This window comes from Pistacia vera, unplaced genomic scaffold (assembly GCF_008641045.1).
Source record: "Pistacia vera cultivar Batoury unplaced genomic scaffold, PisVer_v2 Contig840, whole genome shotgun sequence".
Lineage (NCBI taxonomy): Eukaryota > Viridiplantae > Streptophyta > Magnoliopsida > Sapindales > Anacardiaceae > Pistacia > Pistacia vera.
This window is the reverse complement of record NW_022196713.1, coordinates 1262698-1334786: the sequence shown is the minus strand read 5'-3', so window position 1 is coordinate 1334786 and position 72089 is coordinate 1262698. Positions and strand designations below refer to the sequence as shown.

The window sequence follows — 72089 nt, the reverse complement described above, 5'->3', positions numbered from 1 at the left end:
TGATATGGAAAATCATCGTGTTTATCTTGCTCGTCATGTTAAATTTAATGAAAAATTCTTTCCTTTTATTACACAGCCTGCTACTTCCACTTTTGTGCAGCCTACAACTTTAGTATGGCTTGAATTAAAAGGGCATAAGGACTCTCACTTGGTTCCACCGAGACTTCCAGGTATCAATCCAACTCCTTTATCTCCTTCTCTTAATAATTCTAATTTCACCCAAACACTATCCCCTTTTAATTCTGCCCCACATGACCCACCATTTGGTACTATTTCACTACCAACAAATCCTTACCCACCATCCAACCCCACATGATCGCCATCACCTACTTTATCACGTACCCATGCTATGGTTCTTAGACCAAACACCATGCAAAGACGTACATCTCTCACAACAACAACCCTCTCACTCAGACCTGATTTTCTTCAAACTGAACCTTCCTCTTACACTCAAGCCCCACCATATGCTAAATGGCGTGAGGCTATGCAAGTAGAAATCAATGCTCTCCTTGCCAACAAAATATGGGATTTAGTACCCAAACCCCCTCAACAAAAATATCATAGATAGTAAATGGGTGTTTCAGATTAAAAGAAAGTCAAATGGTACAATTGATCGTTATAAGGCACGCTTGGTTGCCAATGGATTTAAATAGTAGAGTGGGCTTGACGACACTGAAAATTTTAGTATGGTGGTAAAAACAACCACAATCCACACAGTCTTGGCCTTATCTACTTCTCTTGGTTGGCAAACACGACAACTGGACATATCAAATTCATGGTTTTCTAGCTGAAGAAATATTCATGGAACAACCAATCGGATTTGTTGATCATGTCCAATTAGACCTTGTGTGCCAGTTGAATAAATCTCTTTATGGCCTAAAACAAGCCCCTCGTGCTTGGTTTCATCGCCTTGCTGAATTCCTACTAGAAATTGGTTTTGTGGCTTCACGCGCATATGCCTCATTATTTATTTTGAATACTGACAAATCAAAATTATTTGTTTTGGTCTATGTTGATGATATTCTTGTAATAGGTTCCAATCCACAACAAATTTCTTGGTTTGTTCAGAAGTCCGCGATTTGGGAACTCTTCATTACTTTTTGGGAATAGTACACTATTTGCAGAAAGTATACGATTGTCCCAATAGAAGTATGTGCTGGATCTTTTGAACCAGACAAGGATATCTGCTAGTAAACCTTTTGCCACTCCGATGGCCAGCAGTCCTCCACTCAGTTAATATTTTGCTCCTTCAATCTTGGATGCAAAGTCCTACTGCAAAGTTATCAGAGCTCTTTAGTATATTACATTGACATGACCAAACATAGCATTTTCTGTTAACAAGTTATGTTAGTTTATGCATTGCCCTAATGAAGATCACTGGAAAGCTCTCAAAAGGTTATTGCGGTATCTTCGCCATACTACTTCACTCGGCCTATTCCTCTCCAAGGATTCAAATTTGCAATTGTAGAGTTTTGCTAATAGTGATTGGGTGGGGTTGCCCTGATGACAAACACTCTACAAATGGCTATGCTGTATCTTTGGGTAATAATTTAATCTCTTGGACTGCAAAGAAACAACCCACAATTGCTAGATCATCTACTGAAAGTGAATATCGGGCTTTGGCAAATGCATAAACCGAATTGGTTTGGCTCCGCTCCTTATAAGTGAGCTTGGTTTCCTGTGTTCCTCTCCAGCAAGCAATTTACTTAACGTCTAATCCTATATTTCATACTCGTATGATGCATGCAAATGCAACACCTAATTTTACCTCACTAAATTCTAATGCAAAGTCGTGTAGTAGCAAAGGGCAAGTAAAGGTCTTTCCCGTAGAGGATTTGTGAACTCAATTAATTATCTACTTCAAACAGGGTTTGTTACGAATTATAAAAACTCAACAAAAACTATCAAGCTAAAATTAAACAAAGTAAAACAATGAAACAATCACGAAAGAGATAAATAAGAGAAACTAGATTGAAGGTTTATTTGCCACCACTACACATGAATTACATAAAATAAAAGCACTCTTTAACTTTCTACCCTCTTAATCACATCAGCTCAGAAAATACCAAATGTTGATAAGTTCTATCTCTCCTTACTGAGTCGTTGGATTAGACACGGTCATAACCCAATTCCCTATTTATTAGATAACCTAGGATACGATCTTTAGATTCAAAGTAATAAAAAACATTAAGTTGTGAGAGAACTACTGAATCAAGGCTAAACTCATATGGTCGGTTTAGTTATCTTGAGTGATTACCCCCATGTATGCAGGCATACACTTTACCATAGTTATTTGGGTTAATAAGTGATTCCGTACTAAACAACCTAAATTGGCATTAATAAATTAATCCTAACTATTTAATACGCACTTAAACAATTAAGACAATCTATCTAAACCCTATTCACAGAGAAAAATCACATAACCAAAGGGATCAAAAGATAAATAGAAGCAGATTTTATTAATCACAGGACATGTCTAGGGTTTTGAAATCACCCTCAATCACAAAATAAGTTCTTCATGAATAAATATGAGAACATCATTGTATATTCATAACAAATAATAATAAACAGAGAAGAAAAACTTAGTGAAACTTGGTTGGATTAATGAAGTTGATAATGATCTCTCCAATTCTTCTTCTCCAAGCCTTCTTAATCTCCCTTTTTCTTCAGTTCTGAATATCTTTGTTCTCTCTTTTTTATCTCTGAAAGAATCCCTCAAAATAATGCTAAAAGACTGCTATTATATACCCACAAGGGTTAGGGTTTTTTTTTTTCCTTAATTCTAGTTGGTTTAAGACTCTAACCCTATCTCCTACCTAAAAACGGATAATCAGTTTTTAACTACCGTGACTATGCCCGACATTGTGTTGCGGACAGCAGCTACTGGTCTTCTTCCCACATCATTCCACGTTCTTCAAAGATAGTGATTTTTGAACTCGATAACGTGAATTTGGAAAAGTGGTAAACATATGAAATGTAGACCTTTGAATAAGCTTTCCAAAAGTTAAGAATCTTCTTAATCTGAGTTCTACATCTCAAGATATTCTCAAAATACAGAGGCATGCTCAAGCTGGAACGTAATCTAGAATCTCTCTTACTTCAACTCATAACTTCTTCAATTCAACTCCGATTCTCAATCCGTTTGTTTCCAGTCATCAAAATTCTCTTGCCTACATATATCTCATCCGAATATTATTTTTGAGCCTTATTCCTTGAAAACACAATAAAAATACCCCTCATCCCGAAAAGTGCATTATGAAACATTAAGTTAATTCATACAAATTAATCCTAGTTTCCCACAAACAATACCTATAAACCACTAAGTATAAGTGTATTTCAAGCACTTTCATCGTACAAAGCACACTGAATAGACTATCATTTTATTCGCGAACTGATGCTCAAGGCAAGATTCAAGTTAAATTATTTCGAGTGATGACCAGCTCGCTGACATCTTCACTAAGCCGCTAGGATGAGACTCTTTGAATGACACTGAGACAAATTGTAACTTCTGCTTGCAGAATCTACAGCTAAGGGGGGGCTGTTAAGCCTTATCTGTATCTTCATTCAAATCACAACATCTTAATCTATCTTCATTCAAATCTTAGCAACTGTTTATTCTATCTTTTTGGGTTTCTTATCTTGTTATTATCTTGTACAGCTGCTACTTATCTTATCATGTAAATTCTCTATATATGTGATATTGTAATTCAAGCAAGACACAAGAAATACATAATATTTTCTAGCCTACTTTTTCTTTTACAAAACATGCCCTTATGTTTCTTTAAATTTGTTATATGAATGATAATTATCTTTCCTTACTCATTAATAGACAAATTGTGTAACCAAAACTTGTTATATTTGAATGTAATTTAGGGAGAAAGGTGTGGGAGCCAACATCCAACTAATTAGTAAAAGTATGCATGCTAAGAAATGTTCCAGGTGATCAGAATATGAAATTGAAGCAAAAGAATTAATAGAAAAATCGATTTTGAAATTGAAGAGTTCAAGGAAAATAGTGTTTGGTTGACAAGATCGTGTCAAAAGCTTACAAGAAATCTTTAGAGTTTGCCGGATTTTGCCTTAACCTCAATTTTGTGCATAAAAAGATGTATTCTGACCTAGAAAAAACAACCCAAAGGAATCATGAATGTAAAAGTATGAAATGATCTCCCAAAAATGTAAAAAACAAAAAAAACAAGGGCTTCGTTTGGTTGGATTTTGGGAATACTATTTTAGTATTCCCAAAAAAGTTAAACAGTAAAATACCCAAAAACTCACAATATTATAACTTTATTCAACATTTTTTAAACCCCCTAAATTGTTAATTCAATTAAATACCCCTAAAATTTTTAATGTTTTTGTTACGGCGACTCCGGCCCCCCTCCGGCGGTGGTGGCCGGCTGTCCGTATTTGAGGGTGGATTGGGGGTGTTTTTGTTAACTTTTAATGTTTTATTATAAGGGGTTGTTTGTAAAAAAATAAACATAGGGGGTATTTTATAATTGAAATCTTACATCGTAATACCCGCCCAATTCAACTTTTTTTTTTAACTTTTTTCAAAAACTTTTCCCAAAAACACAAAATTGTGAACCAAACGGAGCCAAGAGAGTATATCCGGAGAGGTGATTGGATTTTAACATTGAGGAAAAGTGATTTTGATTCATGGGTGTTGTATTGTGCTGGAGGCTGATTTCGTGGCTGTAGTATTTAGAAACTAGGATGTGGTATTTGAATATTCAAATGATGGAAAAAAAAAAAAAAAAAAGGAAGGAATCGGTTAGGGTTTTCGTGTTTGGTGTTTTGGAGCAAAATGTCACATTCTCTTTGGTGATGAATGATAGAACGCAATTAATGAGTGAATGATGACTGCAAAAGATTGATTAAAATGATTGAATCCCCTTGAATGAGACGGCTCCAGCCTTTTAAGAGGCTTGGAGATAAGTGATAAATATTTTGATAAATATAAATAAAATATAATATTAATAAATTTGAGATAAAGAGAATTAAGATTTATATTAGAATATAAATCATAAAAAATGAGATGTAAAATTATAGATACTTAAGTAAGTCTAGCTACATTTAAGAAATAGTTTATTTACAAGCGAGATAATATATGATAAATATTTAATGATTTAATAAATAAGGAATTGAAAGAGTAAAATTACCTAGACTTAAGCAAGTCTAGGTTCATTGAATAAAAATAATAAATAAAAGATATAAAGGTGATTTACATAAGGATTTTAGTATGATAAATCTGAAAATAATTTATATTATTAGATAAATGAAATATAAAGAGAGATAAAGACCTAAATTATTTTATAAAAGATAATGGTTAAAAAGTAATGATTTGGGCCCAAAACGGTGATATCAAGTATCAAAACAAAAAGCCGTTAAAATCATTGTACAATTAGGTCTTTCAACAATTAAGAAAATTAAAACACACACCAAAAAAAAAAAAAAAAAGTGTTTAGGATAAAATGAGATCCTTTCCCATCAAAACCATACACTCTTGTATATCACAAACATATTCTTGTCTTATCAATGCCTCCATTGTTCACTAATGGTGAGTAGCTTGTTAGCTCTTCTACGACAGGTTGTTGCCTTTAGTTGAAGGATTGAAATTCAGAGTAGATGGGGAATCCAAAGAAGTGCAAACACCATCACTACTATTATAACTCAGTATCTCATCGTCCTGTCAATTACCAAATCTTCCGCATTACTCTTGATTTATGACCATGATCACTTTGAGTTTTGACTCGAGTAAGATGTCAATTGTTAAAGACAAAAGCTTTCCCTCTTTTTTTTTTTTTAGGCAATTGCACAATGGTCCATTGGTCAATAAATGAACTTGTGATCACTTATATTTGTTTCATGAGATAAGTTTTGTGTTGTTTAAAAACCATTTCATCTCTTTTTCTATCGTGTTTCTTTGTATCTTCAACTTGTTCAAGTAAGTAAGAGTATCTTTAGTTTAACCATCCATTTGTTCAGATTTTTGTTTTCGTTATTAGAATGAAATGATACATATTGCTAAGTTTTAAAAAAAATTTATGTAAGCATTCGAAAATTAGAAAAAGTAAAATTAGTTTTTTTTTTTTTTTTTTTTGTTATTAGATTGTACAATATTATTCTAAAACTTCAAAATGTAATTGGCCTTTGATTTACAAAGAGTTTCAGTCTAGAGACACCGTCTGTAACCAAGAGTTCAAAATTTGATAAGCTAAGCAAGACATGTTTAATTTGGAAGGCTTGGGCAATATGGGCATTTATTTTATTTTTTCCTATATTTTCCGTCAGAAAACAGTATAGAGGGGAGGTAGTTAAGGAAAGTGGAAAGTTGAGGATTTTTGAAACGTGTAGGAGGATCAAGAAAGTTGAAACCTCAGGGGAGGTACTTGAATCATAATAAGCCTTTAAGAATGTAACTTATGTTCGTTTCACTCAATTCTAAAAATCAAAAATAAAATGATAAATTATATTATAATAGAAGAGGAAATATAGCAATTGACCACTTAGGGTTTGTTATAGAAAATTAGAAATCATTGAATCTATTTCATATTAATCACAAATGGAAACAACAGAAAACCTAATCATTCTCATATTTCCCTTCCTCATAACACTTATCTTCTCTCTATTTAATCCCATCTGCAAACCAATAATCAAACTAGTAACTTCAACAAATTGGATGCTTATATCCCATTTTTGAAAAGTTTAGTGGAGATTATTCAAAAGCTTTATTTGTTTTGGCAGATCTTTTCTTGTTCGATATTTCTAAGTTCCTTGGTGTCCTCGTCAGGTAAAAACATGTTTTTACATTAACAAATCAAATCCACTGCTAAAACCTATTCTGTAGTTCTTTTCAACAAGCTACCTGACACAACTACATCAGACCCTATGTTGCTTCAATTAATTTTCTTCATCTTTTTTAATCTAGATGAAGGGTTACCAGCATTCTACACAAATTTTGAAAAACATTTTTTAGTACTTTTAAACCACTATCTTTTAAGTTATTGTATCATAAAGTTTTGTCATATGTAGTTATATAACATTATTAGAATAGTTATGATATAATTTAAAGTTTAAATTGAGAAGAAATTATTATGATGATTTTTGTACCAGATTCGTCGCAAACTTTACACATGTATCATTCTTATGATGCACTTAAAAAAATAACAGCCAGCCACCACTTTTTTCAGAAACTACAGTTACAACCCCATGTCGTTAGTTTAAATGTGTAATTGGATGGAAATCACTAATTAATATTCTAATGACAAAATCACCATGAAATTTTTTAACTCAGGAGTCATCATTCTCTTATTTTGATGATAACAAACCAGTATATCCTCAAAACATATGAGTTAATGGCTCTTTCTTAAGGTGTAGTAAGATGGCAAGGAAGTTTACCCAAGGCATTAAAAATGATTATCAAAAAGGGAAAAGACAAGCTTGAGTTAAGAATCTTCAAGAATTCAAGAAAACTTAGTCTAGGTATAAATTTCCTTGTATTCTTTTTCTTGTAAATAATGAGTCTGGTTAGAATTGACTATTCACTTATGAAAGCTCTGGAAAACTTATTTTTGAGTCTAAATGTCACTATTCTAAATTTTGGGCTTAATTTTTTTTTCCAAGTTCTTAATCCTTGCAATTTAATCCACTAGGCGTCTTGGATAAGCTTCCTATGATTGATTTTCAGTTGTGGACTAAAATATCATATTTTGACAAAGCATTGAGATCTTGCAGTTTAACCCATTTGACCAACCGAATAAGCTGTCGAATGGTGTCCTATTTGGATAGAAGCATTGCAAATGCTTCGTCAATAAGATAATCAATAGGTCGACTAATAGGTCGATCGAATAAAACCATTAGGATGACTACATGCACATTAAGTCGATTAACGTTGTGGGAGTTATATGGTTAGTGACATATCGGCACCACGTCAACAAAGGTCAATTGAATAGACCATTAGGTCAATCTAATGACGTGAGCAGGAAAATTATTTATGGCATAACAACTAGGTTTTTAAGGATTCCTATATAACCCAACCAAACTCATGTGGATAAACTTTTGCCATTCGAACTTGAAACATTTCATATAAAAAAATGTTCAAAAGATATAGGGCTTTCATTTGTACATCTTTCTCACTCTACTTAAACCCTACACTATCACTTGTACTTTGTAGATTGTGTTGTATTGGGCTGAACACTTATTCATTCACTCTATTAAAAGTGTTTCTACTATTGTATAATCAAATCTCAAATTGTAAAAGAGTAGTTTCACTCTTGGGAGCTTTAGGCTTTTCTAGTGAGAGAAAGTAAGTCTTAGGGTTATGAGAGGTCTAATTGATACCAAAAAGTCAATTGCATTGAAGTGTTAGATAGAACACTTGACTAAAGGTTGGATTATACCTTGGAAGCTAACTGTCTGAAGATTATCGCAGTCTTGGTTAAAGACCAAGTGTAACAGTGGAAATATTCAAGAGGGATCCCTTAAGGAGTGGTTGTAGGTGGGTTTGCAACCACTCCTTGAGGGATCCTTGATTTCTATACATCACACGTTTGATTTCTCTCTCTCTTCTATTTAATTTGTGCAATTAATTGTTAACTTTTTGTTTTCATAATTACCAAATTCACAAATTGCATGAAAATTGTATTATCAATTTAGGAGGCAAAAATTGGGTAATCTTGTGTAAAATTTGGAATAAATTCAGCCTTCTCTTGGGTAGGTCATCGATCCTTTCAAATTTATTTTCAAGTTTACAATTGTACCATTAAAACCTTTTAAAAGTAAATATTGTAATTACTGCACATAACTATATGAAAGTAAAAAATATTTAGAAAACTGAAATAAAATCTTTAAAAAGTGTAATAAATTTTGATAATGCTACATTTAACACTTTTTACACTATTTTTATAATTAATGTTACATGCTACATTTTTTTCAAAAAATTTCAAAATGCGCCCATTGCCAAGTACCAGTTGGTAGTGCGTGGATCAAGCCTGCCAAGGCAAATCCATCAAAGCCATGTAGCCATGCCAGTGCGACACTGATCTAGCTTGGCATGCTTAGATCGAGCAACTTCAAGCCACGCACCAACACTAATCTAACCATGTGTGACAAATCAAGCCCTGTCAACATGATCAGCCAGCCATGTCCGACACCAATTGGCCATGCATGGCTAGATTGATCCATGCCCAACACCCATTGGCCATGCATGGCGAGACCGAGCCATGTGTGGCACCAATCTTGCTAAGATGGTCATATCTAGTCCTCCCAAGCTGTTGGGGTCAATTTCTTTTTACTTTTTTTTTTTTTTTAGTTCTCTAAATATTTTATAGTTTTTGTTTTTAAAATTTCAAATTTCATATATTTTTAAAGTGTTAAAATTATTTATTATTGAATTTTAAAAAATAAATAATTTTTCTGACTTTTCGAATTTTTATAGGCTTTGAAATTTTATTTATTTTATATTCTTTATTCTTTATTTTAGGTTTTTAAAATTGTTTTATTTTAATCTTTAGAATTTACTTTCGTTAGATTTGTTCTCCAAAATTTTGTAGTTGAAAGGTATTATTTACACTTAATGGACTCTAAATAATGGCACGGGCGTAAATTGTATTCTGAAAAAAGTGGGGGCTGGCATACTTTCTGAAGTTTCAGGGGGGTTATATATTAACCCTTATGTATATATTTGGTTGTTGTATTGTGATGTGAAATTTCTTACAAAAATATATTTTAAGATGCAAAAACAATTGAGATTTCGCATTTAAAGAAATCCAATTTTAGAAGATCAATTGAGATTTCACATTTAATAAGCTAATTTTAAGATGCAAAAAACAATAGCTTTTCAGTAACCTCATTATTATATAAATAAAGGAAATGATTACTAATAGTCACAAATACCTTTTCTCAGCGTTGTGATGGCAATTAAGTTTAACATTGTTCTTGTAGCTTTCTTTTGTGTTGTTTTATGACTTCCTGGCTTTTATCCTGTAAGTACCTTAACTCTTTGCACATGATCTCCTTTTTGTAACATTTCCACTAATTATTTTTGTTTAAAGTTTTTGTCAAAGAAAATGGTGCTGTAAAAGAAAATTAAACATGGTTTGCAGCAAATTGAACCATTAGCGATATTGTTAAATAATTTAAATTTTTTATCTTACTATCATGTTTCATTGTAAGCAAATTTAATGTTAACAAACATGGTTATTTATTTGGAAAAAAAATTCAAAATTTTTTTTAATTATGAACTAATTATTATTTGTAATAACATATAGGTGATGAGAATATTGATCCTAGCAAGAACTTTATGAGTTCATCGAAGGTGAGCATAGGAGAATTTGAAGTTAATAAGGATGTAAACTCTTACCGTGTGCGAAAAGGTTATGTGATGAGTTTTCGACTTTAAATTACACAAGTGTTATTGTGTGTGACAAAAACAGATGTTGGATGTTTTTTTGAGTCATGCTGAATGCTTGGAGTATTGCCCGACATCTAGGGTTGCTAGAACAAGGCTTTTAATCATGATTGAAGATAGCCTAATGTGTATGCATGGAAATATAACTCAATTTTCAATTATCAGAAAAAATATTTTCCTTGGTTACTTTAAAATATGTGATTTGTTATGAACTGTTTTCATTCAATCAATGTCGTTTGATTGGAAAAACTTTGTCATGCATAAAAAATGAAAAATGTCCAACTCATTTTATCAATAATCGTATGTGAGGATAAAATTTACAATAAAGAAATAAAAAAAACAAGGATTGGAGTACATTTTGTACTAGTGATATCACTATTACCCTCATCTTCTTTGTTCATATATAGAACTATAAACATGCTCTCTCCATAATTTATAAACTAGTTCATTTAGTTGAATGTTTTTGAAAATTCACAAAGAATGTACTCTTGAAAACACTATACAATAATAATAATAATAATAATAATAATAGTAAAAGTAACTCGGCCAACAACTTTCATTTTTGCTTTCATTCCATCACTCATAAATTTAAGGTTTTGCCCCCTTCAGTTCTCCCCCTACCTAAAAATGACAAACCATTCTTTAAAGAGTCGCTCCCCTAAATCAATCCAACTTTCATAACCTGGTGGATGAAGATTCGTAATTTACAGTTATGGTTATTTATAATTCTACCCTCAACTAAACTGTAAGTGGGAGCTTTTGATGAAAGAAATGGGGTTTGAATTTAAATTTACAATTTTACATCATCTAAATGATAACTTGGTAAAAGAGTGGGGTTCAAGATTTCACATTAAAAATATATCTTTAGTGGGTTCCATACAAGCGTGGGCTGAGCTAAATCAGGCCCGCCGCCTGCAGCCCACAGAGTTGACATTTGTCCGGGGATCAAGGCCTCAAGCGTGTCTTTAGACTCTTTACCTTTTGACACATTTTTAAGGGAAAATATCACTACCAACCCTATAATTTTTAAAATTTTAAACGGGAAATGAGTTTTGTTCAACGACACTCTCAGCATTCATCTAATCTACAACTAACTCTCAAAAAAATATTAGGGTTAATGGTGATCATCGTACATTTTCAAAATGTTTTTTTTTTTTTTTTTTTTTTTTTTTTTTTTAACCTAGGTATATAGGGCCCATTACGAGTCCACTTACAAGCCAAACTCTCCAAGTCGAAACCTATCACCACAATCGTCAGGCAATACTTGGGTGTGTTAATGGGAACTCGAACCCGGAATCTCTAGCAAACTGAAACCAATTGCGCCTCTCATCATCAAACTACTCACCTAGGTTACATTTCCAAAATTTTAAGATATTATTTGACACAAATGGGAAAATCACCCTTATAACAGAAATTTCCACAATGAGAAGGATAATCTATGGTATTCCCCTTTCTTAACTGATATTATATTTCAGTATATAGTATGCTATATAAATTGGTAACGGCGTGATTTATATAGTAGGAAAACTCAATTAAATCACTTTAATATAAAGTTGAAATTAAAAAAATATATATTTAATAAATAACATTTTTGCATGATGAATGTTGTATATTATATATATATATATATAATATATATTATATAATAAAAGCATATAATGAAATAATTTAATGTATATGAAGATAATAGAAAGTGTGTAGCAGGAGGCAAGTGTCTTGGTGGCTTTCCGCTATCTCTTTAATATTGAGCCTCGGCTCAGCCACCTCAATTTTCTATTCTATCTTTGATTCCAATTAACCAAACAAACAGCTCATGCATGTCTCATCTGCAATTTCCATCTTTGCAAAACCAAGAAAGCAAGAAAGTGGAAGATTGTTTGATTTTCAACCAAAAACAAACAGAGCCACAGCCACGTTTTTAAAAGCAAGAAAGTGAAGAAAAGCTCTCACATTGATTCACGAGATAGTACAGAGAGACAGACAAAAACCACACCCAATAAAGAAAGAAAAGGTTAAAATTAAAGTAGTAAGAAAAAGAAAATGGTGGGAATCTTTATTCGTCTTTCACTGTACAGGTGATCCCACATCGCCACCTCTCTATCCCTCTACTCCTCTTTTCATGCTCTCTTTCTCTCCTTTTCCCATCTTTTTTTCCCTCTCTCTCTCTCTTCTCTCTTTCTCAGACTCACAAACAAAGTAAGATTTTCTGTTCTTCTGGCATGAGCTAACGTTTTCTATATGGGTTTCTCATGTGGGGATGATTTTGTAAGTACAATTTTTTTGTTCGCAATTTGGGTAATTGAGTGCCCTGCTCTATACTTTGGTTTTCCCAACTGTTTATATCTTATATTATCTTGACTTTGAGCCAGTTAATAAGTTTCTTCACGTTCTTGTTTCTTTCTCATTATTTATGATAGGATATAAACAAAAACAAGTTGTGTTAGTCGATGAGCAAAGAGCCACGAGTGTTATGGATATGGGGTCGAATTCGAACTCGAATTCTGGCCGGTTGAACAACCAATGGAGCCACAGGATGAAGATCGGCTGTAAAGTGTCCAATGCAAATTCTTCTGTTATCAATGTAAGTTTCTTTCCTTATCTATTTGCATCCATTAGTTAAGGGGATTTCTTCTTATAAGAGATTATAGATATGCTATCAAACTTTAATAATTCGAGAAAAAATGTAATGTGGACTTTGATTGTCTAATCTCTTTTGAACCTCCTGAGAAGCTTCCATTAAGTGCCTTAATAAAAAGATAGCTTCACAATGAATGTCAGGAACCCTGGTAATATGTTCATTCAGAAAAGGAATCTTCTTTGTTAATCAGTATTATGTCATTTAAGTATCCATCAATCTTCTTTGTATATTATCCAGTATAGAAAAGATTTCATGCAAAAGTTGGGAAAATTTCAGTTGGTATTTGGAGAATATAGGTGTTATTTTTATGGTTTATCTGCTTATTAAACAAATGGTGCTTATAATTAAACTAAATATTTATGAATTTCTATATACCATAATAAGAATAAATTCCAAGTCTAGTTATGGTTATTGCAAAAAAAAAAAAAAAAAAAAAAAAAAAGGGCTTTTTTCAGTCAAGAAATTACTTTTCATGGGGGAATGAGATGCCAAAGTAGAAAAGAGTAACATGAAATATTTACAAGAGACGCTCTTTATCTTCAACATTCTGATATGTCTTTATACAAGTTGTAAAATTGATGGTGTGTTTGAAAAGGAATCAAGAATGCAAGAGGAGAGAATAGGTGAGGGATTGGGAAAGAGAGCAGAAGCACCAGCAGAAATGAACAAAGAAGGAAATGAAGTAGCAATAGAGGGTCGTCCTGTTCGAGCAGTGCGAAAGAGGCATCACACTTTGACACACGAGGATAATGTAATAAATCCTCTCATGAGAATGCCTCCTGTTCCTCCACTTCAAACCCAGAAAATCACCATCTTTGAAATGCTTCAAGAGTTTGACAAGTTTGAGTCTTAGTCTATACGATCAACAAAATGCAATCCGGACGTTCCAGAAGTAAAAATCTTTCTGTCCGTACTTGAGAAAATTTACACGACCAAAATGTAGCCAGGACTTCTTTATAGTTGTAATATCATTTTGAAACACTTGTTCTGTATGATATTTTTGTCCAATTTACTTGATTATAATTATATGCCAAGGAAAGTTTGAGGATCCATGAATCAGAATCTTGTGTTATGGGCAGAACTCCAAATTCTATTTGCTAAAAACATCAACTGCTAGAGGGTGCAATTACTTGTTTTATTCTTTACGACATTACATTTTCAATCCAATTAACACTGTCGTCGTGACTTTTATTGGAGAATTATTTAACCTGTAATTTAATTTCATACCATTTAGGTTGAAATTGTGACTATTACAAGTGATGTTCCGTTGTAAACTTGATATTCAATATGCCCCATTTGTGAAGTAATGATGAGTTTTGAATGTTGACGACAGAATATCGAAAAGGGTGCCAACCACTATATAATATTCTTGGAATGACTCAAGACTTTTGACTGAACCCCTTCCCAATTGAGACACTTTTCAACCCAATTCTAATGTTTATAGACAATATTTGAGGCTTGTCCTTACCATCACAACATACGCAAAATTCTTAATAGAATCGTAGTCTCCCAGAAAAAGCATCCTCACATTATCAAAAGACAAAAACAAAGTCAAACCAAATCATTACTTGATTTAGATTTTGATATTAGAAGGAGACTACTGCTAACTTACCAAACCACCCATGTCAGCCATTGGTTGCTTAAAAGTAATGACATTTAGCCTTTCCCTGACACACACCTGAAAAATATGCCCATCCAACGGCTCATATGATTAAAAAAAAAAAAAAAAAGATAAGTCATCAATTTTTCAAGTGTTACATAGAGATTTTTTTGTTACTTCTCTATAAGAATCTGATAGAAACTAGTATTCTTAACAATCACCACAAATTTAGAGAAAGAACAAGTTTCCCTTACAATTCANTAGAAGGAGACTACTGCTAACTTACCAAACCACCCATGTCAGCCATTGGTTGCTTAAAAGTAATGACATTTAGCCTTTCCCTGACACACACCTGAAAAATATGCCCATCCAACGGCTCATATGATTAAAAAAAAAAAAAAAAAGATAAGTCATCAATTTTTCAAGTGTTACATAGAGATTTTTTTGTTACTTCTCTATAAGAATCTGATAGAAACTAGTATTCTTAACAATCACCACAAATTTAGAGAAAGAACAAGTTTCCCTTACAATTCACAATAGTAACCAAGTACCTAAACCTCAAAATACTTTTGTATAACTCTCATTACATCTATGATTACCTGCCATCACCATTTTCTTTCCTGTTACAATTTGTAAAATGCAGAAGTTACTAATGACGTATAAATTGATGGAATGAACACTATCAAAATAAATCATGTACCTGTGTGGTTAATTTGGGATATCGTATAGATTTCCAAATGTTTTATTCATTCAACAAGCGAAATACAAAGGGCGACACTCATGCCCAATATCAGTGAGGTTAATTGGACTGCAGTACTTTTCAATGCTGAGTTTCCATAGTTATTCATTTCTGCAAGCACTCCAGCGACAGCAATGTAGATGAATCCACCTGCTGTAAATCCCTTTAAGAAGAAACAAATAAATAAAGTTAATATTAGGTTGTAGCCTCTAAAACGAAATTAATCTATACATTGTTTACGGAACTCTTTTACCTCAATCAAAGATGACTGTCCAGGATCTTGTCCCAAGAGCAAAGCCTACAGAGAAAGCAATGACTATTATTTCAGTTTCATGGCTCAAGCCAATTATTGAAAACAATTGTCCCAGCAATTGAGAAACAACACTCACAATTGCAGTTCCTGCTAAAGCCACAAGTGCAGAGAGAAAGTTGAAGAAGAGGGCTTTGGATACGCTGAAACCTGATCTCACCAGAATACCAAAATCGCCAACCTATTAAGGACCCATGCCGTTAGTCTACCAAGTACAAAAATAATTTTAAAAAGGCAAAAAACCCACTAGTATAATTTTTGAGAACCGGAAATTCATTAGCTTAGAGTAACAGTATGATTTTATCTTACATTCTGAAAAACTATTATACATTTGTTTGCTTCTTTTTTCTTTTCTTTGGAGAAGAAAAATGACATTAAATACTCTAGAAAGGAGGGCAACCTCACTACAGGGAGTATAAAAGGGAAAGGGAAAAAAACAAATACAAATACAAATACAAAATGTTTAAAATATTTGGAAAAAAATCTTAAGAGAACCAGAAAAATTAAATTAGTGGAAACCAGCAAACATCAATACAATTTATAGGTACAAGTTTGTAATAGGCTCCCTAAAACTTTTTGTTATGACGACAGCAAAGTCTAAGTCATATGAGACTGGAGAGCTAGTAGTTTTTTACAGTAAATGAAGTCAAAATTTCCTCCACCACCATTGCAATGTGGGAATGTATCTATTTTTTATATAACATCCTGGTATAAACATACAAAGCACAAATAAAAGATATTCTGTTTCATAGTATGACAAAGAAATATAATCAACTTCACTGTTCCATCCCCAAATTCTTTTAAAGTTCAGCAAAATTGAACAGATGAGAATTAACTGCAAAAAATAAACGGAAGAAAAAATGTGAAATGACTGTAAATTTTAACTCTGCCTTTTTATCACATGAAATAGTGAAATGATGATCCAACTGGTCAATTTCAATATTTGAAATCCAGCAAAATGATTCCTGTAACTTCATCCTTCCTATTGATAATGACTATGGCAGAGAAACCTAGATGCACTACCTAGCAGCCACCCACTAAGCAATTAAAGTGAGATTACTCATGAAATAATATCAAGAACAATGCAAGCTCGATGGGTAAGCTGGCGCGCAGAATGAACTCTTTCAGATGCAGGCACCTAGTGTAAACTGAACTCGACAGCCTACAACAGGTCATGGCACTTCAGTACCTACCAATTTTGGTTCAATTGTCTTTTATTAAATGTCACAAGTGGCTAACAAATCAATTTTAGTTAGAACTAGAATCTGGGGAGGATAAACACCAGAACAACTTGGAAATTTCTTTAATGAAAACGTCCGCAAAGTGATTCGTATAATTTCTGCATCCTTCATATTTGTAAATACCTATAACATTGAACTCTAGATGTAGTTGTCCAAAACTACAACGAAAAATTATGTATAAAACATGAGGAAAAACATGAATCTTAGCTTGACTACATGCATTATTAGCAAAGAAACGATAACTCAGAAGTCATTAGTGTAAAAAGCCAACAAATATGAGTAACAACTAACAAGATCTACCATCTAAAGGTATTCAACCAAAAAAATATGCAATATCATACATATTCAACCACAAAATTGTGACTGTGTCATTGTCTGATGAGTCCCATTCATGTTGGTATATTTTAAACCATCTATTCGCTCTGTCCTTTTTCATGTTTCCTTCCTTTCATCATGACTTACGATGAATCTAAGGGATTAATACTGAAAAGATGATAAATTGTACACTCATTATAAAGAGAATCAGTGTCATTACAACTTCAAAAATGAAAATCGTATCTCTGCATTCGTGGAGCAAAATTCAAATTCAGGATCTGTTCTTAATGCATGGAAAAAAAAATACATAATATGACTGAAGAAATATAATATTTGCTACATAGAAATGATATCTAAGTTTATCATATTCACTTTATAGACACGATACCAATTTCAATATCATAATTCTAAGATAAAAGTCTTTAAAAAGGCAAAATATCTTTCCCTATCAAATGAAAAAGGAAGTGAACTCAAACCTCTTGAGGAAGCTCATGGGCAAGCAAAAATAGAGTTCTAGACCACCCACCAACAGATCCATAAAGCAGGAAAGCACTTCCTAATGCCATCCCATCAGTAAAATTGTGCTGCAACATTAAAAATTTGAACAATTTCATTGCAGTCAAACATATTAGGAAAATGGAATCGTTCATATCAAGTATGAAATTTCTTCAAACAGATGTACATGAAAGCTCAAGTGCAAATGGTCAGGAACACATACTTACAACACCATCAGAAAAGAGATTGAGATAACCAAACACAAGATTTGATGATCGAGCAGGTTCTTTCTTTTCCAAGGATTTAGGATCATCAGACAAGCCATCCATCGCATCAACATCTGATTTATCATCCCTAGCACTAGAGGAAGTCTTTCTCTGCACAATGCAAGCACCTGATAATGTTCAATGTTCATTCCAACACTTTCATTTAAATTAAAATTCCATATATATGCCACCGTCCAAGTTCTAGCATCCACATTTTACAACCAAAGCACACTTCCAAAAACATGTACCCGTATAGATGTTCTGTCCAAAATGTTTGTGCTGATGGCTAGGCTAAACCCTTTTCCTCAAAGTTTTTTACCCAACACACTCATACATGGTATGTGCTCCTAACTCTGCTACCCAGCTCTAGGCTTAAAACATAGCATTTCTAATTGTACATCCAAATGGTTTTTTGTTCTTTTCCAGAAACATTTTTATTCCTAATCTTGCCTAAACCTTACTTTGGGTTCAAAATTAATGCTGAAATGGCCAGCAGACAGAGAATCATACTTCATTTACAAAATTTATTTAAAGTAGGGGTTTTAGTAGCAAAGCATTTTACAAGTTGAGCTGTCAGCAAAAAACAGTTCGTTGCTTGCCTGTATATAAGAAAAGTCTTGTCAACGGGAGTTTTGTGCATTTAAAAACCTCATTACAAGTTAATGAGACACTCTAATTAAAAGTAAATGCATCTTTCAGATAAAAAAAAAAAAATAAAAAAAAGTGCGTCCAAACAACTATGAAATTGAAAAAGAGCTTCTCACTCTGAGAAAGCTCCTTTAACCATCACCAGAACCATACCAAACACATGCTACATCAGGTCACATCTCAAACTTCATGAGTTTGCAGAAAATAATCACAATATGGTAATTCCTCAGCTTACCCTCCAAAGAGATCCCTGCTGAGTAACACTATCTCTAGTCAAAGAGTCTTCAGACACCTGATCTGAAACTTTTTCTTCAGTTCCACAGGAAGATTGTGATTGCTTCTTTCCATGAACATCATCATCATCCTTCAATTTTTTACTATTATGATGGTGGTGGTGGTGACCATGACCCCACGACTCAGCTTCTCCAGAGTTCTCATCAACATATCTCACCAATTTCTCCACAAGAAAAGAGTACAATTCCGCTGCAACAATCAAATATAACATAATAAGAATTCAGTGTCTACGACACAATCTGCAAAGCCCCCTGATATACTAAATTAAGTAGATGGTCAATGAAATCAACAAAGGAGAAAATATGTAATTGAAGGAATAATCAACAAACTAATATAACAGGAATGCCATACAAATTTAATGAAGTTAGATAGCAACAGCTACAGAACAGAGTATTTTAAGAGATAGGTTCCGCAATTGCTTACTACTGGCTCAAAGGTATTAAAATCATGTTTCAGCAGCAAAGCAATAAGAGATAGAAGGCGGGAACAGGACAGAAATCAGCAAAAATATTTAAATTCTTATATGGAAGTTAGATTGAGGAGTTTCATTAGCCAGTCCTATGGGAAAATCAAGCCCTTCCTAAGAGCAGTTTCTCATGAAAAAGAAATCATTTAGCATAAAACAGTAATCAGCAAGAAAGTCGACAAAACTAGTTTAATTCTTGAATGCAAGTTTGATTGAGGAGTTGAGCAAGATAGCCCAGTTGAGTGTTGCAGATATCTATACATTACTTTAAGGTACAGCATGAGCCTAAGAATATAATGTCAAGCATATATAAAATCTGTTACCAGACGCAATTCAAGCAGACTTTATTTTTTAATGGCAATTAAATCATTGATCAGGGTTGAATAAGGTGCAGATGTGCAGAGGCATGAGCACAGATTTACATCCTTGGAACTCATATGCAACACAAGCACAGCATCAGCTTATTGATTTTGCAAGTTATTTGATGAGAAAACAATTCAAACCAGTTCCCAATCCCAACACAAAATGTTTCCCATATATATAAATTTCTTGATAAGTGTTAATTCATGCACTTGTGAGGCACAAATAAGAACGCGTGTGGGAATATTTGTGTGATTCTGCAAACAATAAGGCATATAGTAGATGTGAATGAGAAATGCATAAGCACTTTACTACTCACCTAGAACAGATATTCCCACAGACAGATCTTTCAAAGAATGCGAATGAAAATGCTGATGTGCATGGTCCTCATGGTGATCATGTGAGTGGGAATGCTCACCACCTGCAAAACATAAGCTTTTTTTTATGACACAACGGACAACATGAATTGACCACTAGCACATAAAAAGTGATACAAAAATGCAAATAGCGACTATCCTACAAAGTTCAGAACATGAGGGTGGTTTCTAAAACACAAAGTAAACAAGAATAGATACCTCCTTTATTAGCAGTAAGGAATTTGTAGAACATAATTGGACATATATACCAAAGTAATGAAAATAAAGGAAACAAAAACCTATATAAAATAAAGCCAAACATGAAATCATCAAATCACCCTGTTACTGACATAAACAAGTACTGAAAAACAGCACCTTCTGCGTGGCAATGATAGCTTAATTTAACCAATGCAAGTTATATAAACTGTCTCACAAGTTAAAAGTTGTGACTGAGGAGGAATGTTATAAGAGTAGTAAAAAAATACTCTGTTCTAAACCATACCAAAAGCATGAGGCAATTGGTGAAGAAAAGCATCCCCTAACATAGCTCCAGCCTGTAAACAAGCAATTCATTCAAACTCAATAAAACCACTTAAAACACCAAAAGAACAAATGGTGCATATCCATGAACTCATCCAGATAAAAAGAATACACTCAAATCAGAATCAAATAAATAAGCATAAAGATACTAACCCCAAACAAAGCCAATGAATCAACAACCGCTTTGGATGGCTTCCCCTGTACTATAACAACACAAAAGATTATATTTTTCATAACAATCAAAAACCCATTTCTAAACTAAAGTAAAAAATAAGTTCACCAAACAAGTATTAACAATTACTTACTAAAGATTACTGGCAAGAATATCAAGCAAATCAACGACGCCAAGCTCACCAAAAGTGAACAACCCAATGCTTTAAACCACAGCCCTATTAACCAAAAACATATTAACAAAACAATCAAAAAAACACATTTTTACTCCACAAAATTGCAACCATAATGAATTTAACTCATTTCACCTAAACCCACGTGCTGCGAAACACCAACATGATGATCATGATCACGTTCATGATGGTACGGCCCAAATCCGTACAATCTCATATCTTCCTCCTCAGCCAACTCCTCCGGCAGCAACATTTTCTTCTCCGTATGCTGAAGCCCACCATGATCGTGGTCATGATGGTGGTGGTGGTGGTGGTCATGTGAATGGTCACAGTGGTGGTGGTCCTGAGACGGCGTCGTTCCAGTGGCAAAACCCAGATCGAAACATAACCCAGAGAGTAAGATTAGAGCCGAAATTGAGAAAATGAAGATCTGGGTCGTGAAAGACGACATTGGTAGTTTATTTTTCAAGTGTGTAAGGAACTGAAATAACGGAGAATGTAAAAGGGGTTTATAAGGGCGTGTTTGGAAGGGGTTTGCTAAGAACGGCGCTTACAGGTGCCTTCAATGGTGATATAACAAACAATGCATAAAAAGAGAACGATTATGCCGATTATGACACCAAATGTTATGACATCCATCTTTTAGTACAAAGTAGGAAATTCTATTTTATTTTTCTTTAATTGTTTTTTATTTCCTTTAAAGAAAAATTCTTGGAATCTTGAATTGAGAATCTGATAAGCTAATTACAATTTTTATAGAGAAGGATAGACAGGGTAAGGTAGATTTTTCATTTGTTACCATGATGAAATTATTTGATTTTGTCTAGGTATAAGACTATGAATAATTAATGTGGACCACCATTGTCTAGTTTTTCAACTTCAATAATAATATAGAATTGTGTGGAAAACATTATTCACTTTTAATTTATTGAGAGAGAATTATCAATTGTGGGGAGGTAACTTATACTGTAACCCATGTAATGTAATAGTGGGTAACCATAAAAAAGTCAACTTTTAAGTTCACCCAAATTAAGAAATAAGAAACGAGGGCAGTGTCAGATATAACAGCTATTACACTGAAGAATTAAGATCCAAAATCACGTGAAGAGATGGATTCTCATTTACATTACTGCTACCCCAAACTCTGCACCCATTTCCATCCATAAAATATAGTATAGGATATTACTATGGTTCAATCCCAGTCACGTACCTTAATCGCAAGACTTGTACCCACAGTAATTTCCCATCAGCACCAGTAATGTTACCGTAACCACAAGACTTTTACGGATTGTACCCCCGTAATTTCCCATCAGAACCAGTAATGTTACAAAATCGCAATATGTTACAAATATCATGAACCCTCATTTTCATACCACAAATCACAGACGATAAGAATACAGTGTGACCAACAATTGAAGAAGATAGTGCAATTCTAATGAAAAAATAAATACCAAGAATGGCAGACATCCATTTTATTTGTGTGATACAGCACAGCATCAGAACCCTACAAATACATTTCCAAACTTCCTACTACATCAAATGAAGCAATCACTCTGGAATATAAGATTTATTTACATGGGGCATGCAAAAACACAATCAAAATCAATAGTAGAATACAAGGTCAGCACTACTATAGCACTTCTATTTCAACTCTCAAGCAGCAACAGCAGTAGTTCCAAACTATTATCTATTTGCTCTTATCCTCAAACCAAATTACATCTAAATGCATGTCTTCAAATGTCAGTTACCCCTTCTCTCCAAGTACTTCTACAATTCACAATCATACACAGTGTAAAATCCTTTCCGTATTCACAAGCTCCCACTGATCTAATTGAGTGTACAGTTGTTGAATTTTAATGGTCGACTGTGTTCCTGCAACAATAATCAAATATCACCACGATTTAACTAAATGAGACAAGAACTTAAAGGTCCTGTTGAAAGCAGTAAAAAAAATGAGATCTATCCATGTGCACGTTATTGAATCACTCTGAGGTAATAATAAGTACACAAAACATACCATTTCCAGGAATCTGGATTCAACCATGTGGAGAGCCTAGCTCAGAACCACAAACAGATGTGTATGTTGACATTGTATCTTCTTTTGATATGGCCACAAAGTTCAGTGGAGCAGTTGACAGCCTTCGCACTTCCTTGAAATGTCCATTTTGACGCCCTGAGTATGATCGAGGAGTGAGGAGCTCAGGAGTTCCGCTGCCAATAGAGATGCGACGAGGTGTGGGAGTCATTGATCCATTTCCATTTGCACGATATCCATTTGGCTTCCTAAAGCTGCTAGTTTTTCTAGGACTAGGTTTAGACCCATAGATGGCTTCCTTCTCTGTCATGAGGAGATCTTGGAGCTTCTTTTGGTCCTGTGGAAGTGTGATAAAAACTTGTCATATATTATCCAAAAATTCATTGGAAACACTCAATTTGGAACCATTTGGAAAAAGCAATTTCACAATTTTGGAAGGAACTTCTCTTCCAATCAAAAGTTGATAAGATATCAATACAAATAAAAACCAATCATAAGTTATGAATGCCAAAGGCCATTTTGTGAGAAAATTGCATGGAGATCCCAAACACCTTCATACAACAGCATAAGGTAAATTACCCTGAATCTTCTCTTCTCTTCTTCCCTCTGTTGTCTTGCCAGCTTGTAATCATCAAGTATTGACACTAACCTTACCTGAAAATATTGTCAATCTAAAAGTTAAGAGGGAATGTACAAGAGAATAAAGAAGTCCAAAATAACTAAAGCTGTGAAAGAGTAACTTACTCCATCATAAAGAAAGTAAATCTTTTTCTCTTCTTCCCAGGCTAGTGTTCTGTTTATCAGATTGTCAACAATTGCTGGAAACTCAACCTTGTTAGAAACAAAATGTTGTTCAGTTCAAATATGGATATCAGCATTAAATAAAGCAATACCTGGAATTTTGGTCACAGTTACTCGAGCTCGCTCTGCACGTTTCAGATTAATGTGCGCACCTCTCCCGGCATTATATCTGTTATCATCCTGGAATTAAATGGAAATTTTGTCAAAATAAGAACACGGATAGATGTTTTGCAGCAATGGATGGATTGCCAATAATCAATGTGCTGCTAATTTGAATAACTTTTGAGCTATTCTAATAATAGATCACAAGATGCAGGAGACAAAAAACTATGTGAGAGAGAATGGAAGAAGGGGAAGTAACTGACAAAAAGTCCTAATCTTGAGTCCTAATCCTATCATCATATGTTGATAGCTATCAAGCACAAAATATTGCAGATTACTTGATTATATTCTTCCAGCCATTTTTCCTCTTCACATGCTGAAAGCCATCGGTCTATCCTATCCATTATATCTTTTCGGCTTAGTGCTTCATCTTTAACTTTGCTGATCTGTGCTTCAATGTTGGCCAGAAGTTCAGAAGGATCCACTAGACCTGAACAAACACATGAAGGTTCATATATACAAATTACAAAGCATATTCTTAGTGACTAAAAGAAAATACAATGATCTAATTAACTAGCTTCATTTGAGGAAAAAGAGATATTCATACCAGAATCTATCAAAGCACTGGATTTCTCAGCAGCTGTGCTGGTATCAGGTTCAATGTGAGTCATTCTGCATATTTCCTCCAATTCTGACCTCTTTTTCATAACCAGTTCTTTCATTCGAGTTGCTTTCAATTTAGTAAGCCTATCCACTTCTGCAGAAGCCTGAGAGAGAGGAGTGAAACTTGAAGATCTACTTTTCCACAACTAAACAAAAATTAACTAGAGAGCGTTTCCAAACCTCTTCGATAATCTCAGTTGATAGAATACCCGATTCTGTAACTTCAGATTCTGATAATCTAAGAACAGATGTAATCTTTGAAAAGCTGTTCTTCTCTTCTTTTGGCGAGTCCATCAAGTTCCAAAGATCAAAGAGTGATGCCAAAATACTTTTCAGCTGCATTTCACAGTACAGTTTTACTTCAAATAGCAAAGGCACAAAAAATATAGAACTACAGGAATACCTTCATTACCTTCTGTATTCGGAACTTTCTTTCGGCTTTTAATTTGACAATGGCCTGCTCTAAGCCTTCCAATGTGCTATTGCAGATATTTGTGGAATGCCCCATGCCAGTACCATGCAAGCTTGGATGCACATCGCTCACTGTCTGGCCAAAATCCAACCCAAGCATACCACAGAGAGAATGCACCTCATTCACATATTCCAACACCTTATTCAGCCGGTCAGACTGCAAAAGGCAAGTATTACACCCATAAATGCCACAATATACAGACAATATAAAGTTAATTCACATCAATCCAAAGCACTAAGACGTGAGGACATCTTATTGAATATTCATTTAGACAAAAGAACAAATCATCGGTCATTTTACGAATCTATGACACACAAGAGCTAGCATAAAAAATTCAGCGAATGCAATGAAGCGGACCACCTTAGCTTCAATTGCGTTTACTGCCAGATTATTATTATTATTATTATTATTATTATTATTTTTATGAACAAGCATGTCTACACCAAATTAACCCTTCCATTAAGGCTCAAAGTCAACATAAATTCTAATGTATTTGTTCCTTAATTTCAAAGTTTTAGTTTGACTGCTTTAGTGCCATTACATGTATCATATCTTCTCAGCATCATCAAATTTGATATATTCAAGTCACCAATGATATAGAAAAATAAACAAAAATCAAAATATGTAATAAGTTCTGATCCTTATGTGAATATAAGCATCCAAATAAAAACTTCAAGTGTTAGCTCCTAGCATAATATGCATACCTTTTCCTTTTGAAGAGTGCGAAGATGTGTTTGGTAGTCAGTAAGCCTTCTTACAGACAAGTCTTCTTCTTCCAGAGATAAATTGATCAGAGAACTGTTCAAATGGTCATACCCAGAAATCTCCCCACTAATCCTTTCAATTTGTGCCTTTATATCCGAAAATTGCTTCATACGTTCTTCTTTCTTTATTCTAAGATCATCTACCAGAGGTGTAACAGAAGCAAGTTTTTCTTTTAATGATGTTGACCTCTTCTCTGTCTGAATCTGCGAATTTTTATGATTAGGATCAAGTGAGTAAGTCATACCATATGATTTAAAATGCTTGATCTTCAACAGTCAATGGTAGTAACACCCCAAAAGTACTACCCAATTTGTAAAAATTTGCAGCATACCAAGAGGAAACAAGAAAAATAACAAAAACAAATGGACCTGGGAGCCAGAGTTAGCATTCAAATAACCTAAAATCGGAGATTGAGGAAAGGTGGATAGAACTTTCTCCATTAATTTCCACACAATAGCTGAAATCACAAATTCTATTTTTCTGTACAAAAATTTATTCAAGAGCATTCAAAAAGAACCATATGCAGGAAGTAAAAAGCATTCAAAATGATATTGAAGCAAAAGAGCCTTCCACATTTTTCAGCATATAGTAGAAAACTTTTTAGGGACTACACATTCAATCATTTACTTCATTTATTGACAATCCATATCAGTACTCCAGACCTCAAACAGCCCCTCGCCTTGATGTCAGCCACAGGCAGGTAAACCTGTTTTGCATCCACCAGTCATCCCGCTTGGTAAGTTTTCAAGTTTTCTTCAATGATCCGCATGCAGTGATATTGATATGATATACACATACGATGACTTGGTTACTCAGGCACAAAACTTCACAAATTTAGTCATTCCAGTTAATGTACATGAGCTTCTACATTCAAAATCAAGAAAAACCCAAAAATGTTGGATACAGGAAGGATTGCAACTCAGGACTGAATCCTAATGGTAACAAAAGAAATATGTTCCTCTGATGTTTCAAAGCCGTGAAATTGAGCTTACCGTTGAGTGAGTATTAAGTTCCCCAAGAGAAGCCATGAGTGTTGCAAGCTCAGCTTCCTTCGCTGCAACAGTCTGATGAAGACGTGCCTTGGCATTGGCAGCTTCCTCGACCTTTCTTCGGTAAACTTCTAAGCACTCCCTCTCCAACTCCATCAGCATGCGGTCTTTTTCCGCTTCACTCTCGCCGATGTCACTCCATATTTGCTGTTTCCATTACAACAATAAAACCAGTTAAAAGCATTCAAATTTGACTGTTATTTGTTCTCTTTTACAATAGATAAGCTCAAAATTAAATGTGAAAACAACAGAATTAATTTTCTATCACAAGAAAGCAACCAAATGAATAGAAACAGAGCAATAGACCACTACTCATCCAAATCCAGAGAAAAAAAAAACATATTTTAATAAACATCAAAGTATTTATATAGTTTAAGTACATATATCAAAAAATAAACCTCAAAATTCACTTAAGAATATAAATTGTCAGATAAGTAACTAAATTTGAAAAGAACCAACTCAGACAACACTAACCACCATTATATCTAAATCTTACTTGAGGCCCGCCAAGGAAAAAAAACAATAGTTTCAGACATCAATTTGGTGTTAAAAACAATTGAATCGTTTAAAGAAGAACCAGGCATGAATCACCAACCAAAAACTACCTCCCTGCAAAATTTGGATTTCAGCATAAATTCGTCAAAACTTAAAGAAAATTCAACAGACCAACTTGAAAGAAAAAGAAAAAATGACAAAACCAAAACCAAAAAGCATTCAATTTCCATAACTTCCAGCAAGCAGATTAATCATGAAAGAAGCTGTTGAGGATAGGTTGAATGCTTTTTGGTAAAACCGGAACCAAAAAGCACAAAACTGTTGTCCTTACACAAAATTGAGGTAAAAAAGAGAGGCTAATTTCATTTCATAGGTAGAGTAATCCCATTATCATAATATGCTTTTTGTCTTTTAACACAACAAAAAAACTTCAACTTTCTGCAAAACCCATCAACTAGAAGAGTAAGAAGAAGAAAAGACCTGAAGCTCTCTGAGTAAAGCATTACAACTAGAGGTGGTACGGACACTGCAAGGACTCCCAATCGCCAACATTTCCACTTGATCTTTCTCTCTCTCTCTCTCTCTCTACAAAAACTCCCTTGAAGAATGAATTGAAGTAAAGCAGTAAAAGGGTTTTATTGTAGTTTAAAAAAGGTCAAAAAGAATCCAAGAAAAGAAGAGACATTGTTTGAAACAACCCTTAATCTCTCCAGATCTGAACCTCAAAATAACATTATTATGATAAAACTCAACTCTCTCTGCAACCTCAACTAGAAAAAACAAAAAAGAAAAAAAGAAATGTTTATATAAGAGAAAAGGAGTACTGAAGCGAGTAAAAGAGAAGTTAATGATAGCCAGTTAAGAAAAGGGCGGGATTAAGCATAAAAGGTGAAAGGAAGAAGAAGATGAAGAGCTAGGGTTTGTGGGGTTAAGCTAAAATGCGCCAAAATGTAGCAGGTAGAGGGAATAGCAGAAAGGGATGTGCGTATTTTAGAGGAATTATTGATAGTTTTATTAATGGTTCTCTTTCCATTAGTTTCTTGGGGAGGGAAGAAGGAAAGAACAAAGAAGTGAGTGAAGTTGAAAATAACACAGTTAACTCAATCAGCCAAACACTTGTGTCACCCCCAACCATTTACACTTCTCTCCTACAGCGCGTGTATCATACGCCTATTTCTGTTTTTGATAAGGACAAGATTTATGACATAATAAATCCATCAATTTTCAACCTCTTTCTTTTGTATATATGAATTTTTCTCGGTTTCATTTTTTTTCTCCTTTGTAAAATGGGCAATAAGAGCTTTTTTTTTTAATTTATTTTAATAAAATAGAAAATGGAAAGAGGAGTTGGTGGAACCGTGGATAGAGCGTGACGAGGATGAGACGTTACGCATTACTAAACATTTGAGTTTGTGTCTGTATATGTATACGTATTCAGTGAGTAAGTAGCGATTATATTAAGGGAATAATACGAATACATTATTTTTATATAACATTTTTTATATAATATTATGTCATAAGGTATTATTTACAAATTTAAAATTAAAATTAAATTTTTATCCAATTATATCTTATCACATAATATTGTATGAAAATGATTATGTGTAGTATTATTCTTATATTAAGTATTTTTTTATATAATATTATGTCACAAGATATAATTTATAAATTTAAAATTAAAATTAAATTTTTATCTAGTTATATCTTATTACATAATATTGTATGAGAATGATTATGTGTAGTATTATTCTTATATTAAGCAGTTATTTATTTATTTATTCTTCTTCCTTCTTTCTTGTCTTGACATTACTTAGACACCTAACTGTAATGTGGTTGGTACATGTTCTGAATTTTCTTTTATTTATGGATTTTAATCTTCATTTATTGTATGTCATTCATGTACTAATACTATACCCACAATTTCTTTTAATAAACTTTTTCTTATAGCTATAATATGACAATTCGCAATTGATCAATTTGTAATGAGTCTCATCTAAATCACCTAATAAATTGTGACTAATTATTATGAGCTGTAATGTCAAACTTGTGAAAGAAAAGTTTATGAGAAGAGGTTGTTGTCTTACCGATTTGCTTTTAAATGCATTATCTCAAATTTTATGTATAGAGAAACAATGATGGAATTTGTTTGTTAATATTTTCCAATCCATATCTAAACTCTCAAAACCATTAAGGGAGTGTTTGTCTCAACTTATGAAAATTAGCTTATAAGCAATAAGTGCTTATAAGCTAATTTGAGCTTATAAGCATTTAAAATTTTAAGCAATTACGTGTTTGGCTAAAGTATTTATAAGTGACTGATAAGTAGTTGACGTGTTTGGTAAATGTGACTTATAAGTACATTTTATTATAAAATAACTAAAAATGGTACTACATTAAACAAGGATATGCTATGAAATTTTAAAATTAAACAAGGATAATGTGGTAATATACTTTGTCAAACTAACTTATAAGCAGAGTGCTTATAAGCAAAAAAAAAAAAAAAAAAAAGTACCTCCCCCCTAACTTGTTTTTTTTAGCTTATAAGCTCAACTTATAAACTCAAAAAAGTTATAAACAAACAGGTAAACTTAATTTTATAACTTATAAGCTAGTTTGACCTGCTTATAAGTTTAGACAAATACCCCCTAAATATTCTCTGTTTTCAGGGTTTTAACTCATACAAGAGGTTTTTATTCTCAGTTTTCGGGGTTTTAACACATACCAAGAGGTTTTTATTCGAAATTATTTTAACAATTGTAATCCTATAATTTCTTATAGATGGATCAAATTACTTTTACTTTATTGAGATTTTAATCAAATTAAACTCGTGTATTTTTTTATAAACTCCGATTAACATATGAACAATTATAGAATCTTTATGGCATGACATCTTTAAATAGTAGATTAAGATATTGTAATTTAAATATATACAAATTTTTAATAAGGAATTTTATTTCTAATATTTACCGATCTTAATAAATTGTTTAATATTCAAATTTATTGATAAACTCAAAAATGTTGATAATCCGTGGTCCATCATTTTAATTTTATTAATAAATATAAGCTGGGATGTTGGAAGTCAGAAAATAAAGCATAGCATGCGCAACTTTATATTAATTAAATTAAATAATTGATATCACTGTTAACCGACAAATTCAACATGCTTAATTATTAATTTAAAAAGAAATGCAACAACATGGATTTGACTTAGAGATTCACATTAAAGCAACACGAAAAGCTTTGAGGATAAATAAATAAATATGAAACAAAGAGGTACTCTTTCCCATGAATAATTGGCAAAAATGATTTACCCTTTTTGGTATAATTTTTTTAACACATAGTTGTGGTAATTAATAAGCACATGTGACATGCCATGCCCAAATTTAGGAACAAAAGAGTAAAAGCCTTTTTTAAAATTCAACTTTAAACTTTAATACAAGCAAACCTCTTTTTATGTTTAATTCAAGTGAGTTAAAAACATAAATCCCTGAAATATGACATAATAAAAAAATCTCTTTAAGGTTTTTTAAATAGCAAAAATGTCCCTGCTGTTAGTAAGCCATTTAGAATTTACATTGTTGTTCTTCTACCGTTTACTTTTTTAACACCTAAAACTTAATGGCAAAAGAATTTATATTTTATCCAAAACCTTAGAGAGATGTTTGTTATTTTTATAAACCCTCATTTTCTACATGAAAAAATCAACTTTACATTTACTTATATAACTAAGAATTTCTATTGTCAAGAAATTAAGATTCATATAATTAATTCAACCCATCTAGTAAATGACAAAAGTATTCATAAATATACTTCATTCACCAACTCAAACTTTTTTCTAAATTTCAAAGTTTAATTTCTTTTTTCTTTATTGGCCATACCTCATAAATATAATGACTATTGTAGTGATAGATTTGATTAATACAGAATTTATGTCCATACCTAAGAGGATTTGATGTCTTTTTTTCCTTCACTTGTCTAATTAAGAAGAGTATTATTGTTCATGTTCAACTTAACATCTAAATTATATGATTAATTGCACCTAATTTTAGGTTAAGTTTGGTAATCTTGAAATTCTCAAGACACCTATTTGTTGTTAAACTAGTTTAATCGAAGCATATGTGATTAATAAGTAATTAAGAATGACGTTTCATTCTCTTAACTTTAAATTACATGCTTAATTAATAATTAGTTGGCTATGAATTGATATTTGTCCTTTAAAAAGCTTAATTTGGTCCTTTCAAGATACATAATCATATGATAAAATTTGAATAAATGTACTTGAAATGGCTAAAATGAAATTCAATATGCATATTCTAATTAGCATATATTAAATGTAAGTAATCTCAGCTATTTAAAGTTAAATCATTAATTGTAGTACCAAATTTATACCACTACTAGACTTTACTTTTAGCATCAAATCTCAAAAAATATCATTTATTAAATAAAACTTGTTATCATGCATAATATCTACTTTTATCAAATTTCAATAATTTTTTTTTTTTATTCTTTAATTAAGTATTAATATATTGACGTTAGAATTGTGAAAATATGTTTGATGAAATCTTATTTCAAAGTCTTAAAATGGTTGTTAAAAGTTGGGGTGAGCACGGGTAGCAGGTAGAACCAGAACCGAGGGTAAGAACCGGAACCAGAACCGGAACCTACCCAGAACCTGCACTGTGCGGGTAGGTTTCGGTTCTAATTTTTTAGAACCGCTACTGTGCGGTTTCGGTTCCGGTTCTTGCATGTGGAGGAACCGAAACCGAAACCGGAACCTGTAAAAAGGGTACCCTGTTTGGAACCTGTATGGGGTACCCGGTTTGGAACCTGTTTTGGAACCTGTTTGGAACCTGCTTTGGAACCTATTTGGAACCTGTTTTGGAACCTATTTAGAACCTGTTTTAGAACCTGTTTTTAGAACCTGTTTAGAACCTATTTTGGAATCTGGACTATAATGAAATATTTGTGAAATGTAAATAATGGGGGAGTTTCTATTATTTTACATATAAAAAAATTTAAAATAGAAAATGTTAAATTTTTAGAATAACCTAATTAAATAAATATACGAATACAATTATACTTATTACATATAAATTACACCATATTAAAAGCTTTAATATATTATAATACATTAATATTAAAGTTTTGATCAATTAAGTGAATAATTGGAATTATGATCCAATTAAAAGTGTTTTACATTTTTAATGTTATTAAAAGAATTATTTTTGAATAAAATAGTATATTTGATTGAGTAATAATATATTTAGTTATTTACGTCAATTATCAAGTCTAAGTATATCTATAATAAATTAGTAATTAATTAATTATATATGATAAATTGATAACATTAATAAATTTAATTACTAGTTAAATATCATACTTAATCAATTATAACATACATTATAATTAAATGATTACTTAATTAATTATAATTTTATAACATACTTAATTGATTATAGTATAATTAATTATAGCATTACATTAATTGATTCTACTTAATTAATTGACTTATAAGTTAAACATAATTAAATAGTTAATTAATTGACTTATAATAAGAAAATTATAATTATAGCATTACGTATAGTTTATAGTATAATTACTTAATCAATTATAACATTTTATTATAAAACATTAGTACAAATTAATTAAATGATTAAAAATTTAATAATTAAATTTACATTAAAAATTTATAGTATTATTACTTAATAGTTAATTCACTATAACATTACATTATAGTATGATTATATAATTAATATACATTATATAATTAAATAATTACTTAATTGATTTGTCATTATATTATAAATATTAATAATTACTAATTTACTACATAAACATTAGATAATACTTAATTAAATTAAAGAATTTATAATCATAACATTACCTTATAAACATTTCATTATTATAAACATTATTAACCATTACATTAGTTAAATAATTACTCAATTAAATATTAAATATTATATTACATTATATATTATGATCATTACTTTATATAGCTTACATAGTTAAATGATTACATAATTACAAATTAGTTATGAATTTAAACATTACATTATAAACATTAGTAATTTACTAATTTACTATATTATTATTACTTATTAAACGATTAAAAATTTAATTAATTATAACATACCTTATATATTTATAATATAATTACTTAATTAATTATAACTTCTATATAAACATAGTATATTAATCAAATGATTTAAAATTTAATTAATTATATATTAAATTATAGATTTATAGTATGATTATTAATTCATTATAACATACATTATACTATTATAGTATGATCATATAATTATATAACAGTAATAATTAAATGATTACTTAATGATTATGAGTTATGATATTATGTTTTAAACATTAGTAATACTAATTTAACATAACATTAGCACAATACTTAAAAATGATAAGAAATATTAATTATAACATTACCTTATAAACATTTCATTATAAACATTAATTAAGCATTACATTATAGTTAAAAATTACAATTAAATTATAATATATTATATTACATTATATTATGATCACTTACTTAATTATAGCATTATATAGTTAAATGATTACATAATTACTTAATTAGTTATGAATTTATATATCATTATAAACATTAGTAATTTACTATACTTTACATTACTTAATTAATGATTAAAATTTAATTAATTATAACATTACTTTATATTTGTAATATGATTACTTAATCAATTATAATATTCCATTATAAACATTAGATATTAATTAAATGATTTGAAATTTAATATATATAATATTAAATTATAGATTTATGTATGATTACTTATTTATTATAACATTACATTATATATTATAGTATATCATATAATTAATAAACATTACTAATTAAATGATTACTTGATGATTATGACATTATATTATAAACATTAGTAATTACTAATTTACACAATACTTAATCAAATTATTAAACATATATTATAAATTTATGGTATGATTATTTAATTAATTATAACATTATATATAGAATATTACAATACTTAATTAAATGATTAACAATTCAAGTGTTGTTAGAGATTACAGGTTATGAGTTACATTGGACACAAATGAATGAATAATGAAATTTGTTGGGGTGTATTTGTAAACTTATAAGGTGTTTTTGTATTTTTTAAACTAAAGGGGGTAATTGATTTTTTATATACCCTGGAAAGGAATCGGAACCTGCATTTTAGGTTCCGGTTCCTGAATGAAAACCTGCACTACGGTTCCGGTTCCGGTTCCTTTTTTGGGAACCTGCACTGTGCGGTTCCGGTTCTGGTTTCCCTGAAAAATACAGGGTACCCGAAACCGCTCACCCCTAGTTAAAAGGTGTAATTATGAATTTAAATAATTACATGAGATATAAAATAGAGAAAATAAACATAAATATGCCATGCATATGAAGTAGACTAGAGTTAGAGCCCTGCTGGTCATGGTACAAGGATGTGATGTCTCATCGGTCTCTTTGTTTTCTTCCTTCCAATTACTTCCTTTTATTATTTTGTTCTAGCAAAAATTAGGATATATATTCTTAAAATGAGAGCGATGAGATGGTTCATTCCTTTTTGCTTATCATTTTCTCTGGATTTAGTAAAGAGAGAAATAAAAACAAAGTTGTGATAGGATGAGTGTATTATTCATCCTATATTTCTTAAAAATTATATTTAGACATATTCATTCATAAACTATTCGTCATGATTATGAATCATTATAACATGTTTTTATTGGATCGACGTGTTTAGATAATATGATATATTTATTCTTGTACATCTAATGCCATGGACATAAGGCCACCATCGACGCATGTTATACGTTGGGAACTAAAATTCATATAGTTATCAAGGAGTTCTGACTTTGGCCAAACGTCATCTAGATAGTGATCTAAGCTTGACTTATATGATTTCGACTCTTAGAGCACGTCTAAGCTATTCATGAATAGTGTCAATCAAATGCATGCAATATAATGCATGCTCTAATGCCTTGGATGCGTCCAGGACTGCCTCAATCTCGATTATGTAGACATATCATCGTTGTGTGCTGCATCATGTATGTATAAAGCCCTATGGATGAACCAAAAAGAGTTACATTGGTAAGACTGTATCATCAAACTTACATCTAGTGTTGTCTAGGATGAAGTACAAAATATTTTGTTATAGTATGTAAGAATTTCCAAATAAAGAATATAATTTTGTATGAAGTCAAGTAATTGTAATAATTAAGAACATATTAAGTTTGTTAGACCATGTTGGAAATTGTTTATCATAAGTTATTAAAAATACAGGACTTGAGATTCTGTTCTATCTCGGTTGTCTTGATACTTTAGTTACTTATTTTTATATATTTATTTTGTTTAAGGTTAGATTCATTGTTATCAATAAATATATTTTCATCATAGTGTAATTATTGTTCCTTCCTAAAAGACAAATGAACATTGTATTATTTATATACAAGATAATGTTGTAGTTTATAAAAAAATAAAAATAAATGAATGATTTGATGAGAGATAAAATTGAGTTAAAGTAAAGATTAAAAGAGTATATTGAATTGAATAAAAATTTATTATATATTTAAAAATAAATAAAGATGTTCTTATTAATGAAATATACTATTTAAAATAATAGCATCATTGTAGAGGCTCTTATACTGCCCCTTAAAGGCTATGACAATCGAGCAGCAATATATATATATATATATATATAAAGACTTTGCAATTTTTATCTTTTATTTTTTACAATTACAGGTTACAAAGAAATAAACCCAATCTCACCCCGCCTCAGAAGGTCTTTTATGTGTATATATATATATATATATATATAATATATATATATAAAAGACTTTGCAATTTTTTATCTTTTTATTTTTTTACAATTACAGGTTACAAAGAAGTTGGACCCCAATCTCGCCCCGCTCAGAAGGTCCTGTCATAAAAGAAACCCCAAACTTAAAACTTTGTCAAAGCTAAATGAGACTTAGCGTTGTTGACAGTTGACAATGCCAATCTTACACGCTATATATTTTGGATCGACATTTTATCTACCAACTTAATATTATAATTATTCTGATAATAAGTGGCTTATCGTTATTGGTGGAATAGGTCTAAAACACCGTCTTTTTTCATATTTATATAGAAAAAAAACCACCCATTACAAAGATTGACTAAAATACTACTAACAAAGTGTATACCATATCAGAAGATAATTTATAATAATATTATATATCGAAGTAATTATTTTCTTTTTTCACTCTCTTAATGAAGTAGATACTTTAAAAAGGAGGTTCTTAGAACAATTTGTTGATTATTTAAATAAAAAAAAAAGCGAAAATAGTTTCTTATTTATAGAAAAGATGGCTATATATATATATATATATATATATATATATTGTACAATTTCACCTTTAATAATTATAAATAAACTCCAAATATCTATAAAAACAATCCAACCTTTTAAGTTTTTTCGTGTACATATAAAATAATTATTTAAAAGACTCAAGAACTCTTTGTAACTTGCAATTAAGATACAAAAAATCATACAAAGAGTTTTCAAGAATTAAAAAAAAAAAAAGTATATTTTTACGTACGTAAACTATTGATATACACTATTATATATAAATTGGTATAATAATTTTACTTATTTGATATAGAATCTCTTTTAATTTAAAATCATCTAATCATCTTATAATATATCAATTTATATAATAATTCATAAGTAAAAAATTATAACAGAAAAAATGATAAAACAAATAAAATAGGTAACAATGGAAAGAGAGGAAGAGAGAGAGGGGAAAGAATAGTTAAAGAAGGAAGACAAAGACAAAGGAACTATAGCTGGCCAAGGAAAATACATAAAGATAATGGAGCCCCCCAAGAGATTTCAGCATCTATCATCACAACCATACAAACAATTTTTAGTTGCTGTGTTCATTATGTCACCATCACTATGAAATTTCTTCGTTTACATGTCCCCCACTTTTATTTCTTTCAAGGTGGAAATAACCTATCATATTATCACGTATTTATCAATCACTATTCTTCTATTTTCTTTGATAGCTATAAATTACTACGGATACATGTAAATATTGGTGTGACATTATTTTATAGGTTGAATGATTGTTTCACATAATTTAAGAATATGTACGTAGGGTTACATGAAGAATGAGTAATGCATACATTTATTGCCTTTTGTGAAGTGTTTTGTGTTATAGTAGACATTATTGGAGACCTTCAAAAGGGCGAGTTTGTCTCCATGGTTAAGCCAAAGACATGGGGAAAGTAGGAATCTGAGCATTATTGCAGCTACGAAAACAGTAGAAGATTAAAGAGCAGTACTCTCTTTCCCATACTAGGATATTTTTTTGTTGTTATAAATAATAATGCAGAGTGGTAGATTGCTGAATGATTGAATTCATGTTCACTTTAAAAAAGAACTTTGGAGAAGGACCTACTTAATTAGTGAAGATGAGAGAAAAGGAGCAAAAATCAAGGGTTTTAGAAAAATAAACATATATTAAAGTACCATATTTTTATAAATAAATGACCCTTCATTATTTAATCCTTACTTGATAGTACTCCACATTTTTGTCGAGCATTGCTCACTAATTCCTGTCCCTTTAATTTGGTTTTATGCAATAATAAATACAAAATAGTCGATGGTGCTAGACACTTAATGCACTATAGCTTTAAATTATGGTTATGTACATATAAAAATGTGTAGTATTATAAATTTAGTATTTGATATTATGAGAGTGTAATCTTCATTTTCCCATATTAGTAAGCAAGTCAAATCATGCCACTTGTCAATTATGAAAAAAAAAAAACAAAGGCAAAACAAAAAAATATGTTGTGGAAGTCAAATTAATGAAAACTTGTTTTTATACAATAATTTAAATTGAAGTAATTAAATAAATAAATAACATCAAAAAAACATATACAAATTGATATAGATAATAGGATTAAAGTTAAAACAAAAAATAAAAAAATATACATATAACATATCATACATTAATATTTATAAAAAAAAATTTGTATGCAAACTACAATTTCCAACCATCAAACGTACCAAAAAATGGTGGTACATTTATAACCGGAGTGAGTGGGATTGATTGTTCTGTTTAGAATTATATTAGTCGACAAAATAAGTGAAATGTGGCCTTACAAAGCTGTCACTCGCTATGTTAAACAAGTTGTGACTCTTACTAGTCAAATAAAAACAAAATCAAATCTCACTTTTTGACAATTTCTATGACTATTCATTTCACTACCATATTTATAACGAGAGACCAGGCTTAGAAAATTGAAGACATAGCATATTGTTTGTGTACAGCTATGAAATAAATCCTGTTAAGTATATATTTTTTTAAAATATTTAGATATATGTTGACATTTTAAAAATACTGTTTTAGGGCCAAAAATCGTCTTGGGCTTGACGAGGCCCAATAACAAATAAACATGTCACGGCCCAATGCTTCAACCCAATCCCGATTGAGTCTGCTTAAAATCACCTTGCGACCTACCCATTCTATGAGTTGAGCTATCCTATATTAAGGTAAACTAAGTTTCTCTTGTTCTGCAACAGTCTATAAATAGAAATCAGAATCCCATTCTATTTCCTATTCTACTAAGATTTCAAATCTTACTCAAACTATTAACTTGATCTGATAAGGTAAAAAAATCATATCTCTTTATGATAGGAATTATCTCCCAAAATAGGACTTAGTGTTCTACTAAGATTCAAATCTTATTTAAAATATAAACTTAATATGATAGGTCATAAATCATATCTCTTTCATGATAGGGATTATCTCCCAAAATAGGACTTAGTGTCCTCCAAAGATTCCAAATCGTTTTTAAACTATTAAACTTAATTATAATTCACATATAAATCTTAGCTAAATATCTAAGATTTATAAAACTTTTGACTATTAAAAATATATCATAGCAATATTTCAATATATTTGTTTAATCTAAATAGGACTAGAAGATGAAGATGAAAATTAAAAATCAAGATAAGGTCAAGAAATCACATTTCTTTCTTGACAAGGATTATCTCCCAAAAAATGGGACTCAATGTCCTACTAGGATTCAACCCCTTGGGTTCACTATAAAAACAGAGGCTTGCCCTCTCATTAGAGATGCAATCTCCCATACTCAAAACCATCTATTTGCTTCTAAAGTTCTGCTCTCGAGAACCGGACGCCTCCGCCGAGTCCTAGCTTCTGATAAGACTCCTGGTAATTCTCATCTCTTAATTCTATCAAATAATCTCTTTCAGCCTTACTGACTTGAGCGTCGGAGTGCTTACGGCAAAACACCACCCGATGTTTTCCGAAAGCTTTACGCTTGCCCTTTCATGTGTGCAGTCTAGCGGATTGTCAGTGACCTCAACCTCACGGGATCAGACCCTATTTTCATGACGGTAGATTTTTTGTATCTACGTTTGATGCCCACGTGGGCCCTGACAATCATTTGCCAACGATGACTTACAACATGGGAAGCGACACATAACTCTTTTTGACTGACAATGTTAATCAGAAAATCCTCACGATAAGAATTTTTTCTTCCTTTATTTTTCTTCGTTTGTTTATCTATTCACATGTCATATTATATCTATTCGGCATATCGTAATTTATTTTATATTATATCCATTCAGTGAGTGGTAAGACCTTGAAGCTCATTTATTGTTCTAAATTAATAATAGCTTCATATTATTATCTAAATTATAATACAATAATAATGTGTCAGAGTTTAAAGTGGTGTCCCTAAACCACTTGATTCATTGACTTTGCTTCAACAATCCTCTTTCTTTAATCCTCTGTTCAGATAAGGCAATAGCTTATGTCTCTAACCTCCAACACGCGCCTTTTCACTTCAATCATCAAACCACCAGGTGGTCGCCACCGTCATCAAAGCTTTGCAATGCATTACTTGACACAAAACCAGTTAATTTGTTCATTCAAGAAGATGCCGCAATACGCCAGCATCTCCAGGACCTCCGCTCTATTAGAAGGTAACTCAACTCGACCAGCTTGATCCAATCCCAATTCAACTTCATGGAGATTTGCCACCACTTTGAAAGCCAAAACCCGTCCATTTCCTCTCCTAAAATCGCCCTAACACTTCTCCATCACACACGCGAAATCCTAAAATACAGCATTAATCCTCTCAAAACACCTAAAGTCATCTACTAAACATGAAGAGAAACCCCCCAAACAAAACCTGCTTAAGTGACGCCACCCCACTCTCGCCTAATCTCCTTACCCCACCGTATTCCAAAACTCCAAACTTGAACCATCGCCCCTTCCCAACCATACATCAACTCAAACCACTTTCACATTACAATCTCCAGCACACCTGTCACAAAGCCCTTACGCTCCCCGTTGCTACAAACTTTTCACTCCCCATGCAACTCACACCACTAAACAACATGAGTAGTCCACTCAATGATATTTGGGTCTGCACATACGATATTAGCGTGCCCATTCGGATCCGCCCAAAAGTGAATCATGTGCCCACTCAACTTCAACTGGTTCAGCTCCGACATAGAAAGTAACACCCCTCTCTCCACTCATCCAGCAAGCATGGGTGACAGCACTTGAAGGGAAATGTATGTGTCATTGTCTCCTTTAACTACCAATCTATTTGGTTAAATCTTTCTCTATTCGGCCTATACTTAAATACATACAGCCTATTTTTCCATTTAGCTCACTCTTTATTTAGTCCATAACACATGCACATCATGCATATTAACCTCCATTCGACTATTTGTTTAAACATGCATGCCATGCATGTCACTTGCTCTAGCTACTTCAATCGATGTTTCAACTAAAAGTCGGTCACGCCGACTGGGCCACATAACCCTCAAAGGTTTTCAACTACAAGTCGATCACTCGACTCGACTACAAGGTCCATACAAGCTCACTTGGCATACACCATCAGATCGGCCCTGCCCGATTCACGGATTTACACCATCGGATCGGCCCTGCCCGATCCACGGATTTACACATTCGGATCCCCCTGCCTGATCCACGGATTTATACCTTCGGATCGGCCCTACTCGATCCACGGATTTACACCTTCGGATTGACCTTACTCAATCTATGGATATACACCTTCGATCGACCCTGCCCGTCCACAGATTTACACCTTCAAATCAACCTTGCTGATTCACGGATTAACACCTTCAGATTGACCCTGCTCGATCCACAGATCATACCTTCGGATCGACCCTGCCTGATCCAAGGATTTACACCTTCGAATCGACCCTGGTCGATCCACTGATTACACCTTCGATCGCCTACCTGATCCACAAAGCTACACATTCAGTCGACCAGATTGGTTGAAAGAGGGTTCTTACACCTCAAATCAACAAGTCATCAACCCAATCCACACAACGATCCATCCGACCTAACGAGCTGCTATCACTAATCCGCTTAGTCTGCACTCATTCGATTAAATCTACTCTCTAAGCTAAATACTCTTTAACTTAGAGAGTGGGGGGCTAACTGTTAGGGCCAAAAATCGTCTTGGGCTTGGCGAGGCCCAATAACGAAATAAACATGTCACGGCCCAAAGCCTCAACCCAATCCCGATTGGGTCTATGCTTAAAATCACCTTGCGACCTACCCACTCTATGAGTTAGGGTATCCTATAAGTTAAGGTAAACTAGGTTTGAGCTCATTAGCCTGCAACAATCTATAAATAGGAAATCAGAATCTCATTCTATTTCCTCTTCTACTAAGATTTCAAATCTTATTCAAACTATTTAACTTGATCTGATAAGGTAAAGAAATCATATCTCTTTCATAATAGGGATTATCTCCCAAAATAGGACTTAATGTCCTACTAAAATTCTAAATCTTATTTAAACTATTAAACTTAATCTGATAAGGTTAAGAAATCATATCTCTTTCATGATAGAGATTATCTCCCAAAATAAGACTTAGTGTCCTACTAAGATTCCAAATTTTATTTAAACTATTAAACTTAATCTGATAAGGTCAAGAAATCATATTTCTTTCTTGATAGGGATTATCTCCCAAAAAAAGGGACTCAATGTTCTACTAGGATTCTAACCCCTTGGGTTCACTATAAAAACAGAGGTTTGCCCTCTCATTAGGGATGCAATCTCCCATACTCAATCTATACTACTCAAAACCATCTATTTGCTCCTAAAGTTCTTGCTCTCGAGAACCCGACGCCTCCGTCGTAGTCTTAGCTTCCGACAAAACTCCTGGTAATTCTTCATCTCCTTAATTCTTATCAAATAATCTCTTTCAGCCTTGGTGACTTGAGCGTCGGAGTGCCTATGGTAAACACCACCCCAGTGTTTTCCGGAAGCTTCACGCTTGCTATTTCATGTGTGCAGGTCTAACGGATTGTTAGTAGCCTCAACCTCAAGAGATCAGACCCTATTTTCATGACAATAGATTTTTTGCATCTACACATGTATTATTCTTTAATAACACTAATTGACGAAAAAAATAAAAAAACATTTGACGAGAAATTGTGTTAAATATTTTAATTTTATCTTTTAACGTTAATTTGATAATAATAAACAATAATTTAGGTATATTTGTGTTGACATTAAAAAAGACTATTTTTGTTTATATACTATTAATTCTATACAGTTATAAAAGATAGAAAAAAGGAAGATAAATATGTGATAATATCACAGATACGATTTTATTAAAGATGATACACCTCTCTCGTTCATTGAGGATATTTAATAGATAAAAAAAATAATTATTATAAGCTTTTGACCTCTGTTTTAAAAACCGGACCGGACCGGCCGGTCGGACCGGTTGGACCGTGAACCGGTAGCTTCTCCGGTCCGGTTTAGGTCTCAGGGGGGTTTTTGAAATATTTTAAAATTATGAGGGTTACTTTGTAATTTTATAAGGGTATTTTGAAGATATATCAAAAGTTTAAGGATTAATTGGTAATTTTATTGGGGTATTTTTGGAATAAATAAAAATTTTAAAGACCAATTTGAACTTTTTTAGGGGAATTTTTGTAATATATTAAGATTTAAGGGGTTAATATGTAATTTTTTAAAAATAAAATATTGCTGACGTCACCGGTCCAACCGACCGGTCCAACCGGTTGGACCGATTGAACCGTGACCCAGACAGCAAAACGGTTTGCCCTCCGGTCCGGGTTTTAAAACAATGCTTTTGACAACATTAAAAAACACTTTCGAATGTACCCTTTACATATCTAAATGTTGAATTTTTATAAATGATTTGTGATTTGAGATTTCTATAATGATTTTCAATCATAATTGCTATCAATAGGTAGTTAAACTATAAAAGTCATAAATACAATAACATAAAGATGTTAATTAAGAAACAACTTGAGTGCAAACTGATATATCCGCACATTAACTATAGAGAATATTTATAGCAAAGCTTAATTTAATTCACAAGATTTGAACATCAATTTCATGCCCATCTTTTACTCATGAATTTAATACACATAAAACACAAACTTATCTAGCTAATGTTTTAAGATATAATAAAGAAACCACCAACCTTCTCTATTTTGTTTTTTTTTTTTTTTTTTCTATTTTTTTTTTTTTTTTATTTTGTTTTTTTTTTTTTTATTCTATTTTCTGTTATTTATTAAGAGGCATTGTTGCCCTATTTTGGCTTCTATTACCCCTCTACTGTGATTCCAACTCAGAACCCACCCAAAGAATTCGGTTTATTTTAATTGTCAGATTATTTTTTTAATGATTTTTTTTTTTTAATATTCAATCTACATTATTAAAAAAATATTTTTTTATTGATGACGGAGTGTCTGAACCAGTTTCTACACATCTTAACTAATCCTCCAAAGTCCTAAAGTGAACGATCGGATAAATCTCTTTAGTGATCACCCCTATTAGTGTCTATGTGAACTTTAACTTAGGAACACATGTTAAATTTCTTTACTCTTTTACCATCAAACCATCCAACGTTGGTTTAAAAATAGTTTTTCTATTATAGATGTAATACTAAGAGCATCTCTAATGATACCCTTTATTTTGAAAAACATCATTCATATCTTCAAAATAAAGAACATCTTCATTGATTTTTAAATATAAAGAACACAATTTTTATTCAAATCCAATAGACTCTTTAAATTTAATGAAGATGTTCTTTATTTTTAAGAAAGAGACTTAATGGGAAAAAGAATTAATAAATAAAATACATAAAAACTTGTAATTTATTAATTAAAATTAGGATAAAGAGTAAAATTTGACTCTCTAAATATAGAGAGTCAAACTTACACTCTAATTTATATTTTAAAAATAAAGAGTCTATTAAACTCTATAGATTTTTTATAATTCATATAAATATTCTTTTATAAATGCTCTAACACACAGAATATCAAATTTATAATAACAGTGTCAGTTTAGACTATGATACCTTTCGTATTATAAACAATGTTTTTGTAAGATCCCAGTGGTCGGCAGCTCTGTTTTAAAAACCGGACCGGACCGGCCGGTCGGACCGGTTGGACCGTGAACCGGTAGCTTCTCCGGTCCGGTTTAGGTCTCAGGGGGGTTTTTAAAATATTTTAAAATTATGAGGGTTACTTTGTAATTTTATAGGGGTATTTTGAAGATATATCAAAAGTTTAAGGATTAATTGGTAATTTTATTGGGGTATTTTTGGAATAAATAAAAATTTTAGAGACCAATTTGAATTTTTTTAGGGGAATTTTTGTAATATATTAAGATTTAAGGGGTTAATATATAATTTTTTAAAAATAAAATATTGCTGACGTCACCGGTCCAACCGGTTGGACCGATTGAACCGTGACCCAGACAGCAAAACGATTTACCCTCCGGTCTGGGTTTTAAAACAATGGTCGGCAGGCAATAAAGAAGTGGTAAAGTTGACGTAAATTCCCAAAAGAAATCATCTGGCCGTGTGGGAGAGCCCACATGCCATCAGATCACAATCCTAATGAGTTGGAAAGTGATTTCTCAAATTTTTTTCTTAAAAAAAAAAAAAAGGGTCCCATTGTTTTTTATATGCACTTTCCTATTTTAACCTAATTTTTGCATTTTTTAACCACTAACTGAATCATGCTAATCAANTGACCGGGCAGCGGGACCCCCGAGTGCGTCTCCGTTACCCATTAATGCTGAAGTAGTCGACAACTCCAACATTTATTACCCCTCTACTGTGATTCCAACTCAAACCCCACACAAAGAATTCGGTTTATTTTAATTGTCAGATTATTTTTTTAATATTTTTTTTTTTTTGTTAATTTTCAATCTACATTATTAAAAATATATATTTTTTATTGATGATGGAGTGTCCGAGCCAATTTTTACACATCTCAACTAATCTTCCGAAATTTTAAAGTAAATGATTGAATAAATCTCTTTAATAACCACTTCTATTAATGTTCATGTGAACTTTAACTTAGGAACACATGTTAAATTTTTTTACTCAACGGTGGTTTAAAAATAGTTTTTCTATTATAGATGTAACACTAACACAAAGAATATCAAATTTATAATAACAGTTTCAGTTTAGACTTTGATACCCTACGTATTATAAACAATGTTTTTCTAAGATCCAAATGGTCGGCAGGCAATAAAGAAGTGGTAAAGTTGACGTAAATTCCCAAAAGAAATCAACTGGCCGTGTGGGAGAGCCCACATGCCATCAGATCACAATCCTAATGAGTTGGAAAGTGATTTCTCAAATTTTTTTCTTAAAAAAAAAAAAAAGGGTCCCATTGTTTTTTATATGCACTTTCCTATTTTAACCTAATTTTTACATTTTTTAACCACTAACTGAATCATGCTAATCAATGAACTTTTCAGCAACATAGTAATTGAGTGACCAACAATTTATTCTATTTGGTGGAGTTGAAAAAAAAAAAAAAAACTACCCAAAAGATGCTTTATCTTCAAGAGCTTAGAATCAACATGGCTCAAACACATGCTTAAGAATGTCTTGGACAAGTTCAACAGTATCCTCTTCTTTGGATGCTGTTACAAACTTCACTGCATCCAACAATAACAATTTCATTTATATGCTTAGATCTTTGTCTCTTGGGTTTCTGACATAAATCAGATTTTATGACCTCAAAACAGAAGCATAATTCAGAGTTTATCCTTCCGAATCATAAGATGTTTAATGGCAAAAATAAACTTGCACTAGAATGTTTCACACATGTGCCCAACATATTTGATACAGTTAGAGATAGACATAAGAATATTATATAATAAATTGGCATTAAAGTTACAGAAAAAATTTCAGGGAAACAATTTTAATCCTGTCTTCTTGCAACATTGTAATAATTATGTGAGGTCAAAATATTCTAGAAAGCAAAGACTGAGATGCTGATATCTAGGCAGTACAAGTTTTACTATCAAGAAAATAACAAAATCACTGCTAATATTAGTACAAGTTAATTGGGAATTTTAGGCAAGAGAAAGAGAAAATGGTGTCAGCGTTCGGTGGAGGCATTATAGCATGTCAGAAGAAGGAATACATAAAGACATAACAACCGAGAAGAACAAGAATTGCTAGAATGATTCAGCGAGTACAAGAGCATTACGATACCACATTACTAAATAAAAAATAAATACTGGAAGGACCAAACAAACAAAACAACCTGCTAGAGTTGGTGCAGTGCAGGAAGAGCATCGAACTTGCTTGAAAGCAAGATAACTAAAAATGGAGAAATGGTGGGTCGAAGTGGGTCCTTAAAATTATTTGATAATACTCATCACAAGTAGTTAAATATTATGTCTCTGCCCTTTGGATAAAGACCAAAATTTGGAATAGACAGGCTGTGTATGTGGAGAATCTCTCCTAACCTCACCCACCTTAATCATTTTAACTCCATAATACCTTATTCCATAGCATTCATTTGTATGGTTTTCCTATTCAACAAATCCTCTAAGGTCTTATTATCTAATGGGGAAAATAAATACCTCAAGAGAAACAACCAAAAACTATAACTACCTATCAAATCATTGTGTATTAAGAGTAATTTGAGTAGCATAATCATCTGCCTGGATAAGTCAGATAAGTTCCCTGATAAGACATAAAGAATACCAACTCCTCTAAATTATTGAAGTCATGGAAAATTCTATGTTTTTAGAACTTAATCCAGTGATTATCGGCCATTATTCAGAGATATTTCAGCTCCAAGTTCTCCATGAAGCTGTAACTTTATGAAACCCTTTTGCTAACACTGACTTGGGATGACTATATATGCTTAGTTCAGAGTCATTATATGCTGGGATTTTGTTGTCACCTAAGATCAAGGATAAAAAGACTGGGTCAATACTATTGGAAAGAGAAATAGACGGGGCCCAATAAAATTGGATTCTATGGAACTCTCTGTAGTCTACCAAGCGGAATCCGAAACAGAGATTGGGCGAGAATATAGAAAGGCGTGACATAGAAGTTGTTGCCTTCTAATTGTAGTGAACATCATCTTCAAAATTGATCAAATCAGCTTCGGAACTAATTAAATATAGCTCGTGTACTAATTGTACCGTGGTCCACAAAATTAATGTTCAGAATTGGACGGTGGTCAGCAGTCAATCTTGATGGCCATGATGGAAATGAATTAAGATGATTGGGCTGATTGAAAAGAAATATCTACAACCCAGCCCGTGAGTGCAGGAAGCATCAATCACTCTTAGTTAGTATTAAATTATGGAATAAGACTGCTAACAAATAGAATGCAAATTAATCGAAGTGTTCACTTCAGTAAGAACAAAGATGAGCCCTACGCTGAAAAACCTTTAGTTCTCTTTTCACAAGGTAAGAATTTGGTCCCAGAAATTAACACATGGGCCTGTCAAATGTTAGGTATAAGTATAACAAATGGGATTAAAAACATTTCAAGCCCTAATGAAGAGGCCTTGGCGAAAACCTAATCACCACTCTAGTATAGTGATGGATTCTGACAATTTCAGTTGGCAATGAACTTTCTGCATTGGTGGAATAACAAAAGTAATACATGAAAACCACAAGTAGGCACTCGTACATTTTCCAAGGATATAAAGAAAATACATGCTTACCATAGACCCTGGCACCAGTAGAACCATAGCGGCCTTCAAAACAATCATTCCAACACCCAATCTAACAGAGTTCTATAGATTTATCGATTGGACGTGAATTTTTATTTGATAAGTAATGATTTCAGGCAAAATCCACAACAGTTAGGAATGTAAAACCTAAAAGACCTTATTGAAACCTCAGAAAATTTTAGCCGTACAAAAACTTAAACTATCAAGTAATGGTGTTGAAAGGCAAACCTTATAAAGCAAGTTGATGATTCCATGCAACCAAATACAAGGAACATCTACCATGATACAAGAACCCTTGTGGATTACCAACAGTGGAACTATTTCTTGGCTTCTTTGATGGTATCTGGGTTTCTTATCTTTCTAATAAAAGAAACAAGAAAAGAAGCCAAGAGAAATCACTTTGTACTTTAGCTTAACTACCTATTGCTAATAAATTAATGTCAAGCTTATGAAATATAGTCCCAAGTACTTCATTTAGAAGGCATAATCCATCAGCAGAGTCCACTCGAAGTGGAAAATCAATAGTACCAAATTATATGTAACGAAGAGTAAAGGACGAATTAATTAATTTCTAAAAGATTTCAATACAGTCATTAACTGAAAAAGTATTCAATAAAAGATACAGAAATTTACCCCAGTGAAGAACAGGAAACTCCCGTCTCTGTATAGGTACCGAGATGACATATGCAGCAACCTGAAGAGATACCTTATGAAAAAGAAAATAAAACAAAATTTTATAAATTCAAATTACTAGAGTTTGAGACCATGCCAAGATAGCTGTAGCAAGAGAACGAGAAGAACGATAAAGAGTTGACATCTCCTCCTTTTCATAGAGAAGATCCATTAGGTCCATGCACGCTTCAAAGCTCACAAGTTCTCCAACTTTTGCCACTTCTCTGTAATAAAATAATAATCCATGATATGGATTAAGAAGCACTAGGAGCGGTTAGCTATTCTTAATTTAAAAATAAAAATAAAAATACTTAATCATTTATACTCACGAAAGGTCCTTACTTGAGTTGAATCAAGAGCTCTTCAAGGAATAAGAAAGCAATATTTGATGAACCAATCTCAAAGTCCAAAACCTTTAAGAAAGGCACTGTCTCTATTAGACCTAAACGGTGCAAGAAGCTACAATAACACAATACTGACCTGCAAAAAGACAATCTCCTGCAAAATATGCTCATTAACTACTGTGCACTTGACAGAATCCTTAGTTAAAAAAAAAAAAAAAAAAAAAAATTCTAGAAGGCTTCAAACAGAACTACAACTATCTTACTGCTTCCAAGAAATCTCGAGTGGTAAAGTGTTGATCTTTAATGGTTTTATCTCCCAAAGACTTGTAAGTTTTCACCGAAAGAGGACGAGAATCATGTATCTACAAATCATGGATGTGGGTTAACAACGTTAAGGGTTAATAGAAAACTAACTCATTCTTGTAACGCATGAAATACTTACTTTGCTTGAAACCCATAACGAAATAAGTGAAAACAGCTGCAAATTGCTCTCTGTCATGGGTTGAAAAAGCCAGTTTACCTTGCCCTTGTCCCCATGTATTTTTCCCATTTCTATGTACCTATACATTTCAAAATGCAGTCAAACCAGGGCACAACAAATTAAGTAAATTTTTGTAAGTACTGCTTTGTATTTTTCATTTAGACTTTCTTAAACTAAGCAAAGAGAAAAAAGTGAAAGAATTCATGGAAAATTACTTTTCAAGTAACCATATAAACAAATTTAAATGCTTTCTTGACCTAAAAAGAAAAAAAGAAAAAGCACTTTTTTTTTTGGGAAAATACTTTTTCAGTACTTTTTTTTTTTTTTAATAAAAAACCCATTTATTTCAGCCAAATGCTACAAAACACATACAAAATCGCACCAAATGCAATCTCCCAAAACACCATCCAGAAAAAGCACATTTCATGATTTAAAAAAATAATTAACAAACACTGAGAAATACAACTAAATTGATTTCTAACATTAAAAAATGCTTTCTAGAAAAGCTCTCTAAAAAGGAATTTTCGGTTCTTATAATATTCTTTTCAATTTCATTCAAAACCCTTCAAAACACAATTGGTTCAAACTCCTTTGGACTATTCGGAAGCATTTAAACAATATCCAAAAACAACATAAGAAGAGAAGATAGAAAGAAGTAAAAATCAGTACCTGGAAAGAGAATGGTGAAATCGATGAAAAAAGAGAGACAAAGCGGTGTATTTGACGATTGGGGAAACTTCAAGTTGCTTTAATTAAGTCATTTAAATAAATCAAATCATTAAGTATATGAAAAATATTAGCAATCAACAAAAAAGAATTAAAAAGAAAAAGAATATCATTAAAATGAAACGAAGAAGAAGATACTGACATGAGCAGATTGAATGAGGAACTGCGCTAATTGAGTCCAAAACGACGAGCCGTCAATTCGCATCTCTCGTGTATCTTCGAAAAACATTAATTGAAAGATTCAATTTCATTTTTTGGCGGGAGTTTTTTGTTTTTAAATCTTCTTTGTTTGGCTGCCACGTGGCACATAATGAGAGCTTTAATACAATAAATATTTGGTATGTTATCAATTTAGGTCCAATGTTTTTATGAAATAAAAATGGATACAATTTTAATTTGTTCAATTTAGGAACAGTAAATAGTAACTTTATTTAATTTAGGGATACTTTTTATTAATTGCAGCCACATTTAATAAGAAATAAGGGTAAATCAATAAGTATACAAGTTATAAGAAAAATGAAACCAAAATAAACTCTACTTAAATAATTTGGTTACCTTGCTAACTTGAGGAAAAGCCAACGCGAGTGGTGGACCCAAGATTTTTGCCTAGGGAAACGTTTGTGGCTTTGTCATTCTTTATCAAACAATTAGCGAAAACTTAAAAAAATCACACAACCTTAAGCAAAGAAAATAATATAATATTAAGTCCTTAAAAGAAAAAATGCAATACCACAATACTTTCACATTTAAATTAATCTATTAGAAGTAAAATTTTGAGTAAATGTGTTGATGAAACCTTGAGCAAAACCTTCTTATAATTTTTTTTATTTTTTATTTTTCACTTCCAAAGATTATAATATAAATTTTCATGACTTTGATCAGACTCAACCTAAGCTAAAGTCAATCAAAACTTAAATCAAGTCAACGTTGTATTGACTTTTAATATGAATTAATGAAAAAAAGTGGGAATTTTCTTGGTATAAACATAGATAATAACTCAAATTTCTTTAATAATTTTGAGTAGCTGAATAATGATATTTGAAATGTAGGAAAGTGGTGGGTAAAGGGTGAAGAATAACGTCATTTCAAATATAGTTAAGATTTTAATTTGGGAAAGTGGGAACATTCTTAGACACAAAAGACAAAATAAACTCATAAGATCTATGTCTTTTTCTCTGAAATTATAATAAAAAACCTCCCAAAAAGAAAAAATAAAAAAGCATAAATTAACCCTAAAATAAATTAAATTGAAATAAGCAATACACATACTTAAAACTAGTAAAACAGAAAACAAAGCTAATTGTGGCACCTTGAGTGGTGAAAGCTTTAACAATTTTAGTTTTCAAAAGTTTTAAGAGCGAATAGCATGAGAAAGAAAAAGAGGGGATGAGAGAGTAAAGAATTTTAGGGATAAAATCATAAAGAGCAGGTGGAGTCATGAAGAAGAAGAGTGGAGAGAGCTTTAAACTTTGAATATGATGTGAGCTTAGAATATATATAAATTTTAGGGATAAAATCATAAAAAGAAGATGGAGTCATGAAGAAGAAGAGTGGAGAGAGCTTTAAACTTTGAATATGATGTAAGCTTAGATATATATATTAATAGCAAGTTTTTTGTGGGTCTGGATATATGTATAATAATTCTTATTTTCAAAAAATCTAAGGATATACTGAGGTATATATATATTAATAGCACTTTTTTGTGGGCCCATATAATAGTATTTTTTTTTTTTTTTTAAAATATGAGGGTAGGCCTGGGCCTACCTTCAAAGGGGCTGGATCCACGCCTGGGCCTACCTTCAAAGGGACTGGATCCACCCTTACCAATGGCTTAGCCATAAGAGGTTGACCTAGCGATCAAGAAGATTTGCTCTTTTTGTTGCCTTTGAGTTTGAGTCACCTTGGGGCCACCTATCACATTTGTGACTTACCTTAGAACATTGGGTTTGTAGGGTGTTTAATAGGTCCTGGGGATTAGTCGACTCTACTGTTGATGTGACAAATTCCTCTTCAAGTATGGAAGAGACCACATTCAATTTTTCTTGGAGGGTTTGAAATCTGTGAGTAGTAAGGACTTTTGTTAAGGCATCAACAATCTGGTATTCAGAGGACGCATATTGAACACATAACCTTTGGTCAAAAACTAGCTCTCTTGCATAGTGCACATTGATTTCAATGTGCTTTGTCCTGACATGGAACACATGATTGGATGATAGTGCACTAGCACTCAGATTATCACACCAAAGCATTGGAATGTTATTGAGTTGTATACCAAGTTCTTGAAACAAGTTTTGAGCCCAAACCAACTCTGTTGCTGCTTGGCTAAGACCTCTATACTATGCCTCTGTAGAAGATAAAGCAGCAACCTTTTGTTTCCTGGAACACCACTGGACCAAATTTCCCCTAAGGAATATACTGTAGCCTGTTGTGGACCTCTTGTCAATCACATTGTTGGCCCAATCTGCATCAGCATACCCTTCCAATCCGAAATGTTGATTTCGTTTGAACAACAAACCATGTTGGATTGTCCCCTCCCTTTAATTTATCAAAGGACTCTCTTACAGGTAGTCCACTGATTTGTAGTAGGGTATTGAAGGAATTGACTTAGCCTATTAATAGCAAAGGCTAAGTCAGGCGTGGACAATGTTAAGTATTGTAGTCCCCCTACAAGACTTCTATATAGAGATGGCTGATAAAAGAAATCATTGTCCTCTTTCATAAGCTTGGTTCCAATGGCCATGGGAGTGTGACAAGGTTTGCACTCTGAAAGACCAACATTATTTACTAAGTCTTGTGCATATTTTGCTTGAGTGAGTAATAATCCCACTTTGTTCCTATGCACCTCAAAGCCTAGAAAGTAGGTAAGAGCACCTAGAGTCTTTAGAGCAAATTTGCTGTTCAAAACTGTAACAATATGCTTAATCAAGGTAGAGTCATTCCCTGTAACGAGGATGTCGTCTACATATACTACGAGATAAATCACTTGAGTGCCCTACTTGAAGAATAAGCTTGTGTTAGAAATACTACTTTGAAAACCCCTTCAATCAAAGTTGTCTTTAGTTTATCATACCAGGCCCTTGGGGATTGCTTTAGTCCATAAAGAGCCTTATGGAGTTTACAAACTTGCTTGGATTTAGATTGATTAGCAAAGCCTTCAAGTTGCATCATAAAAACAGTTTCTATAAGCTCTTTATTCAGAAATGCATTGTTGATGTCGATTTGTTGTATTTCCCAATTGTGATGAACAACAAGTGAAAGCATAATTCTGATGGTCGCTAGCTTAGTTACCAGGGAGAATGTGTCAAAATAGTCTAAGCTAGGGGTCTGTTGAAACCCCTTGGCTACTAGTCTTGCCTTATACTTTTGTAGAGTCCCATCAGATTTCAGTTTGGTTTTGAAAACCCACAACATTCATATCCGAGGTAAAGGGAACCAACTCCCAAGTCTTGTTTCTCAAGAGAGCCTCAAACTCCTCATTCATGGCTATCTTCCATTATGGAACTACTAAGGCCTCTGCAATAGATTTTGGTTTTGGATGAATTGAAAGAGTAGTGATGTAAGCATGGCCTATAAGATGTTAAGAGCGAGAATTTGGTTTGGTAATCATGGGATGATGGTTTATGGCTAGATTGCCTTGTTGAAAAAGTAATACTACTTCTAAATGGATTCCTGAATGTGCAACTTCAGGTTCAGAAGATGTAAGTGACACAACAGCTTCATCAGAGTTCCTTAAAGGGGAAACAACATGAGTAGTTGTTCCTAATGTAGAAGGTGTAGGTGACACAATAGCAGAATGAGAAGAACTCAGTACAATAGCATTAGACTTCATTATACCAGCATCAGATAGTATAACAACATCAAACTTCATTATACCAACATCAGACCTCAAAGTCTGCTCTATTCGAGAGTCCAAACAATGAGATAGATTCCAGGAGGAATGAGAGCCCTCAACATTAGAAGATAAATTTAGTCCTGCACTATCCAAATCCTTAAACATAAAATAGTTAAAACCAAGTTTGTAAGGGAAAACTGTTTCATTAAGCTTGACCTGTCTAACAATATAGATTTTCCTTGTAAAAGAGAGTCATTTGTATCCTTTGTGTGCTAAGCTGTAACATATGAAAACACATTGCTTTATGTGATAAGACAATTTGTGTTTTTGGCAAGGTCTTATAAAAGGGTAATAGCAACAGCCAAAAACCTTCAGCTCACCATACTCAGGTGCCTTTTTATACAATGTCTGATAAGGTGATACTTCTTCAAGAGCAAATGAAGGGAGTTTATTGACAATGTACACAACTGTGTTAAGTGCTTGCCACTATAGACACAAAGGCATACCAGCATAAGCCAACAAAGTTAAACCAAACTCTGTAATGGTCCTTTGTCTTCTTTCTACTCTACCATTTTGTTGATGTAGATTGGGACAAAGATGTCTAAAACCAATACCATGCTGCTGTAGATATCCAGTAAAGGATCTAAATTCACCTCCCCAATCAGTTTGTAAATTCTTTAGCTTAGCATCTAATTGTTTTTTTTTCGAAAAACAATGAAAATGAGTAAAGACCTTAAATGCTTCAGACTTAAACTTCAAAGGATATATCCACATATACCTACTAAAATCATCCACAAACAATATGTAATATTTAAATCCTTCAGAAGAGCACACAAGGGCAGGACCCCACAAGCCAGAGGAGACCAATTCAAGAGGTTTTGTTGTTTTAGAATTGTTCGGTTAAAAACAACTTTAATTCCTTCACAAGTGCACGGGTCGCTGTTGCAGTAAAGTGCACAAGTAAGGGTCAATCCCACATAGAGTCGAGCTATCAATTAATCTAATACTATGCAAAAACAACTAAAATAATGAAATCAAGTGAGATAATCAAATTACCCAACAAATTAAGAAAATCCAAATTAACTAAAATTCAAGTGAGCATAACAAAAATACTAAAATAACAACTAAGATAAAAACGAGATCTAAACAAATGATCAACTAATGAGAAATTGTCTACTATATCCAATTTCACCATAATTATCCTACTTTATGTTATGAATCTAACCGATATTTCTCAATCCAAATCTCAAGGTCGATACTTACCAAGGTAAGGTTGTGCTGTGACCAACCGGATCAACTTAGTGTTTTCATCATTCAAACTAGCTAGTGGCGTGTAGCCTAGTCTAAATAACAAAAACCCATTATGCATAAAAATACCAAAAATGAACACAAACCAAGTTACACCTATTGAGGGCATTATATAGACATAAATCAATCGTTCATCAGAGTAATCTGCGATTAACTAGTGGCGTATGCCTAACCCTAACTCATATAGTCAATCAATCAACTATTACACACATCAGACATCAACAACAATCAAAGATCAAGAGATATTCAAGATTAGCTAGTGGCGTATAGCCTAACCTTGACTCATACAACCATTCAACCGTAAATCAAAAGCAATCACACAATAATAATGATTAATCAACTCAATAAACATAAATGAGCAAAACTAAGATACCATTGGATCAATTAAACAATAAACATAAAGTAGTCTAATTAGATTACACTGGATACACTAGGAAAGAGTTTAGCTACTCATAAATACAAGAAAACAAACCTTGATCTCACCCTTACACATTTGGATGCAAGATCCACTCAAGATGATCAAGGTTTAGCTTTACACAATCAATCACTCTCTCCCAAGCATCAAAAGTTGCAAAAGTATTTTATAAAACCTAGTAATCCTGAAAATCAGACTAAAGTTGCCTTTATATTGTTTTTAGGCAAAATGGAAAAATTGGTCACCAAAATTAGGTTGAAAATGTGGAGTTTTTCCAAATATTGCGATTTGCATTGCGACGCGGCTCCAAGCGATTTTTCCTTCGACAAAAACCCTATCACGCCGTGGCGCAATTTGGATTTCGTTGACATTGTACTGCGGTGTGATTATTCTTCGTTGGGGCGCAATATGAGTTGCGTCGTCTTCACGCCGCGGCTAAAAAAAGTGTGCTGCGGCTCAGTTGCGGAATTTCACTCTTTTTCCGCTTACCTTGATTTATTCGCACTTGATGGGTCCAAGATGTCCTAAAACAACACTTGCACGAATAATCCTTCTTTTTGCACTTGAATACCTGAAAACACAACAAAACCCGTGACTCTGGAAGATAACAAAACAAGTAAGGGAACTCATCATAAATACTGCATTAAACCTTGAATTTCTTACAATTTCACCCCCAAATCACAAAGTAAATCCACATTTTCACCACTCAACCCAACCCCCAACTAGCTTATTGCTAGTCCTTAGCAATGAAAGCTATAAGATCTAATTTTGACTAATCTATCCTAACTAAACCACTTCCGTAGGTTGACACAATTGCAATTAGCGTATGCAATAAGCCTTTAAACCCCTAGGTCCTCCTACTAAACGAGTTATAGTCTCGTGAGGGTTTTCAGCGATGCTACCCACAAACATACTACCAATTCCTAACACACATATATACAAAACATGGATTTCCTGGATACATCAATAAATATGTCTCATACATTGCATACACATATAGCAACAAGAATAAGCAATAATCACCCACATCCAAGAACACCTAGAAATCAATTTCACCTTCGTTCCCAACTCTCCATCACAGTCAATCCACTAACCGTTAATCCTAGCCTTAGAGGTGGTTTCATAGCACTCTCCAAAAGAAAACAACATTTTGATCCCATAAAATAGAAAACATTAAAAACACCACTCCATAGGCCTACTTTTTAGATCACTCTCCACTAATGTAGAGCAACACACAACTTCAGATCGTTATGCTTCATTAAGCTTGTAACGTTAGGCTAAGGTATTGGGTTATGAAAGAACATAAGGGATTCAAGCAATTAAGAGGAATAATCTTACATTGCATAGAACACAGTCACTCAAAACAACTTACTCTCTCAAACCTGAAACGCTTTATTATTATTATTATTATTATTATTTTATTGCATCACTCTCCCCAACCACAATTGAATATGTACCCTTTTCATACTTCCTTATTGAATTGCTTTTTTTTTTTTTTTTTTTGGATCAATTAAACATTAACGTACAGAAATTTAGGAAGCATGGATATCACCCAACATCCTCATTTTTCCCATACAACAACCCCTAACCCATTCTTTCGAATATCCTCACAAAGTTTTATACAAATCTCGAAGCCACACACATTTCACATTCAAAATTTCAGATTAATTCCTCTTAAAAGAAAATCATGGGTAGAAAATGAGTTTAAGGGTTAAATGGAAAGGTTATTGCAGGTTGAAAGAAAGAAAATCAAGGCTAAATATATACAGTAAGGCTCAATAGGGTGACTAAGGATAATAGCATAAATAAGGTTGGCTTGAAAGGCTCAAACGGTCCAAAAATGGCCTAAGTCATTTCTTAAATAATGCGTTGTCTAGGATTTCGCCTCAAGTGATCATCAAATAGGTTCTAGAGTTTAGGGATCACATAAAAAATGTAGGAAATTGCCCACAAAATACCTCTAAAAGCTAGAATCAACCAACCAAACAAACCACAAACCCGAGAGTTTCGAACTCAAGCAAAAATCAACATCCAAGATAATTCTTGAATTAGTGTAAAAATCACTTCTTCTAAATACTACATGTCATTGAAATCAACTATATCACAAACATTTGACATCATGTAGGAAACACAAACTTCCATAAACCAAAAATTTACAAGGATGCAAAAATTTCATACTTTCCCACCCCCAACCAAAATCCTACATTGTCCCCAATGTAGCAACAAAATGTTAGAGTAGGTGACTTAGAGCCAATCAATTATTGTAGAATTGACTCTTTGTAATAATGTTTATTAATCAATAAAAGACATTTTATTCTATATCATGTGAATCATATCTGTATGTATTGATATATGTCCTTAGTATGGTAGAATCGTGACGAGGGTATCAAGTGTTTCAAATCTTGATAGTGAGAAACCTATGATTACATATAGTGGCCATTCTAGAAATGTCCGTAGCCCCATTATTATTTTGACCAAGGACATAGATAATACGGTAAGGCTATCATAGTGTTAAACGACCTTGTCGAAAGGCAGTGACTAATCTCACTTGTCAAGGTTGTTTGCTGACAACCTAGTGCAACACATGGGTGCTTGTCGTAAGCAAGTTTGCTGGACTAACCCACCAAAAGATTCCATATAGATGGTAACCCAAGTGTATATGGAACAAATCCTCTAACGAATGGTGGTGCATATGATCCTTAGACTTGAGATCATCGGAGCATCGTGTGCACCGATTGGTGTAGTTTGATACTAGCCTAACGTAGTTATATTTAGAGCTATTAATACAATAGTGATTGACTGCATTGAGGAGTGTATCAAGATTACTGTGGATCAACAGAGGATTCATCACTCCCGGGTATGAAAGAAGTTATCTCACAGTGCGATTCAGTACATGACAATGACACTAAAGCTATGACCACAGTGGGATTGAGTTGTTGCCCAATCCAATTTATTATTCTGGTCATTGGTCCAACAACTGAATACAGAGGTATTGAGGATAACTGAGGTTGACACTATTTATGTATCTCAATCTTGATGAGAAAACAAATAATGAAAGGATAGAGATGACAATGGGCCCAAAATTTTCGGGTACCTGTCCTAGCCCGGCCCAAAAGGACTGGGCTTTACCCGGGGGCTTGGGCTTGATTTTAAGGCCCGACCTCGGGTACGAGCCGGGTATGGGTATATCTTCAGTCCCGGCCCAGCCCAAAAATTTTAATATTAATTTTACCAATTTACCTTTATACTATATATTTAATTACAATATTATCCCATATATATATATATATATANCCAATAATACTTTTTTCTATGCCAAGCTGCTGCTGAATTGAATTGTTGAGGATAATATTGTTTTTCTATGTTAAACTGCTATTGATTTGAATGACTGAGGTTACTATTGAGATGCTCTCCTGGGTGTTTATGTGCAGAGTGTTTATGCTGTTGAGGAAGAGTTGTTGCCAATTGCCAGATTTTTTCTGCTGAAGTGTTGTTGCCAGTTGACAGATTGTTCTGCTGAAGAGTTGTTGCCAGGTGTGATAAGAACGGCGATGGGTTGCTATTAGAGGACTCGATATACGTATATGCGTAACCCCTCTTCAAATAAGCTCTCAAATCTTAAAGATAACGCTGCAGCGTACATAGCTTTAATTATAGAAAAGCTAGATCCTGACCTTAAGGGATATATAGAGACTAGCATTTTGAAATTAATAAGTTCACAACTATTATATATATATATATTAGTTTCTAACATATTTTATTTTCACAATTTGTTTTACTTTTAATTGAACAGACAGGGAAGTTTTGATAGCGTGGGAGGGTCTTCCAGATCATGATGCTTCATGGGAACCTTTGGAGTTAATTGCACAGAAAATTCCAGACTTTCACCTTGAGGACAAGGTGAAATTGCTGCACTGGTTTCTAGAAGTATTTCATTTGTGTATATTAAAGATCGAATTCTTTCTTTTTCATATGCTTTCGTTTCTCAATCGATTCAAATATTGCTACACAACCTTCAGTTGCATTTTCCATTTGATAGGATATTCCTATTCAAAATGTTTCCATATGAGCTACATCAGACATTGGGTCTTTAATTAACCTGTAACTTTGCTCTTGTGTAGAGTAGGCAGGGTTTATATTTTATAATCAATTTCTTTTTTCTGTTTTAATGGTTATTTCGTTAATGTCACCGTAAGTGCATCTGGATGGACAGAGTAAAGATGATGCACCAACAGTAGTGTATGTGGATACCGAAATTAAGAACACTTATTAATTTGGTATTGAATTTCATGGAATGCTGACCAGAGTAAAGAAGGATGTAATCTCTGCTAGATTAAATTTTGACAGTGTCAAAATTGGTTTTAGATTCTGAAGGATGTTCGCTATCTGTGTTTGTAGGTACCTTCTGAAGTCATCATTGGTTTCAACGCTTTCAGAATTGGCCCTGAAACCCAGGTACCTGTTCCTTATGTTTATAAAAACACTTTATCTCATTCTTGATAAGGATTTCAATTGCGTGAAGTGCTATCTTTGAGCGGTTGATCTGGATGATGTGTCTTTATTAAGTCAATTCCTATGTTTTGTGCTAACTCCAAGCTCTACTTCTCTACCTTGCAGTACAAGTGATCTAGGTGCACTCCAGCAACTCTTAGTTGATCAGCCAAACATCCCCAAAGAGGAAGGTAGGCTTTAGGTGTTGAAGTATGAGAGTGAGAGTAAGAGCAAAAAATTTCAGGTTTAGCAAGTATGCATGCAGAATGTAATATTTTGATATGATAATAATGATTAATTAAATTGATTAAGTAAACTACTTGAAAATAGAATAATACTGGAGCTCTATGTGCAACATAAATGGAAGAATTTAGATTCTGATAGGAAGCAAATTATGGCTGCTACTAAATGGAATATCCTGGGTTATAGCGTGAGTTCATAATAACAGTTTACAGTATCCAGTTATTAAGTCTCTAACTGACTCTTTTACTTTTTTTTTTTAATTTTTTTTAATGTATTTTAGCTAGTTTTTTTTGTTTATTTTGAAAATGCCAGCAAAGTTTGGTTCCAAAAGTGTGGGTCTTGCTGCATTATTGCTTGTTAATTATACATATATAAATATGGCTCTTATTAAGTATAATTGAGTGTTAATTATTGGGTCGTGTAGACATTTTTATCTAGTTAATTGGATTCACCAAGTTTACAATTAAATAAATATGTATATATATGTAACGGATGTATCAACCTAAAGTAAGTTAAAAACTTAAAATCAATAAGCTATTATTAGTAATTTAGTATCAAATTTTGGGGATGAAACTTGATACGTTATTATGTTGTTGCACTTGTGTTATTTAAAATGTTATGCAATTTTAATTTTGGGAGGATGAAATTTGATATGTTATTAAATGATTATGTTATGTTATATGGATTCCGCTTAAGTACAAAGTTAAAATCCATGAATTGTCATTCATAATATGCACCTGTATGGACTTGTATTTGTTGGAATGTATTGTATTGAAGAGTATCTCAATCCTTCATCCAGTGTATGATTTAGTAATGCATATCTGCTTCATTTTCAAAAATGAATTGTTTATTGATATTCATACTTTTTGTTCATTTTTTTAGGTTTTAACATGTCAATTCAAACTTCTTTACTTGGTAAACGAAAAAGCTTAGAGGAGGAGATGAATCTACCTTTTGACTCATCAAAAAAATTGTCAACTTCGGATTTGATTGGAAATAATCAAATTCAATCCCCAATTGCTGATACTGAGGAAGAAACACATGAAGAAAATGTCCCCCTTAATGATGTTGACAGTTGCAACAATACTGTAAGGACAAAATCAGTTGTATGACAACATTTTAAGAAAGTTAAGGTTGATGGCAAGGATAAAGCAGAGTGTAACTATTGTCTTAAACAACTTGCTGCTAGTTCCAAAAATGGGACAAGGCACTTGCATTCACATATTAAAATTTGTCCAAGGCGAAAGTATGGAGATGTATCACAAAAGATTCTGTTGATAACCTCGGGAGAGGATTCAAGTTCAAAGTCACAAATGACCTTAACTTCGCATTAGCTTGATCAAGAGTCGGTGAGGAAGGACCTAGCAATGATGTTTGTTCTACATGAATATCCTTTGAGTATGGTTGATCATTACGGGTTTAGAAAATTTTGTAACAACATGTAGCCGTTTAAGGTTGTGAGTAGAAACACTATTAAGAAAGACATATTCAAGATGTATAATGTAGAAAAAGAGAAGACAATGAAATTGTTAAACAAAAACCGGAGTAGGATTGCTATCACTTCGGATTTGTGGACTGCCAGCAATCAAAACAAAGGATATATAACGATCACAGCGCACTTTATCGACAACAACTGGGTCTTACAAAGTCGACTCATAAGGTATTATCTTTTAAAGTTTTATCATTCTTATTTTTTAATACAACTTTTGTAGCTATATTAATAATATTTTTTATGTATAATTAATGTTGCAGATTTGTATATGTGCCTTGCCCATATACTAGAGATGTGCTTGCTGCGGCATTGATGGATTGCTTGTATGAGTGGAATATTGATAGAAAGTTATCGACATTAACGCTTGATAACTGCTCCACCAATGATGCTGTTGTTGAAGATATCTTGAACGAACTTCCAAGTGCCTCACTTATGCTACGTGGTTCATTGTTTCATATGCGTTGTTGTGCGCATATTTTGAATCTAATTGTTCAAGATGGATTATCGGTGATTGGACAAGCAATTGCAAGAATCCGTGAGAGTGTTGCTTATTGGTTAGCATCTCCTAAAAGAGAGCAAAAATTTGTTGAAGCAGCATGTCAAGAAGGCATTAAAGTACAAAGAAGTTGGCTCTTGGCTGTAAGACTCGCTGGAACTCAACTTATTTAATGCTTGAAACTGCTTTCATTTACAAAGATGTGTTTTTTCGTGTAAAGCTTCGTGATCTACAATATAGATATTTGCCAACTGAGGAGGAATGGGAGTTGGCAGAACAAGTTTGTTCAAAGTTGAAAATATTTTATGTTGCCACAAACTTGTTCTCTGGAACAAAATATCCGACATCTAATATTTATTTCCCAAAAGTTTATGAAATTAGAATTGCATTGTCTAATTGGCTCAGATCCTAGATACAAAATGAAATCGTTAGATTATTTTTTTTCCTCGGATCTATGGAGTTGATGGTAAATATCATATTCTGAGAATTCAAGGATTTTTATTAGATTTATTTAATCAGTACCAATCTAAGCAAGGAAGTAGTCAACCTCCTCCCAATGCAACACCTTCTTTTCAAGCTAATATTCCTTGTAGTGAGGACGATGGGTCCGTTAGTGACTTTGAGATGTATATTGCACAAGAATCAAATGTTATTGAAGGAAAGTCAGAATTTGATTTTTATTTAGAGAAGAAACTTTTGTTTGGGACTCCTAACTTTGACATATTGGTTTGGTGGAAGGCAACTGGGCCTAAATACCCAATCCTCTCTTCTATTGCTCGAGACATCCTTGCTATTCCTATCTCCATAGTAGCTTTTGAGTCTATATTTAGCACGGGTGGGAAGGTAGTAAGTCCACATCGCAACAAACTTCATTCAAATGCATTAGAAGCATTGATGTGTGCTCAAAGTTGTTATGGGCAGATATAAAAGGTGATTATATCAAAATTTTATTTTTTTAACATATTTGTCTTATTGTCTTTAATATATATTTTTATTTCTTTAACGTATTTGTCTTATTGTCTTTAATGTATATTTTGCATTCTTATTAGGTCAACAATCATGCTCAACTTTTTTTTATGCCACTGATGAGGAAGAAGAGGAATTATGATGACAAAGAATAGGTATGCAATTGGTTAGATATTTAGTCTTTCATGTGTTACATGCTTCTTATGTATTTTATAATTGCAGAAAGGTGGACTTACTTGATTGGAGCTTGCAAAACTTAAGGAGACAACAACTTAGAAATTTGTGATAAAGTTTATTGTTTTGTATTTGTTCAGATTTTACTGTCTCAATTTGCTTGTTACTTTTATGGTTATGTTATACTCTAAAAATGAATGAATGCACTTTGTCGAATGTTATTTATATATTTGGTAAGTATTAAAAAATAAATTAATATTTAAAAATTGTTTCTAAAATTAAAAATATAAAAATAATTTTGAAATTTATTAATATTAAAAAATTGACATTATAAAAAAAGGCGGGCTTGGGCCGGGCCTGAGGTTATAAAAAGCCTGTCAGGTCGGGCCTAGGCTTTGCCTATCATACCCGTGGCGGGCTCGGGCTAGGCTTGGGCCTTTGTCATGAGGTTGGGCTTGGGCCTGGGCCAAGGGGTTACCCGGTCTCGGCTCGGCCCATTGCCATCACTATGAAAAGATTTGATTGAATAATAACCATATCGTTGATGGGTAGTTGTTTCACTGAATCCGAATCTATTGGGTGACTATGATGCCTTGTTAGGAGCCAATCTTGGTCTGTGTGTAGTGAGACGATTGATTGGCATCAATCGCGATACTGCTTACTGCCGATATGATGAGGAGCCTACGGGTCACACACTTAGGAGACAGTTTAAGGATGGTAAACTTTGGAAGGGTATATTCACCTTTTGGACGAATGAGCATATTGGTATGCTGTGTAATTAAATTTACTAAGGTTGTAGCTTGTGTTCAATTTTGTTATTGGAGTAATTTAGCAAAATTATAAATTTAATTATTGAAGTTAATATTAATATTTAACTAAATAATTAAATAGAGACTAATATGCGATTCCACATAAGTTTGGGTTGTTGCTAAACTTTGGGGGATCAATGGAAATTTGCCTCATTATATAAATGAAGCAAAATTAGGTATTATTTACCTAAGTCTCATTTGAGCCGTGGGTGAGTGTTTCTGAGAGAAATTTTTCTCTCTTCTAAAAAAAACCACATAAGTTTGGGTTGTTGCTAAACTTTGGGGGATCAATGGAAATTTGCCTCATTATATAAATGAAGCAAAATTAGGTATTATTTACCTAAGTCTCATTTGAGCCGTGGGTGAGTGTTTATGAGAGAAATTTTTCTCTCTTCTTCTTTTCACTTTATCCTTCCAAATACTTGATTCCTTAAAGCCAAGAATTGATTCTAGCAAAATCAATTCTTGGTCTTTGACGTACTGTCTTCGTGTGGATGACGTGAGTTCGATTCCATTCTCGAATCGGTAACGAAATCGTGTTCAAAGATATTGATGGAGCCTTTAAACACTGGTATAATCTAATCCTTGCTGATTTACTAACATTTGTAGGTTGCCATGATTAAGTCCATCCATATTATGCTTGCGATTGCTGCATATCATGACTATGACATTTGACAAATGGATGTCAAAACATCTTTCCTGAACGGAAACCTTGAAGAGGATGTGTATATGACACAACTCGATGGTTTTGTTCTTGATGGATAGGCTAATAAGGTATGCAAGTTGCAGAGGTCCATTTATGGACTCAAGCAAGCTTCAAGGAGTTGGAACATTCGTTTTGATGAAGCCATAAAAGAATTCGGTTTTATAAAAAACGAAGATGAGCCTTGTGTTTACAAGAAAGTAAGTGGGAGCGCAGTGACATTCTTGGTGTTGTATGTCGATGACATACTTCTGATCGAGAATGATATACCAAACTTGTAGTCGTAAAGACTTGGTTATCCAAGTGCTTCTCCATGAAGGACTTAGGAGAAGCACCCTACATCCTTGGAATAAAGATCTATCGAAATAGACCATGTAGGTTGCTTGGCCTAAGTCAGAGTACATACATAGACAAAGTACTAAAAAGATTCAGTATGGAAGAATTAAGAAGGGATTTCTTCCGATATCACATGATGTCTATCTCTCTAATGATATGTGTCCTAAAACACACGATGAGAGAGATATAATGAAGAGGATCCCGTATGCGTCAATAATTGGATCCATTCGGGTTTGTATTTTATCTAAATGGGGGTGCAGTGAGCTGGAAGAGCTTCGAGTAAAGCATTGTAGCTGACTCTACAATGGAGGCTAAGTATATTGCATTATTCAATGCAGCCAAGAAGGCAGTCTAGATTAAGAAGTTCATCACCAAACTTGGTATGGTCTCCATGACTGTTGATCCAATAGATGTCTATTGCGACAACAATGGAGCAATAGCTCAAGCAAAGGAGCCACAGTCTCACTAGAATTCTAGACACATACTCAGATGATTTCATCTCATAAGAGAAATGGTTGAGAGGAAAGATGTGCAGATTAGTAAAGTGCATACTGATGACAACCTCACCGATCCGCTGATGGAGCCTTTATCGCAGCAGAAGCATGAAAAACACCTAAGGTCATTTGATATTAAATACATGAATTATTGGCTATAGTACAAGTGGGAGATTGTTAGAGTAGGTGCCCTAGAGCCAATCAATTATTGTGGAATTGACTCTTTATAATAATGTTTATTAATCAATAAAAGATAGTTTCTGCTATATCATGTAAATCATATTGATATGTATTGGTATATGTCTTTAGGATGTTAGAACCGTGACGAGGGTATCAATTGTTTCGAATCTTGATAGTGAAAACGTTATGATCACATATGGTGGCCATTCTAGAAATATTCGTAGCCCAAGTATTATTTTGACCAAGGACACAGATAATACGGTAAGGCTATCATAGTATTGAACAACCCTGTCGAAAGATAGTGACTGATCTCACTTGTCAAGGTTGTTTGCCGACAACCTGGTGCAACACATAGGTGCTTGCCGTAGGCAAGTTTATTGGACTAAGCCACCAGAGGATTCCATATAGATGGTAACTCCAGTGTCTATGGAATAAATCCTCTAACGAATGGTGGTGCATGTGATCTTTAGACTTAAGGTCACTGGAGCACCTTGTACATCGATTGGTGTAGTTTGACACTGGCCTAGCATAGTTCTATTCAGAGCTATCAATACGGTAGTGATTGGCTACATTGAGGAGTGTATCAAGACTATGGTGGATCGACAAAGGATTCATCATGCCCAGGTACGGGAGAAGTTATCTCACTGTGCAATTTATTAAATGACAATGACACCAAATCTGTGGCCATAGTGGGATTGAGTTGTTGCTCAATTCAATTTATTTACTTGGTCGTTGGTCTAGTAGCTGAATACAAAGATATCGAGAATAATTGAGGTTGATATTATTTCTGTATCTCAGTCTCGATGAGATAACATATGATGAAAGGATTTGATTGAATAGTAACCATATCATTGATAGGTAGCTATTTCGCTGAATTCGAATCTATCGGGTGGCCATGATGCCTTGCTAGGGGCCAATCTTGGTCTGTGTAGTGAGATGATTAATTGGTGTTAATCGTGATACTACTCATTACCGATATGATTAGGAATATACGGGTCACACACTTAGAAGATAATTTAAGAATCAGTTTGTGAAAGGGGTTATTTTCGTGTTTTAGGATGAAAGGGTATTTTGGTAATCTCACAGTGCAATTAAATTTGCTGAGGTTATTACCTGTATTTAATTTTAATATTAAAATTAAAATTAAAATTAGTGAGATTATAGTTAAATATATGTGAGCGTATATTTAAATAGATTATTATTATTAATTAAATGTTAATATATTTATATATATTAATTGATTTTAATTATAATAAAAAATTTAAAATACCAATTAAAGGGTGTTTGGTTGCAAGGGTGGATTAGGGTTGGAGCTTATGGCTATTCCTTATTGGAATAGGGTTTTAATTGTTGCATTATATAAGTGCAACTTAAATTAAAACAATATATCATTTTTATTCAATATTAAAAACCCTAGCCACCTACCCCACACTCTCTCTCTCACTTCCTATTCATGGATTGAAGAGAAATATTTTTCTCTTCTTGATTCTTGAAGCCATTGTGTCATTCTAGCAAATCGGCCCTTGGTTCTTCAGATTATCTTTGTGTGGATTAACGTTCGTGCAATTCTATATTGAATCGGTAGTAAAATAAATTCAGAGACACTTGAAGGAGCCTCCAAACGTGCATAAGATTCCTGATCCTTGAATGGATTAATTTTATTTTGTACAAAATTTTGTTTTAACATGTAAACAATATAATCAATACTCAGATCCTGGCAAAACAATATAATCCTTGTATTGATTTACTGTTAATATTGTTTTTGTCTAGATTTTTGTCTTTAACATGTAAACAATATAATCGATACTCGGATTTTGGCAAAAAAGGCAATTGATCTATCCATTAACTTTTATTTTTCCACTGCGTTTGGTAGATAGATTCCTTACACAAAACAACTTAGAGGTAAAAGGAAAGAAACGAGTTACCCCCCTTGAATAACAAATCTTAAAGTCTAGAAGTAACTCCATTGAATGCATATCCTGTAATCAACATGAAATCCACTAAAACAAAAGAAAAGGACAAATGGTGTTGTGGATAGAATCCATGATGTTGGTTAATCTGCATAATGTTTATGGAAATAAAAATAAAACAGAAATGAAAAGAACATCGAATCAATAATACAGTAACTAAAGTTTATACAACTGAAAAGCAAAATCACACACAAATAAACTAAAAGCGAAAGTACAGAAAATAAAATCAAAAACATTAAATCCATCCAGTCTTTCATTGTTGGCCACCACCATCACCATCATCATCATCCATATCATCGCCATCCATGTCAACATCACCCCCATCACCCCCTACAACACCACCAACAAGTGCCCTCGGCTGATAACCCCCTAGGTAGACAAGAAATACAAACTGTCTTGGATCCACTCCTGACTAAGATAACTGAAACTACTGAATCTGTTGTATCGTCTATAAGCACTCCGCCTAATATGTCACCTGACCTGTGACCCATGTCTGCCACTCTCTCATTTTTGCTCTCAAATCAGCTATCTAACCATGTGCAGTCTGGGTAGAAGATGTTGACGGGCGCGGGGCTCTCTGTCTGCGTGGCTGTGCTTGGGCTGCAGCTCCCTTACCCCCACTGGTAATCTTTTAGAGGTACTTTAGTGTCAACGGTGGAAGTGGTTTCACTTCATCATCCTTAATAACAACTCCTGCAGATTCACATAAGGCAGTGATAAGGCTAGGAAACAAATAGGATTTAGAAGATTTGGCTGCATACAAAATCCAAAAATGGATAATCTGCCCTATGATGATCCGCATCCGCTGAGATATGGCATTCATCACGTGAGCTTTCTCAGTGTCCACTGTGCTTAGGTGCCCTAAAGGATAGATCTTGGCACATAGAAAATACTCCCACACCTTGTGAATGAATGTGGTGAAGTTGCATTGAAACCCTTTCTTTTGTTGTTCCAACCAAGAATCCACTCTCTCTGACCCGTTGTCAAACACTATATTACCTCATTATAGTTTGGGTCCTTGAGGAATTTGGAGAAATCACCATCCTCTTCAGAAATAGTCGGTAACCCATAAATTTGATTAATCATCTCAACATCAAATCTCACCTCCTTCCCTCTAATCCTAATTCTTCCATTTCTATGCTTGAAGGCATTAGCATAAAATTCCATAACGAGAGGCTCAACAACTACGTTCAGTTGGGCTATAAATTCTTCCTAACTCAAATCACTAATAATGTTAGTAACTCCCTCATAAGGACTCTTAAAATCAAAGCCTCGCTCATCCACGAATCCTCTACCATTAATAGCATTATCCTTATACCTATCCTCAGCTGCTGAACTAATCTATGGTCATGGGTGTCCCGTGAGGAACCTCCATGACCTCTACTAGAACTAGCCACATCTCTACCCCTCTTAGTTGATGCCATAACAATAGATCAGGATACCGATACTCCTAAAAATCAAACAATAACACAACTCCACCAACAATCTCGCTCAATGCCCAATTACACGGTAATAACACAACACCTAATTCTTCAATCACAACACAATATAAAATCAATCTCAATCCACTTAATTTGCACCCAAAATCAATCAATATACGCAACTCAACAATGCAGGATCAAATTTGCAAATAAAATCACAAATCAGTGAAGACGAACCTTGGATTGAGAATTGTAGCCCAAAATCAAGCTTTCCCCAATTCAACCCTAACTTCTCTTGGGCGAAATTTTTGCACTCAAATGGAGCAATCTTTGCAAAATCAAGTGTGTGGAAGTGTTTAGGATGTGTGAGGGATAATCAAGCAACAATTCGTAGGCAAAAAATTGAAGAAGAGACAAAGAGATTTGAGAGAAAATGAAGAACCGAGTTGCGGCACAAACAAAAACTGATCTGTTCCTTTTATAATCTGCAAATTGCACCACGACACAAAGTTTTGTGCCTCGGCGTGATTCGGATTTTCAACTCTGAAATGAAGAATGGCATAAACGCGCTGTGGCCTAAAAGTTTTGCGCCCTAACATATTACGGATTTAAATTTCAAAATCACCGCATTTGCGCCGTGGCGCATAAAATTAAGCCAAGACCTAATTGCGCATTTGTGCCGTCGTTAGGTATGGCGCCGCAAATATGCCTCGGCCTGAAAAAATTGTGTAAAGGCAAGAAGTGGATTTTTTGGAAAAATTAAATTAAGTGTTAGATTTCCTGAAAATTCAAACACATAAAATAAAATACACAAAATAACACGCTCCTAATGTAATTAAAATAGTAAAATGAAATAAAAATAAATAAATAAACAAAAACAATAATATAAAAACGAAACAAACAAAGGAAAAGAAACATTCGGGTTGCCTCCCGAAACGCGCTTGTTTATCATCTTGAGCTAGATGGGATGCTCAATTGTCATTCAGGGTCATTGAAGTACTCCACTTCCTTGTTTGGAGCATAATATTCCCGGTAAGCCTTCAGCCGGTGTCCATTAACTTTGAATCAGTTTCTCGTCTTTAAGTTTTCTATCTCCACCGCTCCATGAGGGAACACTTCTCGAACTTTGAATGGCCCAATCCATTTTGATTTCAACTTCTCGGGAAAAAGATGCAATTATGAGTCATAAAATAACACTTTCATACCTGATTGGAATTCTTTCCGTCGTATTACTTTATCATGGTACAACTTAGTTTTTTCCTTGTAGATCTTAGTGTTGTCATACGCTTCATTCCTAAGCTCATCTAACTCTTTTAGTTGCAATTTCCTTTCTTGTCCAGCCTTGTCCATGTCAAGGTTCAATCTTTTGATCGCCTAATAAGCCCTATGCTCTAATTCCATTGGTAGATGGAATGCTTTCCCAAAGACTAACCTATAGGGACTCATCCCGAGTGGAGTCTTGAAAGCTGTTCGATATGCCTAGAGAGCATCAACAGTTTCACCACCCAATCTTTCCTTGATATGCAAACTGTTCTCTCCAAAATGGCCTTGATTTGCTTGTTACTTACTTTTACTTACCATGAAGTCTAAGGATGAGACGGAGTTGCCACCTTATGTTTAATGTCATACTTCTTCAACAACGCTGCAAAAGACTTGTTACAAAAGTGACTCCCCATCACTAATGATAGTTCTAATGGTACCATAACGGGTAAAATAAAGTCTTTAAGAAAACTGAGTAAAACGTTACTATCATTAGTCTTTGTGGCAATCGCCTCAATCCACTTGGAAACATAATCAACAGCAACAAGTATATAAGTATAACCGAAAGAGTTAGGAAATGGACTCATAAAGTCGATGTGTTAGAGTAGGTGCCCTAGAGCCAATCAATTATTGTAGAATTGACTCTTTGTAATAATGTTCATTGATCAATAAAAGACAATTTATTATATATCATGTAAATCATATCTATATGTATTGATATATGTCCTTAGAATGGTAGAACTATGACGAGGGTATCAAGTGTTTCAAATCTTGATAGTGAGAACCCTATGAGCACATAT

General features: G+C 33.1%; 4 protein-coding genes across 5 annotated transcripts; 1 reads left to right on the top strand and 3 right to left on the bottom strand.

Annotated features, from left to right (window-relative positions):
* Nucleotides 1-12690: 12690 nt before the first annotated feature.
* On the top strand, nucleotides 12691-14015 carry LOC116118373. Its single transcript, XM_031404361.1, has 2 exons — nucleotides 12691-12995; nucleotides 13648-14015. Exons 1-2 carry the CDS (start codon nucleotides 12825-12827, stop codon nucleotides 13903-13905), a joined length of 429 nt encoding a protein of 142 aa, XP_031260221.1. The 5' UTR covers nucleotides 12691-12824; the 3' UTR covers nucleotides 13906-14015.
* A 990-nt stretch (nucleotides 14016-15005) lies between these two features.
* Nucleotides 15006-21819, bottom strand: LOC116118352 (IAA-alanine resistance protein 1). 2 transcript variants are annotated; one of them, XM_031404339.1, is made up of 12 exons: nucleotides 21162-21819; nucleotides 20988-21071; nucleotides 20836-20885; nucleotides 20645-20696; nucleotides 20106-20207; nucleotides 18902-19149; nucleotides 17980-18129; nucleotides 17734-17841; nucleotides 15781-15882; nucleotides 15645-15689; nucleotides 15353-15554; nucleotides 15006-15272 (listed from the first exon to the last, which is right to left on the bottom strand). In XM_031404339.1, the coding sequence occupies exons 1-11, from the start codon at nucleotides 21475-21477 to the stop codon at nucleotides 15399-15401; spliced, it is 1413 nt and encodes a 470-aa protein (XP_031260199.1). In that variant the 5' UTR covers nucleotides 21478-21819; the 3' UTR covers nucleotides 15006-15272; nucleotides 15353-15398. The 2 variants fall into 2 exon arrangements, with proteins under 2 accessions (XP_031260199.1, XP_031260197.1); XM_031404337.1 differs by lacking the exon at nucleotides 18902-19149 and having other exon boundaries at nucleotides 17980-18146; nucleotides 21162-21818.
* A 643-nt stretch (nucleotides 21820-22462) lies between these two features.
* LOC116118303 (65-kDa microtubule-associated protein 6) lies at nucleotides 22463-28481 on the bottom strand. The gene is made up of 12 exons (XM_031404287.1): nucleotides 27889-28481; nucleotides 26857-27060; nucleotides 25804-26067; nucleotides 25040-25255; nucleotides 24808-24963; nucleotides 24572-24731; nucleotides 24303-24454; nucleotides 23955-24042; nucleotides 23806-23879; nucleotides 23641-23715; nucleotides 23044-23398; nucleotides 22463-22898 (listed from the first exon to the last, which is right to left on the bottom strand). The coding sequence occupies exons 1-11, from the start codon at nucleotides 27958-27960 to the stop codon at nucleotides 23063-23065; spliced, it is 1797 nt and encodes a 598-aa protein (XP_031260147.1). The 5' UTR covers nucleotides 27961-28481; the 3' UTR covers nucleotides 22463-22898; nucleotides 23044-23062.
* Nucleotides 28482-46330: 17849 nt separating this feature from the next.
* Nucleotides 46331-50904, bottom strand: LOC116118343 (cyclin-J18). Its single transcript, XM_031404324.1, has 8 exons — nucleotides 50842-50904; nucleotides 50643-50719; nucleotides 49935-50052; nucleotides 49756-49854; nucleotides 49491-49579; nucleotides 49246-49372; nucleotides 49110-49170; nucleotides 46331-46430 (listed from the first exon to the last, which is right to left on the bottom strand). Exons 1-8 carry the CDS (start codon nucleotides 50902-50904, stop codon nucleotides 46348-46350), a joined length of 717 nt encoding a protein of 238 aa, XP_031260184.1. The 3' UTR covers nucleotides 46331-46347.
* Nucleotides 50905-72089: the final 21185 nt, after the last annotated feature.

Excerpts from the sequence above, each read along its gene's own strand:
- LOC116118373 (XM_031404361.1), top strand. The coding sequence starts at position 12,825 with ATGATAGGATATAAACAAAAACAAGTTGTGTTAGTCGATGAGCAAAGA. Across the intron at positions 12,996-13,647 it reads CAAATTCTTCTGTTATCAAT|GAATCAAGAATGCAAGAGGA; the intron begins GTAAGTTTCTTT and ends GTGTTTGAAAAG.
- LOC116118352 (XM_031404339.1), bottom strand. The coding sequence starts at position 21,477 with ATGTCGTCTTTCACGACCCAGATCTTCATTTTCTCAATTTCGGCTCTA. Across the intron at positions 18,130-18,901 it reads AGCAGGGATCTCTTTGGAGG|AGAAAGACTTCCTCTAGTGC; the intron begins GTAAGCTGAGGA and ends TGCATTGTGCAG. Across the intron at positions 15,555-15,644 it reads GACAGTCATCTTTGATTGAG|GGATTTACAGCAGGTGGATT; the intron begins GTAAAAGAGTTC and ends TTCTTCTTAAAG.
- LOC116118303 (XM_031404287.1), bottom strand. The coding sequence starts at position 27,960 with ATGTTGGCGATTGGGAGTCCTTGCAGTGTCCGTACCACCTCTAGTTGT. Across the intron at positions 26,068-26,856 it reads AACTTAATACTCACTCAACG|ATTCAGACAGAGAAGAGGTC; the intron begins GTAAGCTCAATT and ends AAAAATTCGCAG. Across the intron at positions 24,455-24,571 it reads CAGTGCTTTGATAGATTCTG|GTCTAGTGGATCCTTCTGAA; the intron begins GTATGAATATCT and ends GTGTTTGTTCAG.
- LOC116118343 (XM_031404324.1), bottom strand. The coding sequence starts at position 50,904 with ATGCGAATTGACGGCTCGTCGTTTTGGACTCAATTAGCGCAGTTCCTC. Across the intron at positions 50,720-50,841 it reads TCCTCATTCAATCTGCTCAT|CAACTTGAAGTTTCCCCAAT; the intron begins GTCAGTATCTTC and ends ACTTAATTAAAG. Across the intron at positions 49,373-49,490 it reads GAGCTCTTGATTCAACTCAA|AGAAGTGGCAAAAGTTGGAG; the intron begins GTAAGGACCTTT and ends ATTTTATTACAG.